This window comes from Styela clava, chromosome 8 (genome assembly GCF_964204865.1).
Source record: "Styela clava chromosome 8, kaStyClav1.hap1.2, whole genome shotgun sequence".
Classification (NCBI taxonomy): domain Eukaryota; kingdom Metazoa; phylum Chordata; class Ascidiacea; order Stolidobranchia; family Styelidae; genus Styela; species Styela clava.
Window position 1 is genome coordinate 6,025,546 of NC_135257.1, and position 57,559 is coordinate 6,083,104.

Genomic DNA, 57,559 nt, shown 5'->3' on the forward strand with positions numbered 1-57,559 from the left:
CAATATAAGCATTTCAGGTAATTTTCCATTTCATCTATTGGCTTCTGTATACGAAGAAGTTTAATGAACCTTCTCATGCCAAAGAACCTGATTATGCGGAAATGCGATCAATTTAACATATTTTTTCAGTACCCACAATTGCATAATCACTAATTAACGGAGTTCTACTGCACATGTGGCAAAGATGTATTTTAACCTTATTTACGCCCTCTAAATTTTCAGGTCACCAGTAACAATTGAACCGCTTTTTAAGTCTATAAAACACCAAATATTAGTCAATGTCAACCAGTGATTGAAAATCTGTCCATCTCTCCCATTTGGTAGTTTCTCCATTCAACATAACAAACAAATGATCTTGTTGATTTACACGATATATTAAAAACGATTTCGTTAACAATGTTATGATATTCTAAAACAGTTACAACAAAATGGAGATTCGAGATTTTCCAATGACATATAATTTTTATAACTAGTAGTAAAAGCATGCAAAATACAATATATAATTAAGTTTTCAGTTCTAGAGAAATCGTGAAATTGATGACGTCATGAATTCTAATAGAATAATATTTCAACATCTCTTGAACAGTCTCACAAGACAGGTTCCATCTTTTGTAATTTTCTGAAAAATAAGAAAAATAAATAATGAAAATATATGTTAAACATTGAGACGCCCGTTGGAAATATTTGCCAAAATTTAGATGCTTGTCGGTATTATACTGTAAGTATAGGTATTGGTATTACTATCAGGAGAATTCTCATACCTAAATTGTTGTGAAAATCGCAAAGAACATCTATGGCAACGGAAAATTGAGATGAAATTGAACTTCAGATTATTTCATTTATACCAAACGCTGATTTGGATGCCTGACCAGCTGCTACAAACGACCTCAACAGTAACAGAATGTGGATCATCGAAACCCGCAAAAAAAAATGCAGATTGCCCAAAGGCAATTTTATTTTGATTTAGGTTTCATCCAAAATTCAGAGCGAATGATTACGATACACGAACGCACACCAAACATAATGAATCCATAAATTGCATCGAAATTTACACAAAACCATGGATACTAGATTGACTCTCGATAAAGCAGTCTATTTAGTTTCGAGGTTAGTCTGAATATAGTTTACGATCGAAACATGTAAAATCCGGCGAGGCTGTAAAAATGTCCTAAATTGATTACTAATAGAATAGAGTATTTGAAGAAGGCGTGTTAAATTTGAATGAGAATCGATGAATTGAGGTAGGCGGGCGATAATGCCTATCCCATATGATAGAATTGTAGCCACAAAATAACACTGAACGCAAATAAAGGATCACACACGGATGGAATAGCAAATATAGGCTTCGTGTCAGCTTTACATGATGCAATGGCTCATTTTGGCATGTTTGAAATGGAGCTATTTGCATAATTAATTCTTCAAAATTCACAAAGTATAGAGAGAATTTGTGCACATTTTACTTACATCAGTTATGACACCGTCTTTGTCTATAACCATGTGCTCCACGATCCCATCTTCGTATTTTCCCCACATCTCGTTATTTGCGTCAATTGTCACGACACCCTGAATGCATGATTTCATTTTACCACAATTTCAATTCTGCCCACTTTACATTTTTAAGAAAGAAAAGTTTGATTACTTCAAATACCGAAAATAGTCGCAGTTGTTTCTCGGAAAATATTTCAATTATTACTCGAATAGGCACAGACTCATGAAAATTAGGCATATTTGTGACTTTTCAATCTATGCGTACAAAGACACTAAAGAACATAGCAATTTATGCTTTGTAATATGGAGGCGTATTCATCCCGTCGGTATTTTATTAATTGTATGAGAGTTTGTGATCAGTAGCACAGAGAAACACTCAGATACACAATTATCTTTTTACCAAAATTCGTGTTTCTGAGTGTCTGGTTGCGTCACTGCCTTCTCTATGGGAATTTTTTTCGTATATAAACATTTTATACTAACCTTCAACACCATTCCATCCAAAGTTTGCACGGTGGATTCTTTGTCCAGAGTGACTTTCATGATGTTTTCCTTGCCCCCACTGGTCTGCTTCATCGTGTAATCATCTCCAGCGCTTGTGATCTCATTCGTCAGTTCCATCGCTTTGATGGCCTTAATTTGTGCTGCCGGGACTCCTGTGAAAAGTTATAAAACTGATACCAGTCATACTGATAAAGCTCTCAAGTATATTAGATATATTTCCGAAAATATTTATCAAAATTCCGACGAAAATAAAAGTCAAATATATTTAAATATAGCACGTTCCACCATAGTTGACAAAGACAATGACAAAGCGTTGGATAGTTCCTAAACCCGAAAAAGAGTAGCAATAAGTTAAAGTAGCTTACACATTATTACGGCCACAGATCTTTTCTTCTTCTATGTAGTTGCATGGATCCACATTACTCTAATAACATCAACGCTAGCAAATGACTTACAGCTCGAGTTAGAGTCTGTGGACACAAGCTGAGAATGGACACGCCCAACAGCAACCAATTAACAACTGAGCGATACGTTCTCTCTCGTTACAATTTATGTTAGAGTTGGTTAATAATCTACCTACAAAAGAGTTATTCTTTGTTACACACGGATCCCGATATTCAAAAATGTCGCGTCCGCGAATTTTTATTTATTGACGACATGCATGCATGCACCAAAGCACTGCGTTTTGTCGTTGCCATGTCTCTACGTTCGATTAAAGCGTTGTGCGCTGTCTCGTCGAGGGTTTCGCAATGTGCTGTTTGTGTAGCGTGATCGGAGGAATATTTGACAATCATTAAGCTGCGGAGCTGACCGTTTGTTTGACTGCGAGACAACGGTACCATCTCGCGTGCTCTTTGTAAAATAACAAATTCACCATCTCGGAGAACGCTTCGATAAGATTTATTTACTTGGCAAACATTGAAAATTTATATGTTTGCAGATGCAAACTGACGAGACCTCATTGCAAACTTATTATCAGTACCGGTATTTCAGTAACTGGCACACGGTTGCTATCTAATTAGGACATTTAATCGGAGGCACGATGATCCTGCAACCGTTTCTTTACGTAATGCATATTTAGCGATCTTGCGAAATATAAGCTGATGTGCCAGAAATCTTATCATTATGTATTTGTACTTTATCACCACATAAACGACAGTGTCAGGCTTCTGGTGTCACATAATGCAAGGTATGAAAGTCTTTGTCTGGCCAACAAGTGTGATGCGGTATTTTTAATAAATATCTGTTTTGATGTCAAAAGTGTCATGCCATGCAACTCGTATAAAATAATGTACAGTAATAATGTAATGTAGAATAATGAATGATGTACCATAATAGAACTATGTAGCATTCTATAGCGTATTCTCTTGACAAGACCCCAGAACCCGATCTCATTAGCTGAATATTTTTTTTGTTGTAAATTATTCTATCAATTAACACATTTTAAGCAAGTTCTGTAGGGAATAATCAAAATGCATTAATAACAGTGCAGTGGATATTGAGCCGGTCCTTCACCTCAATAAATTTCTCCTATACTCTATCATTGTTAAATATTTGATATATATTTTGAGAGAATTTTCGAGAATTGACACTTGCAAACTAATTTACATCTTCTGCAATAAAATGTACTGACAGCAAATTTTACTGGACTAGCGTTTTCCAGCTATTTCCAGTACCGGTAGTTTCATATTTCTGCAATTAGACTTCAACTTGAAACAAAATGCCGTTATAAGTTATTTGTTTTATACTCACATTTTGGAAACATAACCGAAAACTGGTAAATAACACTCAAAACGACGAAAATTAGTCAACGAGTAGAAACACGTCAGTAGATCACAACTGTCTGAGCAGAAAGATATGTGAGCGCTGTTAAAATATATTATTGTTTCTTCACCTATTACATGTACTTAATCATTATCTACCGTTACGGAAGTAAGCAAGAAAGTTAGTAGTCGAGGAAAAATCCATGGCAATGGTCTTGACCCCGATATGTCACTGGAGACAACATTTTCTGTATTAATATGCGATAGTAAGTTGCACTATATAGAAGAATTCTCTAATTTGGCAATGGCTTATGTCAATAACGAACATGCCGGTTTTAGAAAAGCACCTCCTAAAAAACCAAACTTAGATCCTCGCACGCTCGTCTCTTTCACTGAACACTATATATGTTCAGATCGCAGTACTAATTAGGCATATTACAGCATAAAGATGATGTCACACAAAATCAACCTAGAAACGTGTCAGCTTTATCATCATCTTTGCCAATTACTCCATCACAATACTTCTTTTCTTCCATATTTATGAATGGCGATAACAGAAGACTGCAATCATAATTAAATATACCTGTACATTCAAGCAAAATATGGAGATGAAGACCTGACTTCATATAGCAAAACTATTTTCTATATTCGAAGGTAAGACTTCATAACGAGGTCAATCCGGGAGCACCGACCATGTTTTTTTAAGATTCTTTTTCATGCCTCTCAACGCCAATTGACTTTATCATTTCTCTAAGCTGAGTCTTTTTGCTTCAAATGATTTGTATCACGATTATTCTAGTCAAGAAAAACAAAACGTCCAGTACTTGCAGTCCAGTACGAAATGTTTTAAATTGGAAGGTATAAACTGAAACTGGATTATTATTTGCATATTCACATATTTTGCACCGGGTGTTCCAAACCGTATCTAAATGCTTCTTCGCTGAACAACGAAGCTATGCCCATATTGCTTTGTGATGAGAATGGAATTCATTTTTCATTAACGTTAGTGGCATCAGTGATGAGTTAACAACAGACTTCCTAATTTCGCTTTTATGAAACCAAAATTGGAAATATAAACAGTTCAATGAAAGCTGATATAGAGCTGCTAGAGGATAGAGTACACTCGAGTCACACTCGACCCCAAACTCCAAATCGCTTGGACGCCCGAGGGGGGAAGGTTGGGACACTTTTTTTTCTTTTGCATATTTTGAGCCGTTAATTCTGCATATTCACGTGGGACGGTTCCATTACATTTGAACCCACGTACATTTGAACCCATGACAATTGCACCCGTATGCTATTGCACCTATGGATTTTTTTTGTTTCACGGATAGTTAAACCCATACTAACCCTAACCCACGGGTTTTAGCACCCGCATATAGATTGAACCCGTGGATATACGGATGGGTTCAAATGTACATGGGTTCAAATGTACGGTCACCACGTGGGACTAATGCATAGAGCGGTAAATCTAGTTTTTATTCAGCGACTAAGAAATTTCCTTGCGACACACATCTTACTACCAAAATGCTTTGAAAAACGTCTGTCAAGTGTCCCACTGTACCCCACTTGTGGGGCACATTCGGACAGACCCTGGGGCACAATGGGTCATTCTGTCAAAATTCAACGAAGTAACCCGAAGTAAGCAATTAATCAGCATAATCGTCTGAAGAACAAGGAGACTTCAAATTTGAAGATTTAATATTTTTAAAATCAATGTTCAACTGAAATAGTTCAGATATTTGACAAAAAAATTCGCAAGCAAATTTGATTATTTCCTTCCTCGAATCTAAATCTGGAAATATTGTTGATTCTCGAATATATCCCATATTGGGCCATGGGTCCAAAGAAACTCAAATATAACGCATTTCTAGGTTTCTAAGCATTTATTGTATCAAATACTGTCGAATTGTGCCCTGTAGGGCATGTAACACTGAACCCCGGTCCTTGTTCTCCATAGGAAACAAATAATTTCAGACCATCCCACGGCGAAATTCGGAAGGCATATCCACTCGCCAACTTTATGAATATTTTACAGTGAATTAAAGCTGAGAAATATCAGACGGTGGCTTGTCACGATGAAAAGGCTAAAGTAGAAATAAGAAAAAACTGGAACGGTGAAATTTTAGTTTCAACCTCCCAAAACCAATTTCACCTCATAGCTTGCGGCGCTCTACCCGTCCGTTGTCTGTTCGCGGGTACGTTGTAACTCACCGAAGGGCGGATTGAAACATCAAACCGCGGACCGGATTTCGGATATAGTATCAGTGTGAGAGCTGATTTTTCACTGTGCCCCATGTCTCAACGTGCCCCACCTTCCCCTATATGGACAATACTTTCGTCTCCATTCAAGATTTCGAATTTGACTTTAATTTACAATTCCGATAAAGCCAAATTTCGATAACAAAAAATTTGGCATATGTAAGCTGTCCTTAATTCTCTGTTCAGAGCGTTTGGTAGACTTACCTACCAAGCTGTACACCGTTACCCCAGTCCTGATAGAACCGCTATTATCAGCAGTAATATATATGTTTTTGAAAGCACATCCATTTCTGCCATGAAAAAATGGGCGCTCCAGAAGTATGTGTACCATTATGGAGGTAAATAATTTTGTTCACTTATGTTATACCAAATTGTGTAAAGGAACTGAAACCTTTGAGCGAGGGGAAATTTACTTGGCTAACACAGACCTAACTCGCAATAGAATTAAATTGAGGAAAATCGAAATGCACTGTTACATCTGTCAATCACCAAAATCAAATCACGCATTAACAAAATGAGATCGCATTTTTTGAGCTCAGCACAACATGAATTAATTCTACGTTGGCTCCGACTTCACAATATCACCACTGAGCATAATTTTTTATTGCGACGCGGGAGATCGTGGTATAACCAACTGAGGTCGTAAGTGCTCGGACCACCGTGAGAGTTTCTTATCTTCCTGGGCCAGTCATGCACATGAAACATTCAAACTGCTTGACGATGAAAGATTTCGTTTTCTTTCAAAAATGAGTATTTCAATTATTATAACTCTAACCCTCAACTATCAAAAATATATATCCGGATCTAGTGTTGAATGTGCGATAAAATTTAAATACGCGAGATGGCGGTATAGCGCTAAGAGTCGTCATTTAAAATTCGGGTATGGTGCTTAAGTTTGGAATAGACGCGTGTAAATGGGATTGTAATGATCTGGCAATGATAGATACTTGTTTAGTATTGATATCGATGAAAATGTCATGAAACTGGGTTACTCTCTCTATGAATTATGCACTCATTTTATTTCACAATAAGTACTTGCGTTCTGTGACCCACCCCACTTCCTCGCGCAAACCTGATTTAAGCCCTCAATTCCATTTTCGAGGTATAAATATCTTTTCTTTTGTAAGAGTGGTTGTGAGCGTGAGCGTAGTCCAGCAAATTAAATTTTTGAACTCGATACAAGTCATATATAAGTTAGTGCATTAATACATAAGAATGAAAATTCGTAGTTCAACCAAAACTTTGGAGTCCCCAAATACGAGTTATCAGGAGTCACCAAGTTACTGAAAATACTAACTAGATATTTTGTCTTATATTCAATACGCCATTGTAGTCATTTTCCTTGTACAAGACTACCAGAGTGGTTGGGTTTTCATATATGACCAGTTTAGCAAAAACTACAAGAAGCCACAAGCTGTTGAGAACCCTTATTTGTGGAATGAATTGAACTGGAAGTGGAGCGTTTACGAAATAATACGAATATTGATTTGAAAAATATAGCTTTGTAAAGGTAGTAACAAGCTAGCAGAATTTGAAAGCCAGTCTATTTAGCTAAGCAGATAATTTCTTACCTAGTTTTCCGAGAAACTCCTCCACGTTTCTTTGTTCGGTCATTTTGAATTTTCCATTCCAGGCACTTCGATCCATAGCTTTTTAATGGTTTTTAGTACAGCTGAATAAAGCTAAACGTTAAATATTTTGTAATGCAGCTAACAAAAAAAGTTCAACTGATTTATTCGAAGATAATTCACGTGAAATATCAGTAATTCATCCCAACCACAAGATCTACAAATCACTAACTTGTTATAATTATATGTATCATAATTCTAGGATTTGCGCCGCTTAATATTTGGTATCACTGGCTTGGAATATCCCTGTTCACTCCTAAAGCATATCGCCGGATGAGCACAGAACAGGCCTCAGTCACAAATTAGAGAATATCTTTATATTCAACATCTTTTGGCACTTCAGCTTTGATTGGTTTCTGTTTTTTAACCACATACAGAGCTTCGTCATTTTGTTTCTAACGATAATCAAATTTGTTGGATTGGCCCGCTGTCATTCAATGCTACTTAAGCGTTGCATTGGACAACGGAACGTAAGTTTCGAATATTTTATTTTCGAATGAAATTTTGGTTTAGAATGTTCTGATTCGAATCTAGTTCTGTTTAGTATAACACCCTGATTTCATTGAATTAAATATTTGGAAACTGAAGACTGAATTTAACGCATCAAACGACTGCATTTAATGTCTATACTATTCTTGCTGAGACAAATTTAAAGCACATATCCCTTTTTGCAAACAATAGCTGGTGCATTGCTACAATTTTCTATTTTACAGCTGGCCTTTAGAATCCTCATACATTTGTCTTTTCTGATATACGTCAGTTCCTGATGTTGTTCAGTATCAAATAATTGCTTTGATTCCAAAAGCAAAAATGATGGACTTAAATCCTGTGTTTTTGAAAACATTAATTGTTGATCTAAAAATTAGCTTGTTTTTTAGATCGATTTATTTTTCTCATCGCTGTAATTTCGAATCGTGAGATATTAGCAACTGTATCGACAAAAAATAAGCACTTTTTAAAACATACATTTACTGGTCAACCTGTCTAGGATCTACTATTCTACTCATATTTGATATCGAACTTTCTCTAAACAAGAATCTTGTTTTCTTTAATCTGTGCTAACAAGTAGTCAGGGCTATAACAATTACTTTTCCTCTTGTTCATTGAAACTACCGTATTTGAATCAAAACTTGGGCATAAAGCGGGTCTGTCACCATTCTGACATTAAATATATGGTGTCAGAAAGGCCTAAATCCATCATATCAGATTTAGGCATATTTTGTGTTCAACAACTATAAAATATCTCATTCCTAAGCCAAGCTAAAATTCTTAATATTGGAAAATTGACAAATGCAAGACTACCTTGTAGAGCATTGTTCAAAACTCCAAAAATATTCAAATAAAAAGTAAAATGTAATAAATCGTAACTTAGGCCCTTCCGTTCTCACCCGGCGATGCATAGTTATTTCATATTATTAGCTGTAGCACCAGCTGTAAATGGGTATTCGGACTGAACTATATGACTCTGTGTTCTACTCATAAGTCGCAGACAGCTTGCAAAATTTTGAACAAAGACAAATCTTTACAAGCTTGCATGCTGGCACATAGTCATAAAAGCACCAGGAATATTCTTTATGTCTATATTTAATTTATGTGTTTGCCATTTCATTTATGATCATTCTGTGTTTGTGGCATTATAATGAGCAAACATATAGTTTGGTATTGAAATTACGACATTTAACATTGATGACTTTTATTTTCATTGGCTTAATCATTTATCTTTAGGCTCACATGATCGTCGTAAATCTTTCACAATTAATTTACAATCTAATTAAACTTTGATGAAGAATTTTGAAATCAGTTTTGTTTTGTATCCCAAGTTTAGCCTGTCGGTCATGTCCCATGGATACCCCACGTTTAGACGAACGACTTGGCCGCCCGGGGTTATATCTGTCTGCGCGGGCAATTTCTTTTCTGTTGGTAGATACCCAGTCACACCCTCTTGATATCCAATCGGTGAGTATGAGCTTGCGTGTAAAGAATACTCATTTTCCTTCCGCCGCTGATGTTGCCTTGCCCGATGTATTTTATTGCATGTCAGTAAGTTTTAATAATTTAAGTCCATGTATGGAAAACAAGGTGTGACTACATATGACATCGATACTTGTTAAACATTGTTACGTAATAATTGTAAAAGTTGTTTCATTAGTGGAGAATATTTACGATGATTCCAGTGAATTTAAAATATCATTTAAAAACAAAGGAAAATTTTATGAGACACAGCTGTCATGGATGCAAAAAATGTTGTGATAGACAACAACTTGTTTTGATAGTATCCGAACCTTCTTCCTTTGGCCTATAACTTATGTAATTAATTGCAGCTCGTGAAAGAAAAAAGTCATGCAGTTTATACCCGAGATATTTTTCTTCGAAACACGCATTCTGGCCTCAAGGTTCTCAATTTCCCTACTATGTATCGAAAACAATAATGATTTTTGGGGGAATTCTGGAAATTCAAGTGATTAGTTTATGACCTTGCATAAATAAATCCACTTCATTGCTACAAAAGTCCGTTGAACCGGTCTGAATACTAACGATTTACAGATAATTTTCATTTTGTGTGTTGTATTTTAATTGGTCACCATATTTGCATCGAACTTAAAGTTTGACCTAAAATTCCTTTTCCTTATAAAAAGTAAAAATAAGGGACCAGGAAGATAAAACAGTATTTTGTTTAAAAAAATATGGGAACAAATCAAGTTTTGCATCGTAATATGTTTGTATAATCTCGTCGCCATCCACGTTTTCTGATCTATTACTGGTTTAGCATAGCCAAGGACCGAGAGTAGGTTTTCATCACAAAGTCTCAACTTGAACAGCCGAAGCGTGACCCCTAGAACTAGTCCCTCGCACCGACAACTAACAAACGAATCGTACCCAGCAACACTGAAACATTGAAATTATTACTTGTATTTAACAAAAGTGTAAAAAAAAAATCAAAAAATGAGCACACAGATATTTGGCAACTCCGTTATTTAGTTCAAGGTTATGAAAAGCAAGAGTGATTGTCTGGCAATATAGTTTGGCAGCCTGGAGTTGACATAAAAACATCTTAATATTAACTACAATAGCAATCACTGTTCGAAACTATACGCATCTGAGAAATTCTCTCCATTTCTATGTTGATGTAGAAAATAATTTAAAACGCTGTGAATAATTTCGATTTTAACAGATTGTTATTATCATTTGACACATTGTAGTGACGGGAGAACAAACAATTAAAATTGAAGTATCAGTGTTCACTTTTCCTAGAAACTCATTTCGCTTCAGTTTCAAACGTATTATTTAAATAATACTGAAATTGAATGATATAATTATTTGAGCGTTCACCACGAACAAGACTCTAGACAGCATCATGCCAGATGAACAAAGCTATCGGAGTTAAACTCTGTAGGGACTGAAAATAGCATGACCAAATGGCTATGGCCTTCTCGCTCTGGAGCTGTAGATTATGTAGTGTGCTTTTGCTTGTAAGGCTTAAAAGTGTATACGTAAACATAAAGCAGTCAAAGCGTACAAAATAGTAATACTGATAAACGAAAGCTGATAACAAAATTTCCTAGCAGAGATTTCCCAAATTACGAAGAGATATTTATGTTTGTTTCAACGGAATTCCTGATTTGACACTCTCAAAACACGCAGTATAATTACTGACGTTTTACAGTAAATCAAAACATATTTGCAGAGAATCCTAGAATGTTTTTTACATCTTGTTCTTCGCATCTTCTTCTGTTACAAACAGTTACGAGGCCGTAACATTCTTGGTCGCAATGCAAAAGTTGGAAATAGGTTGGCTTGTGCTTTTATAAACGAATCAGGATTGTTTCAATGTCGGTTAATGTCGAGTTTCTCAGTTGGTGTTCTAGGTTTTTTCTTCTTTTCCGATCTTAATCCCGGTTGTCCCCTCGGCCCGCGAGGTCCTCTTTTCCCAGTTTTACCTGGCTTACCACGTCCCGGCTTTCCCGGTATGCCTGGTGGACCTACAGATAGAATGAATATTCTAAGAATAGACGGTTTAGAGACTTTACAACCTATCTGAGATGTTTCAGTCAATTCATGAGATAACTACCGATTGAGAATTTTTAATAAAAACATGTTGCAAAATTCGACAAAATATTGCAAATATTCCGCAATTCAAATTTTTCTAACAACAGGAAGAAACAAAAGTATAACTGAGATATTGACTCCAAAATAAACAGAGCCAAGTTCAGCATAAATAGCTATTTCATCCTTTGCTTTTTATTCACGAAATGTTTTGAGTTTACTTACCAATTGGCCCCGTTACACCGATTCCTGGTGTTCCTCTTGGTCCTCTATCACCTAGGTCACCTATAGACAAAGCAGCACATGTCAATAAAAATGATGAAAAAAAAACACAAATATGAAACAATTGAATATTTGAACCAACTATTTCATTTGTATATATATAGGTAAGAAATCTAACTACGGCTTACAATAGACAGAACTCGATTTAGACATTTCTTTAATGCATTCATATCTATTCATATTCAGTTCATTGATACTATGTAATAAAATTTTGATTTCAAACCTTTGGATCCTTTGCTTCCTGGTAATCCTTGTGGTCCCTGAGCTCCGCGAGGTCCAATTTGCCCTTCGAATCCCTACATGAAAATATTTTAGGAAATCAAATTTTTTATGCATTGCCGGGTTCATGAATAAAATTTGAACAAGTGTCGCAATTAGATCAATTGACAATAAATTCGACAGCGATATACCGGATGATATGAGATTTGTAATAATCAAATTCAATATCAATACCATTAAACAACTTGTAGTTTCAATTATATGATGAAATTTCAAAATGTGACCCATGCTCTTGCTAATGATACGAAATGTTAACAATTACACAATTGTAGATATTGACTTCAATAAATAGTATAAGCACCAGTTTATTTATTTCGAAAGAATTTTTTACTTTGAAGTCTGCTTTTACTTTGAGGTGTCGCATATCAGCATCGTAAGACGAAGATAGCCACATCGTCTTTGCTCTAGAATCAAAGTGGGGAATGTTACCTGAGGTCCCGGAGGGCCGGGTGGACCAGGAGGTCCAATTTGTACTTCTGGTGTGTGTGAACTCCTGTATGCCGCTCTTGTTGCAAACCTCCGATCTCTGTCAAGATCCACCAAAGCTCTTCTCATTTGCTCTAAATAATGAGATTGATCAGGTCACCACATATATGTTTTCTAAAAGTCAGTCATATTTTCTATTTTCGGCAGAATCGGCAAATTAGTGTAATTTTCAGGCTTACGTGGGAAAAGTCCCACGGGATGGGACAGCACACATTTGTATTACCCATGGGACACGAAAACCGTATGATTTTCCGGGAAGTGATGGTAAAACATTTCGTTATAGACTTCCTGTCCCTATATTTGAGCATAGCTCTCTTGTCAGGTAAAAAGAGCAAAATATATTCAGCATTAACGATATACTTGGTGAAGGGGCTGATGGACACATGTATAATAGTTATGAATATAGAGTTAACAAAGTCCGTAAATTTTGTTGTTTTGCATGGATCTTCGTACTTGTAGTCCTATTCAGTAGACGCTAAACCTAAATTTAACATTTTTTTTTGGATTGTATTTCAATGGGAATCCCGTGGGATGGGATGGGACAGGCATAATTGCTATGGGATGGGATGGGGATGGGAAAGAAAAATATGTCCCATGAACAGGCCTGGTAATTTTGTGTCAAATTTAAATTTGTCGAGTATGTGCTACGGGTATATTTCATATTAATTTATCCCTCGACAGATAAAATCTATAGCAGCCGGGTATAGAACTATGGTTTATCAAACAATCAAGCCAAACATCAATTCCCTCAAAATGTCATCAATGACAAATCAGTTTCAAATAAATTACAATATTGTTATTTGCGACAAACCCTAACCATGTCAATTGTTCAAATACCTACTGACTTTTTAGTATTATTAAAAAATCCTAATAACGCCAATGAGTACCCACATATTTGATCTGTTCAAACAGAAGTACCATAAAAACATCTTGATTGATAATCACACATTCCTATTCGATTGGCCAACTCGTCATCAATATAACAATACTATCCCTGCAGCAATATACGAAATTGCTGATTACTACTTGGTTGATTACCTAATTGCCAATAATTAAACTTACCTTGCGTAATTTGTATTGACTGTTGTTTTGCTCTCAATAATAATTCGGCCTTGTCTTCAGGTGTTATCGTCTGTGATACAGCGGTATTTCCTTTTTCGCCGCGTGGTCCCTAGAAAATAGTTGTATTGTTGAACAAGGGAGTGAAAGAGTTACAGTACGATGGTTTCATGGATGCGAGGTTGCACTGGTTTGGAATTAAAATTTATGTTTCATAAGTAGGATGCCGTAAATTAGCGCCGAATTGGTAGATTAAAACATATTAGTAATAATAAAAGAAAACAAGCTAGAAATGTCATAAACCTCGAATAATAACGTTTTCGAGCAAAAATAAATATATTCTCCTCTAACAAAATACTTACTGGAGGTCCTGCTGATCCGTCGTGTCCATCCCGCCCCGGAGGTCCTTGAGGTCCAGGCAGACCTGGCATACCCTGTACACACGAGAAAAATAATTTTTAGTACAGAGAAATGTTGACGACTCATTTTAGATCAATTGTGCTTCAAGTTGCCATAGAGCGATTTACCTGCTTCATTCTTGATCTACTGATGAAAAGTAGACGAAAATGCTGATGAAAACTAGGTTAATGCGACCATTATTAGTAATGCTCTAATGATAGCCGCATGTAACACAAACGCTTTGGTTTCGCAAATATCTATTTCCAAAGCGTTTTTCTAAAATAATATGCACTCACAAACCACAAAAGCACCTTTTATTAGCAAAACAAAACAACCGCAAATGCACACCAACCAGCTAATAGCTATTAATGCAACAATAAAAAACAAGTATAAGCAACACTCGGCAGACTTTGTAAAATACATTCAATTAGGACATATATGGTGTTCGGGTTTTAATACTAAATAGATTACAAATTATAAACCTGAATGCACAAATATCACATATAGATTTTTTTTTGATACAGCTAAAAATAAATCATAAAATTTCCATGTTTTATGTATATACTGCTTTCATGTAAGCTTTCAAAGCTATTGTTAAAACTTCATGTAACAGATAGGCTCTACGCATCGGTTTCCAAACTATGGGTTGCGACCCACTGGTGGGTTGCAAAAGGAATCTTAGTGGGTCGTGAAAAAAAAAGTAGAAAGCTTTGATTAATTATACTGGTTTTTAGAATCGGTGGCGACTTGGCTACATAAATCTTTAAAAAAAAACTAAATTGAACTTAAATTCTAATCTGTGAAAGTTTCCTTTTTACGAAATTCTCAAGGGAACAAAAATTTGCTACACAAAGAATTACCATGTGGCTTTTCTTACGCAAAGCAGTTTTTTACCATGTACGGCACTTCTTACCGTGTTTCACTAAAATTAAGACAGGATTTAGATTTATTTTCTTTTAAAGAATAACAACACTATGTTTTTTTTTTGGAAGAGGTTTTTTGTGTTCATACATTAAAAATGAAATTACATTGTAGAAAAGCACGAGATTTTTTAATAAACATTATATAAAAACCGACATCCATTGTTTTTATTTGCATTTCCTATAAAAAAAATCAAGTGACAAATATCCTAATTGTGATATCACACAATCTTGAATAGTGGTGCGATCTCCACCTTACCTCAGGTTATTGAACCTTTTTTCTCTCACACATTTTAAATTTATTTTAAAGGTAGGGTTTAATAAGAATCCTTTTTAAAATTCAAATTAGGTCTCATTTTCGAGGAAACACGGTAGTTTTGCGATGATTAAACATCGCAACATCTGTGTTCTGTGTTATGTCATAAAAATTAAATGGGTCGCCATAAGCTGTGGTAATAAATAGTGGGTCCCAACTCTAGAAAGTTTGGAAACCACTGCTCTACAGTATCAAGTTATTTTTAGTATTTTCTAGTTCGGGCATAGTATCAGGCATAAGGCCAGTATATCAATCAACATTTTTGGTATTTACTAAATCACGCATGGTATCAGACATAAGACCTTCTCCGAACATAATTTATATCATAGTATTACCGATCTGCCAGGTTGTCCGGCTCTTCCTGCCGTCCCTTTGTTGCCTGGTAATCCCTGGAATAATTTTGTATTCTAAGCTACAGTACCGTGTTTGAAGTATTTCAGAAAAGTGAAAGCAAGAATCAATTAAAAATTCTGAATGATATTTTGTATTTTACCATGTAATGTGTTAGGTTTATTTATCAGAAGTATGTTGTGACTTGTTAGCTGTTAAACGTTGATAAAGAAACGAGAAAGGAGACTGTCAGAGTGAATAATATTTCATTTTAAGCGGTAGCCAGAAGAGTGAATCTGCGTCAATAAAACCGTCCAATAACTTGCGTTAACGAATTGATAATTTGCTTTTATTCGCTTCCCAATTAAAGGGGATATCAAATATATCTTGCCAATCACACTCACGCACGTAAAAGCGTTTTAGCCATATGCGATAGACGTGTGCATGAACCGCCAGCGGAGTTATAATGTGAGTAAAGAAAAAGGAAATAGAGAGGCCGTTGAAAGAAACACAATGAAGAAAAAACGAGAGATACATTGCAGGAAAGAAAAAAGGAAGAAGAAGAATAAGGAAATGGATGCAAAATTAAAAATATTATGTTGTACGATTTGATTCGATATTTCGTACATTATGGATCTTTGATCTTTGACTTTTATTCTTAATTATATTAAAAATGCAAATCAATCGCGTCAATAGCAAAATTACTAATTAGACTTAAAGTGATTCCATCTGGTATGTCAACTGGCTGCGTGATGATGGTTTTTAAAACAAGTTTAGTTTGCTTCCATATCTATACACGTTAGTTAGTCGTATTAGTTGCATTAGTGAGTAGCACATACATATATGGCGGTGCCTGTTAATAGACAAGAAGATGCTACTCACATCCACACCCGGTACACCCTGTTATGATTCATTACATTTTAGTGAACAAAATTTCTACATGATATTTTTGCGAAACACACAAAAATTGCAAAGACACTGAAATTGGAACAAGCAGTTAAATCTGCATTCTAAACAAAAACACATATGTTATAGACAACTATAAGTTACTATGATGAAAAAAGGCTACATGCAATATAGAGCCACAAATCGAAAGCACGCACAAAAAATTAACCAATAAGTTAATTATTTCACACAAGAAAACATGTTTATGCGACCACAAGAAATATTTAAGTTATCATATTTTTTGTTGGTCTACGAGGCAGTTACCAAGCTCAAATTCGAAATATGGGAATGTGGTAAAGCTTCTATAATATCACAAAATTATTATATTCGAAAGAGATGGAGACAACAATGACGAATACGACAAACACTAATAAAGAATAAACTCAAATTAATTTGATCAAATTCACAGCATTTTGGAAAGCAGGCTTTTCACTATGTTAAAAACAGTCACAAAGGTTACTACTAGACTAGAGACTAATTGTTACGAATACAATGATTGAGACATGCGACATAACTTACCGGGAGTCCTGGTTCGCCACGTAACGGGAAGAAAACCTTCGATCTGTCACCATTCGTTAACTAAAAGGTAAGATAATTAGCGTTAATAGCAAAATTTCACAGAAATCAAGCTGTTTAGGGAATAGTATATTTTTCGAGTGAAAATTGTTTTCGAACACTGTGATCCAAACATTACTCCCGCGCGAGATCAAGTGTTCAATATGTTTGAAGTATACTTACTGGTCTAAGTCCCTCAGGAAGCTCCAAATCGAATACAGATCCATCTGCGCTTCTGGCTTGAATTATTTCATCTTCATAATTCTAGAACATTAATATAGATAATAAAAAAAGTTAAAAACTAACAATATATCTTGACATTTCGTTAAATTTATCAATGGATTGAAATATTTAACAACATTATAAATTACCACATGGACGATGCTGAATGGCGCTCCGGTGTCACCTTTGATTGAAATCCCAGGAGTTCCCTGTTTAAAACAAAGAAAATGTTTTTTAAGTAAAAAGTTGAATGATTTTCGAACATTTGTAACTTTGGGAAAACACTTTTCCGCGCTCTTACCTGCTTTCCAGGCAATCCAGGTTCACCAGGTGGTCCTGGAGGTCCGGCAGGGCAGTCGCAGATTCCTCCGTGCCTTGGTTCTGTTGAAATAATCAGTTAGTTAAAAGGATATGTATTGAGTTCTCAAATATTATATTCTTGTTTATAAAATCAAGACAACTACCCACAAATTCGTAGTTGAAAAAACAGGTCTATGATTCAGAAAGTGCGCTGTCGAATAATTATCCCTTTCATGAAAAGAATTCACTTCATTTCAGTTCTAATGAATTTCTTAACTTACGTTCTCCCTCGCATAATTTTGCTGCAAGCAACGTTTGAATTTGTTTGATAGAATCGTAGTTTTTAACATGATACACGGTTGAATCATGAGGTGGTGATGCCATTAATTTTAACTCGTTGACATCTGCGTCTCCAACACCGACTGCAACAACCTGGTGAAAATGAGGATTACGGGTTAACTCTAGTTATAATATCGTACAGGGTCGCGTTAAACAGGCAATTGTTGAAATGCTGTACTTATAGGGACTTCATGGCTTGAAATATCGAGAGAAGTCATGTCAACTTACCCTTATTCCGGCATTCCTCATTTCCCGAGCAGGATTGCCAACATCGTCTTGACTTCTTCCATCAGTCAGTATCAAAGCTGTTTTACTGATGAATGGTCGAGCACCAGACGACAGAGACAATGCTTTGTACAATGAAAACGATATCGCACGACCGGTATTCGTATTTCCACCTGTGAGTCAAACGAGTGGGATTAAAATCTTCCAACTCAATTTCTACATTGCATGATATCTTTCCAAAACGATGAACGATAAAATACGATATACGATCTGTATAAGCAGCAACACTAACGATGAATTCTACCTAAAATTTCCGTTGGCATTTCTTACCCAATCTACCTTTACTAGCGCTTACAACACGAAAATCATATGTACCATTTAAGACGTATATGTATGTTATGTCAATTTACCTTTGTAAGGCATGGCGTCGATAGCTGACATCACTTCGTTGACGGTTAGATGGTCAGTGAGTAAGAATTCTGCGCGGGCATCATCGGAGTATTGTACAATAGCAAATCGAGTATTGTCCCACCTGTAAATGGTAAAGATATAGTTACAAATATTGACAGTGAAACGTATAATAAAAGAAAACGAGGTACGTTATTTTGCCACTATCTTATGTTATAACATGTTTTGATACCAAGATGAGATGCCTTAGCCATCGATTTTTCCTGACAACGATGTTGCTGTCGTAAGCTACATATATCTGAAACCCTAGCCAGCTAGTCCACCATTCAATGAGAATGCACAATTTCACTAGTCAATAATTTCAGTAATTTGTATTACCCGACTTGGAAAGGTTGAACCAAAGCTTTCAAGAAATCTTTTGTTTTTCTGAAGTTTTCAGTTCCAACTGACCAACTGCCGTCTACTATAAACATGATGTCGCTCACTGCTGTCTTGCATGCTGGAAAATAATAATAACATATATTATCGTTTTGTTATATTTTATGTATTGATTATCGTCTGTGTGCTGATCATGAAGTTAAAATAAACTTGAATAATATGTCACACGGTTTCCTGTGATGTCTAATCGCAGCACAAAAGTTCAGAACGCTTAATTACTAGCAATCTTTATAATACTTGAAAAGGCTTTTTGAACAATTTATTTATACAAAATATGTATTTTAAAGTTATTATATTATCGTGAAATTTGATCATTTTTTCTCCTATACTGATGCAATAAAAAGACAAATCTTAAATAAATTAAATAAATATACAGCTCTTATTGAAGCGAAAAAAATCGGCTGTCAAATTACTATAGGAAGTTGGTGTCTACCTCTGCATACTGGATTTGTGTTGCTCCATACTCCTTCTTTCAGGCACACTCTATGTGACGACCCCACTAAGTTTGAATCATTTGCAGTACAAGCAAAAGAGCAATTACTTCCAATTCTATTCCCATCTGTACAGTTCATTATTACATCGTCGTCCAAAGATAAAAGATGCGGACATTCATCTCCTGAAAATGGAAGCGTCCAATTTGCTAAGTCATGTAGTTAAAGTGTGACACAAAATATTTTATCAAATCACTCGTGAAGAATTCCTATTTGAAGCTCATACCAATAAATCTTAAATGAGCAAATCCTAGTGGCTTGCTGGTTAACAATCCACCACGGAATCGCAAGTTGATTGGATATCTGGTTAGAATCTAGAGTGAAATAAATCTGGAATCTCATTTTCGGCGCAAGTTTACCTCATCCCCCATAGAGTCAAGGCATGCGTAGGAAATGTCGAGCTAGTAACACTCCCGTCTTTTAACACCCAGTTGCTACCTGCTTATAAAAACTACTTGTATATAAATACCTTTAAAGAGCTTCATTAAGAGCAGTGTGTGATATTGCTATGAAATTCAAATACAACGATTCCCGTGATTAAGAGGTTCATTTCTTTACTTACGAATGCATTCAGCAATGACTCCAGTCCATTGTCTATTCTCCTGGCAAGTTCTATTTTCCGAGCCAAGTAATTTGAATCCTTCCTTACAAGAGAATTTGCATGTGTTCCCACACTCATCTTGCAATGCTCCGCAATCTTTCGAGCCGTGTAGAGGAGATCGCAGAGGTGAACATTGAGACACTGAGACAATTAAATCAGGCAATGTATAAATAGGTCACAACAAATGTTTCTATTGAATTTAATTACATTCTCAATTGTCGGGTAGTGAGGATTTCTTTCTGTTACCAGAAGAGGCAAATGTACCAACTACTTATTGTATTGCCAATAATCTTAATTAATTTCAAAGAACATCCCGTGGGAAAACAAGTAATAATGTCTCTCTAGATCTAGATGGAATAATGCTGACAGAAACAATGAAGAAGTTAATTCAAGTTTCATGCTAGCGAACTTACTAATACATGCTGCCTCCTCTCCAGTCCATGAACCGTCTTCTCGGCACGTTCTTTCTGGCGACCCGAGTAAACGGTGGCATGAATCACATGCCACGTTACACGTACTTGATGCCTCGTTTCCTTCGGTACATTCAAGTTTTGAATTGAGAGGCGTTCGAAGTGTTCTACATTTGATTCCTATAAAAGCACTTTGTATTTATAAATCGGCAAAACTTAATTATAAATTAACTTCTGTGAATCGGATATTGTAACTCACTTTCACAATGAGGCTTAGTGTCGGACCAGTGACTGGAAGCCAGACATTTCCTGGTTGATGGTCCAATCAAGTAATAACCTTCGTCGCATACGTAAGTACATTCGCTATCGTAGTTTTGTTCGTCATTGCAGAATATCTCACCGTGATCAAGATTTTTGAGACTAGAGCAAGTTGTCACTTAACGAAAATAATAAAGTGAACAAGAATAAATACAAGTTCAGATGCTTAGAGTACCTGGTGTAGAAAATCGGTGCAAGAAACAAGGAATCGAAAAACAACATTTTGAAAATTTTTAATTGGTATTCAGACTGCTGTGATTATATTAGCAAGTAGATGGTTTGTATTGAAATGATCTGCTATTTAAACACCTTGTGATTAAAGTAATCTATATATCAATTCATCAATCTTGACTTAAGTCTAATAATTGGTCATTCAGCACTTGTAGCCCAACAAAAAGTCAAAAACATCAAATAACTACTTACGTCTACATGATGCAGGAACACCAGAAAATGTTCCATCTTCTTGACATACACGAGATCTCGTACCAAGCTGCCTGTAACCTAAGTTCAGAAGCACAAATTCAAATAAGAGAATGGATTGATTACTATTATTACTGGCTGAAATAAATTTTCCTACGTATAAGAAGATTTATACCTGGAGCCCAATTTTGTGGAAAATCAGTGAACATTATCCCAAAAAACTACTTACCGGTCATACATATCACTCTGCATAACGAGTTATATTCGTTTCCGGACGTACATCTAATTTCTCCGTTATCAGGACTTAACAGTTCCTGGCATGTAATCACTAAAAATAAAAATGAAATTGATCATTCAACTAAAAAATATTGGAGTGCCATTAAGATATATAAGTGTTCTAGTTTTCCATTAACATTACATTACAATTACCAAATTGGAAAATTGAGAATTTACTCACGTTCACAAACTGGGGTAGTGCCTTTCCAAAGCCCCGCCTTTTCACAAGTTGCCGCCTTGTCTCCTAGTAGTCGGTATCCAGTATTGCATGTGAATGTGCACGTCGATGAATACGCGTCTCCTGCTGAGCATGAAACACTGCCGTGCATTGGTGATTCCTGTGCTCCGCATCTAATAACTGATGAGAAATAAGATGACGATGCTCAAATATATGTACACAAAAGGAAAATAAAATATATTCTCTCCGAAATGTCAGCAAAAGTCCAGTCAAAAGGTAGATGAAGTGTATCGAATGTCGTGTGAAGTTTTGAAATAATTGTACCAAAAGTAATATAATTGTGTGAAAATCATTATGATAGTGCCAGTTAAAAAATAGCAAAAGTTGGGGTGAAATATTGGATCCATGGAAGTAAATTTGAAATAAAATAAAATAATGTTCTTGTAGCGAATTTTTACATCTTCAAGTACCAGAATTTTGAAATGGATTGGTCTACCAGTTGCGGAGAAACTCAAGAGCAATTAATAAATATTGTAACTTACGTGAACAACTGGGTGCAATTCCACTCCATGTATGAGTGTCGAGGCAGGTTCTAGTCTTTGAACCATATTTCTTATATCCTTCCGTACATTCCGCCGTGCATACAGAATTATATCGATCTCCATCAGTACATGTCATGAAACCGTTTTGAGGCATTGGAATAGGTCCGCATGTAATCCCTAAACAAGATGATAAAACATATGATTCGCACAGAAAATAATCAGGTAGTCAGTCGCTATGAATAGGACTCTAAATCAGCAGACACATACTGAACTTAGAAAGACTGAAATTTTTTGGGTTCCTCTTAGTCTACCTTTGAGCGAGGTTGCGGGATTGAGTTGGGCTGGTCAACCCTCGTTTATACAGCAAGATGTTCCTTGTCTGGCTTTTAGTAATTTATGTAAGATAGTGACAATTAGGCTATATGCCGTCGGGAAAACCGTAGAAATGAACCAAAAAAATTAGTTAGTAAAAGCATTGTGCCCCTCTACGCCAAGTGAAAGCAGAATATGCCCTGATGACGAATTGAACATTCAATGAGCAGCCCCCGTACTTGTACTCAAACTTTTCAGTAGTCTAGAACGCTTTGCAGAAAAGTTGTGTTCTTTCTAAAATATGTTCCAAATTTTTTTTTCGGTGTCACCCGATACCAGTAAACACTTGAGTATCCTTCGAAATTCACTATTTCAATATACTTACTAATGCACATCGGGGCGTCATTCGTCCACGTTCTAGATAATTGGCAAGTCGTTGCTTCGTTTCCTGCCAGTTCAAAACCTTCATCGCATTTGTATCGACAACTGGAATCGAACTCAGAACCTTTGGAACATTTCACTTGACCATCGCGCGGTGAAACAATTGTTGGACATTCGATTACTAAAAGTAGAAAAGAATTGGCTGTTTAGCTGTAAGTGTAAGGTGACCAAATTACGAAAATTTTAGAGTTTTTTTTATTTTTTATTTTTATATCGAAAACGATTTAAACTAAGTTAAGCAGAACGCATGATTATTGCATGTTGTGCATTAAATAATTATGTGACTTCAATCTTACGTTGACATATAGTTGCCTCTCCAGTCCATTCCTGATTTTCCTGACAAGTTCTACTCGACGATCCTTGCATTTCATATCCAACCTTTGAAATAGAATCAAATATTATCTACAAGTTTCAAATAAAAACAAATAATAATATAGTTGTTGACGAATTCGTAGCAACCCTGTCATGAGGTCCCAAGTCAACTAACGCAAACCAAAAAGAATTGAATACAGCTAAGCCCTACTTTCGTCAACTTTAAGTCTAATTGCGGCCAATCAAGTATAATTGCGACTCGGACCAGTAATGCCACGAGACGAACAACTCAAGTCACTATAAAATGTAGGACTCGGAGAAATCGAGTCGTTAAATCGAATTGACTCGGACCAGCTGAGAGTACTATTAAATTGTTGACACGAATCTTTATACTTACGCCACAAGAGAAAGTGCATGTTGATTGGAAATCGAATCCTCCTGTGCATATTATTTTCCCATTCGATGGTGCCTCCAATGGGTCACATGATATAACTAAACAGAAGATTATAAAGAATGTTACCAAATTGTATAGGTTTCCTTAATAAGTTAAAGCATAATCATAAATTACAAAAAAGGCGACATTTCTTACGGATGGTTTTTGCACCCTCGCAACACTTTTCAACATAATATGATCTAAACATAATATGAACTAGAGAGTTATATTGGACTTTCTGGAATGGCCGGTAAGCCAGTAATCCATCACAGATATTGTGTTTTTCCTACCGCAAAAATTACTGATAACTGCAGAATTTTCCTCACTTACCTGTCAAAGCGCCGGGTGCTGAACTCCATTCCCCTTCGGACGTGCATTGAATAAACTCGGGTCCGTTCAAAGTATAACCTGGCTTGGGTATCAAACGACATTCCGATCTGAAGGAGGTTGCGTGTGAACAGTCTACAATTGCATGTTCTGGCACATGTAGGGGGTCGCAGGAGATCACTAAAAATTGGGGTTATCGGTTTTCAAAAAATGAAAATTTCCGGGTCTATCAAACCCGCTAATTGTGGGTGCCTAACTGGGAGAGCAAAAATGCATCTTATGGCAACAATGGATTTAATAGGCTCAACTTGGGCAGAATGAATCGCAATATAAGAGCTCTTGTCTCCATCGTGTCTACGACAAAATTACAAGGTTTTAATGGAATCGCGACACAAAAGGAGCTCGGTTAGGATGAGATTAGATAGGGTTTAGCATTATTTTTGAAATCGTATTTGAAAAGTACTCTTAAATAAGCATATATCAAATATGAATTGAGCATAAAAACTCGACAGATTTATTTTGTACACTTATTTGAATAACTCACTTTCGCAATATGGCTGAGTTCCGGTCCATGCATGATCCTTGGTGCACGTACGTTTTGCGTCGCCTTCAATTAAAGTGTATCCTAAGTCACAGGTGTAGTCGCATACTGATAAATACTTGTCGCTTTTTGTGCATTTTACTGCTCCGTTCAGTGGATTTTTCAGTGATCCACAAGTTGCAACTGCAAATCATTGTCAATACTGTGTTATTACGTATCCGTCAAAACCATTTATAACCATACATTAGGTGTGATAAAATATGATGCCGCGTGACTATATGCCAACATCAGACATAACACAACATGACAACCTCTTGGCTCAATTTTACTGTCCAAATCCAATATTTTCGACGACTCTCAGTAATAAATCGAATTCACTATGATTTGAAAACGGCAGAAATTTTGCGCTGCCAAAGTTTTGTGATTCGGAATTTAAAATATATATATATTTTTTTTCAGTCGAATTTTCAGATTTCTATCGGTCCGACAGAAGAGCTTTGAAATTTCAATTTTCACAAGAAAATTTCAAATTAGTATCTTGACCAAACGTCGAAATGGTTATCACTGTAGTTCCAAATTCACAGAATAGTAGTGTGAAACTCGCTGTGCGTTTAAACAACGACCTATCTAATATACTTGTCAAATATACAACCTGACTTGACGTATTATGTTCTACCTAAATGCGATTAAAGATCTCACTATGAAATTTGAGTGTAAGGCATCCTTGTTACATACTATAAACGAATATAAATTTCGAAACAAACATTTATTCTAGAAAATTCACGATGTATCAAATATGACGCAAATTTTAATAAGTCAATATCCTTAAAATATCGCTATAAAGGAAATTTGAGAATCTCTAATTCAGACATTAAAACCGGCATTAGCTTTTCATATATCGCAAAGTAGAAATAATCCGGGACTAAAAAGCTTTCATGACACTAGAGAAGAGATGACGGAGTAAATCCATTATAACGTGTGATAGTGCAGTTAAGTGACATAACACAAGTCACAACATTTTCATTTACTTTCGATATATAACGTCACAAAATTTTCATTTTACTTGTAATGGAAAAAACGTAATTTGAAAAGTGAAATATAAATTTGCCATATTTAAAGTATGCAAAGATAATATAAAATAAAATGAACCAAAATCGAGTTGACAATCGATTACCAAGTGGGGCTAAGCGGTTAGATATTGGCATCGCTGGTTAAAAATATTTTGTTTAAGTCCCATTTCGAACATCATATATTCCGTCCCTTTCAAAACATCGTAACTCCTTACATACCAGGGACAAGCCTTGGTTGAGGAGAAAGCCGTATAGAAGAGTTGTTCAAATTAATTTACTCGGCGTAGCGTATGAATCACTTCTCCTTATGACATATGACCGACCCTATTTCAATCACAAATTTTACAATTCTACATCACTTACTTTGACAAATAGGTTGTGTTCCAGTCCACGTCGAATCGCCTTGACATATGCGGGTTGTTGTTCCGGTAATATCGTATCCCATATCGCATTGATATTTGCATACAGATTCATATTGATCCTCCACGGTACAGACAACTTTGCCGTTCTTTGGAGATTTTAGATTTCCGCATTGGACGACTAGAAAGTAAAAACAAAGAATGTGAAACAGAATTCAAAGCATTGTCACAAAAGTAGACGAATACATTTTATAACATATCACAAGTTGGGAGAAGCCTTAAGCTCTTTAAATAAAAATTATAGTTAACAAATAGCAATCAGTCAAATTATTCGCTTAAACCGGGGGTTATTTTCCCTTATTTTCTTATTTACCTCTTTGCAAATTTCGAAAATAAAATTCGAGGCGAAAGGGCTTCGGAATAAAAAATGGAATTTTAATGTAGAATAGTGTATGTAGATGTATAAGATTGATTGTGCTAGGTTCACATAACCCGGTAGAAAACCCCCGTTTAGGACTTGAATGCCACACCTCACGGCGGCGTCTCCTTTCGTTTTAGTGATTGCTTTAACCCCTGAATATGTAAATTTTCCGGGTTCAGGTGGGTTATGTAACCTTTAGAATATCCTACATAGTTTTGCGAAAGAAAATAAGTAGTTCTGTGAAATATTATTTTTTATTATATTTTACAAAACGCGAAGAATACAATACACTCTCTGTTTTTTGGGTCAATTTCTGATAGATACACCGTTAAGCAAATAAAACATTAAAAACGAATTTATTTTCATGGCTGTGACAGCTACAAAAATAGCTTATTTATAACTTTGTTAGGATACGACAAACAAAAAAGCAGACGAATTTTTTCACGGGGCCACGAAGCGTATATGCAACGTTGCCTGGGCCACCGCATTCAAGCAAGCGGCAAAAGTAAAGTGGTATTTGTTTTGGAAATATGAACCAATCCTAAATCGGATCATAGTATATGCGTACGCTTTTTTTGCCACATACACCTGGGTAATATGAGAGCAAAAATAGAGTTAGCCACAAAAAACATCGTTCATATTGTTTGAAACCTATCATATCTCAAATGAAAAAAGATAGAGTTAGCCACAAAATACATCGTTCATATTGTTTGAAACCTATCATATCTCAACTGAAAAAAATATAGAGTTTGCCACAAAATAAATCGTTCATATTGTTTGAAACCTATCATATCTCAAATGCGAAAAAGATAGAGTTTGCCACAAAATATATCGTTCATATTGTTTGAAACCTATCCTATCTGCAGTGTGCAAAATTCAGATCAAACGGCGTTATAATTATTTCAGTCAACTCAAATGCGCATTAAACAAATACACTTACGCGAGCATGAAGTTGGCTTTCCCGACCATTTTCCATCTGCTTCACAAGTTCTTGCTCCGCTGCCCATGAGGTCAAATCCAAGATCACAAGAAAATCGACATCGCGAATCATACTTGTCATCATCCTCACATCTAAGAATATCGAAATGTTTCATTATGTACATTATTTGTTTGTGGACATACGACGTGACACAGGTGTCTGATTGAAGAAGGAGATCAAAGAAAGTAAACGAAAGCTACAGGGTGACGACAACATCGCCAAAAATGGTCTTAAAATTGACTGTCATCAAAAACGATTTTCACAATTGAAAATTGTGTTTAGAAAGGCGTTCAGTATAAAGTGCCTTGAACACAACTCAAGAAAGAATGTTTGGTTAGGCACAAACAGAATAAGACAATGTCTGAGATCATTTTAAGAAAAAATATATTTATCGTTAACTAACGTCACACCAAATCTTTTTCAACACATTGTTGCATTAGAAACGAATGCCGGGATCAATATTCTCAGAACTTATGGTTGTCGTATTATAATTTCGCACTGGAGGAAATCGGGTCTTTATACTTTAAATCCACAAAATATAGACCCAAGGAATAAAGAGGACTGAAATATGACGACAATAAATCACGTTAAAGTTGCATAACGGTCATCAACAGCGATGACAAACTTAATTGTAAAAAGTATCAACTTGCAGATATACTTGGTAACAAAAGATATACTACACCATAAAATGTGGAATTGGGTTGGTGACGTAAATGTGGCTTTGGGGTCATAACAGGTCAAATCCTTGCACGTTTCAGGTCGACACTACGAATTTGCCAGAAAATACAGGCTTTCTGTGGTAGAACTCAAGTAAGTCGTAGGATTACTATACAATCTGACATTGTCTACTAAAATCACATTCACTCTATCACGCCCTATCATATAATTTATAGCTTGGAAGGTGCCTATCATGTTTGCCCCCCACGTTGATGTATTCCAAAGTCCCAAAGGATTTTGCATGAATGAATTGATAAAAAAATTTTTGCTCAGATTCAAACAAAAAGTTTCTTTATTCCAGATAATAAGGGGTAAAATGCAATGTATACCGACAACATATTTCGATCAAAATCGATCGGCCACCAACGAAAGCAAGCCAAGACAGGTGTTTCCGGCATTCCGGTTTGCGGTCCACTTTTGATTAGGACTGGGTATCTCCAATTCAATAGTAAATTATTCGAATCGATTCGGACGAATATTTTGAATCGCCGCCATCTTGTGTTTTTTGTCCGCCAAAGGTCGAAGTGAAACCCCCCTTTTTTTATTGAAGCCATATTTTTACAATGCAATTCTGACTCCTTTATTCGTGATGAGTTATTGGGAAAACATGATTCTGATTGTGTGTGACGCTCAGCGAACTGTGTGAGTAATGGATTCCATGTTTCAATAATTTTGGTGTCTTGAGGTTATTTTACAAATGAAAAAAGTCACATATAAATACCTAATCGGGATCAGATTCGAAAATAAATATTTGATTCGATACTGATACCATCAGGATTTAGAAAATGTCCAGTCCTACCCCATTTTAGAACATATTAACCTGACAGTAATGCGGACATAGCCGGTCGGCAATATACTTTCGTACCCTACGTCTTTAATTGGTAATAGATATATACAAATATATCTTAACATCAGTCAGTTACACTAATTTTTGCAAATTTGATAGCATCATTTCGAAGCGAAAAATCGATATTAAAATGAAATCATTGTTCAAGAAGCGATTCAACTGAAATTGTTTTTTGATATTTTACCTTAATATATTTCTAACGAGGTATTAAAACAATTGGTACATATTGGTTTTGAAGTATCGAAATATCAGTGTACTAATCGTTTTATCGTATATGTCGTTATGCGAAAATATTATACCTGCTATATCTAGACGTACTTCTGTTTAACTTATTACAACTACTTACTAATTGTTATTCAATACAATTCAAATATATTGTTATAATATATTCAATAAGATAATGCCATTTTAATGCACATTTTGTGTGCACGTATTCATGTTTAGACAAGTTGATTTCAAAATCTTTCAGCACGACCGACCCCGTTTCGAGATTCAGGAAGCAAAACGTTCAAGTATGCAAATGGTATGTATATTTGAGGCAGACGACGAGAGACGCCTCGATACCCCCGAGACGCCTCGATACCCCCCACAAAACGCCCATTTTACACAGTTTGGTGAATTTAGACAATGTCAGTACTTGTTTGAGAACTGCGTAAGATGATCTTGGCTCACTGTGTCGAGTGTAGGATCAGTAAGAATTGCGCCGCCTAGGTATTTCTTGTATAGGTTTATATTTGTCCCGAAGTCACGGCGTGAAAATGATACTTTAACAAAAGCTGGCACATACCTCATCGGCAAATAAAATAAAGTGACTAAATCACGTATAGGTATGTACTAAAGTGAGTTTGGAAATCCAGTATTCTCAATCTTATTGAAATAATATTTATATCCCTTCTGAATCAAGTCTTTACCTCATTTTGCAATTTGATTGCTATGCTTTGCTAAACTTCTACAATTCAAAAGTGATAGGAAATGGGCCAAATAATTGTACATTTCTGCCAATAAATTAGTATCGTTTTTAGTTTTGATGACATTTCGTGAGCAAAAAGTATGTTTTGAACAAAAGTGCCTTAGATAACATGGTAACTTATAGTCTTGAGGTCTATATCCATCTAATATCGTTTTGTTTAGAAAACACTTGCCAAGGTCACAAGTATACGACTTTACATCCGCCGGGGCGGCAAACTTATTTTCGTGTGACGATATACATTAAGCTTACGGGAATGCCATGTTTTGATACAATATAGGAAAAAAGCATTCAAAAATTGATTGTTACACATTATTATAGCTCTGACCAAGCTTGATAGAATACCAAATAATTCTGATGGTTTGGGAGGTAAAGAAAGTTGATAAAATTGCGTCTCTATTATTGTAAACATCAATCAGTATTATGATTAAGCCTTGATGTTGCTGTATTTAAACGTATACATGCACGATCCTTATAAAAAATGTTTTTTAAATGTATCTTGTTTATATGGTTTAATTGACAAGAAGTATCTAAGAGTCGGAGTGTGCATGCGAAAAACTTGACTAAATGTACTTTATCAAACAAGCTGCAAAAATTGAAAAATTCTTTGGAAGTCGGGTAACGATTTTCAGTCTACTATCTATTAATGTACAGAAGACTAAGCGTCAATAATAAACTTGACGGCGAGCTGTAATGTTGGGTATAAAACACAATTTCTAAGTTGTCAAAACGTCAAAGAATGGCAAACATGACTGAGTTTAAAGGTCAGTTTCAACCTTTCTATGTTCGACGAAACAATGAATCATATTCCAATATAAGCAAAGGGCCAAATGAACTGAGTTCATGTAAATTAAAACCGCAATTTAAGTATATGTTTGATTTAACGATCAAATTTGTGATTTCAACAGACACCAAAAGGGATTAAGCCAAACCGACCTTTCACAGGTGGTATTATTAAACGGAAATACGAAAAGATACGTTAGGACGCAAAGGAACATAATCAAAAGCGACGTGAAAAATTAACAGCCATTTTTGTGTTAATGCGTATCTATGGAAACTCTTATCAATTGATAATTAACTGATTATATTATTATAAGATTTAACAATAAATATTTTTCTGTGTCTTAAAAATGTCCATGTACCACTTATCTTACTCGAACCATTTTTCCAGTGAGACAAGTAATACACCTGTATTTTAGAGAGGACATTGTGCATATATTGAATTCAACATATTACGTTTCGCAGTATTGCAACTTTGGTTGAAATTTGATCTTACCGTTTACTACCGTTTGTAGGCGTTTCGAGTTCTCCACAAGTAACAATTGTACAAGTTACTTCGCTTCCGGTCCAGGAATGATTTGCCATACACCCCCGTACTTTACTTCCTGAAAATGTATGACCAACCTGAAAAAAACAATTACTCGTAAACTTTAATTTGAACATATAAAATTCTGTCTATTTCGTAGGTTTAATCTATTTTATTCCGGGCATATTATAGTGAATCATCTTAATGTCTATATCTAGCCAAGAAAATGCTCCATTGCCTCGAGCAACTAAAAAAAAGTCAATTTACGTATTCCATTCCCAAAAATGGCACTACCAACTGTACAAAATCATTCTAAAATGACATTGAAAATTTTTATATAGATTTCTAAATGGAAATATTTACCTCACAGACAAAGCTACATTCTGAAGCATAATTGCTTGAATCCGTACATTTCTTGCGTCCATGCCGAGGAGTAGACAGTTCAGGACAGCTGATCACTGAAAAATAACTTAAAGTTCACGTTTGATTTGTGACGTCATACAATCATATCTTATACGTCATCAGTTATTTTTAGAGTACAGTACTCAATCTTGGGCAGAGAGTAATAACATGACAGATTTAACTATTCCCGTGACGTCATCACATATGACGCCATAGACCGTTTTCCTCAACGCTGGGATAAGTAATACTTATCGAATAACTCACTTTCGCAAGATGGTGCAGTACCGTCCCATGTATGAGCACCCGTACATATTCTGTTTCGAGATCCCTTTAACTTGTAGCCTTCCTGTTGAGATATAAATGTGAATAATATATTTCATTGAAAAAAAATCGGCGTTCAAAAACCTCACAGATTGTAGCAAATAGGAAAGAAATCTTTATATCTTCAGTATTGGGGAGTAGTCCACAAACCTCGAGTCTCAAATCAAGACGTCCTGGCGGTTAGTCGAGTCCTAGTTTAAATCTTTCCGCTGAGATGGCTTTAGTGACTTGGTTTGTCATGACCGACCCATTTCCACATAAACACTTTCAGGTGAACCACAAACTTATTAATAATTGCTGAAGTTATTGAAAAATTTAGTTTCATTTATGCCACTATAGTTAAATTATGATTGTAGTGGCAATGAATGATGATGCTGTTTTTTGCCAATGAGTCGTAATTTATTTTCATCTTATTCATTAAAGTGAAAATAGGCATAAGAAATTTAGTCCACAAAAGTAAAAAAAGTTGAGAACCACTATTTTAATATGTATTTACCCGGCACCGCCATGTTCAGAGCGGAAATGTGAAATAAATGAACTACAAAATTGATCACTTACGCCACACGAAAATTGACAATTCGACGAAAAATCGTTGTCTCTGCTGCATGTGATAATACCATTCTTTGGTGAAGTCAATTCGTCGCATGTTATTCTGTTACAAGTAACTTCGTTTCCAGTCCATAAATGATTCGCTTTGCAAGTTCTTACCACTTTCTCGGACAACTCGTAACCTTCCTGATTTGACGAAATAAAGAGAATATGTTAAAGATTCGTTACTGTTTTTAAATAAGAATGTCAAATGTATTGCGACCTTACCTCACATGTAAAAGTACAAGACGATTGATACGAATTTCCTTTTGTACATTCGACCTCTCCGTTAGCTGGATTTTTCAACTTTGCACAAGTTGCCACTTGATAGAAAATAATATTACACTTCAATTCGGAAATTGTATATAAGTTTTTTTGCAAAAATTCTAATTCCAAATACAAATACAATGTTTTTTTGCGAGACCGATCACTAATCCTACTACAATAAGCGACAATGGATTCGTTTGCGTATAATGCAAGGATGCTGTATCAAGAGTGAAAACTATTCTAGGTGATTCAAAAATGTAATTGCAAACTTATAAAAGCATATTTCTGTAATGTTTCTTCAAAGCGAAGTCAAACTTCCCCAGTAAAATAGATACAGAAATAAAGTTTTTTTAATGATATGCCGACGATAAACGATCTTATTATTTTTCAGATGAGGATAACTTCTTTTTTGACATTATTTTGAAGAAATTTGCAAATTATATAATATACTAACGTAAGCACGAAGTGTCGTCATCTGTCCATTCGCCATTCAACATACAAGTTCGACTTGTTGGTCCTACAAGATCAAACCCTTCCTGAAATATAAAATATATTATTGTACGGTAATATTTATAAATGGGATTAAAATAGCTGTGAATGAAACCATTTGTTTCAAGTATCTCAGCTTCTCCCATGGGATGTGAAGGAAATATTCAATGATATTTGGTAATATTCAAAGAGATTATCATTGAATTATTTATTTCACTTTGTTCGATTTTGTTTTGTCGATTTGAAAACTAGAATGTATACGTACCAAGCATATGAAAGAGCAGACAGAGTCAAAATCAGATTTCTTTGTGCATGTCATCAATCCACTCTCGGGAGTGCCTAATGGTGGGCAAGTTATCACTGAAACAATAAAAATCAATATTATTTGGTAATGAAAACAATAGATATTTTTTGTGAAAAAATTTGATGACTGAATTAAGCATGTCACGAATTCTTGGCTTTGGGTAAGACAATCTTTAAACCAAGCAACAAGGAAGTCTTGCTTACAATAACTGTCATTCATATGTATCACTCGTAAATTTTAATAAATTTACCACATTTTGTGTAACAGTTTGATCACACTATGACTATGGTGCATATTCCGCTCACAATTACAAAATGATTTTACAAATGGAATAAATTATCTTACTCTCGCGATCGGAAATACAAATTCAAGTTACCGGAAAATGTGTACTATAATCCAGAAGGATTTGTTGAAGTACGATTTTGATGTTTTACTACATTGTACCTATTTATCCTTTCTACCACACCCAGAACAAAATTATACTACGGCTTAGAGCAGAAGAATTTCAAGGTTTGAAGATTCTTATATATCAGAATAGGGTACGCTAATAAATACCTATAAATCTAGTGGAATGTATGGATATTTTTAACAGCAAAAATCGCAGGAATGCCAATCTTAGACTGGAATTCATTTATAGTCAAGTGTAAAAGCCTTTTCTCCCATGGTATTGTTTATATAACGATTTGTTTTGAAGTGTTGTGATCTTGTAGTATTTCCATGTCGCCAAAATGTCCAGTAAGATTCCGAAATCATTTACGTAAGTGAATAGATTTAATAGAAACACTCAAAGGGCAATAGTATTAGATTTTGCAAGTTTCAAATACAGTGCAGATACGCCTAATTCAGTTTCAACATTCGCGGAATATTATTAGAAAAAGAATTTAGACCATATTTATATTTACCCATAAATGGTTACCCATAAATGATTTAAAACAGGTAAAATACTTGTTTAGAAAGAAAATTTACGGGGCTTTACGAAAAGCTTTACCGCTTCTAAATTTAGAATTTTATTCAATGAAATTTCCAAAATGAAAATAGTTGAATATATATATCTTAACAAATACACTATACTGCCGTCGAAGATAAAAAAAATATCTCATATAAATCGCAAGCACCCATAAATCTAGCCTAGCGTTATCAATTTGGAAGGCTATATGCCGAGTTGGAAATTGCAGCGAGATAAAAGATCTTTACATATTAGTGGAGGGTCGTAGCATTAATTTTTGGGTGAAGGTGAGGAGAAAATAACTCTGAAAAGCCAAGTATAGTCTTACGATCTGCAGCTGGAGTTGGACCTGCTCCTTCGTCGGTGCATTCAATTACACTGGATCCATTCAAGCTATACCCAAGCTCTGCTTTTATGGTACAAATAGACCCGAATCTTCGTCCATTGGTACATGTAATAGTCGTATGAGGTTTTGCGATGAGGTTGTCGCATGTTTTCACTGGAGAATAATATTTTAAATTCATGCAGTTTATATATAAAACTAACTGATTAAATAAATTCATGGGGAAGTTTAATGCCAAGTCAAGTCAATTGCAAATTATTATAATCTCTAAATGTCGTCCAAATGATTTATTTAGCTGTATTTGCTGAGCGTTTTAAAATAGACGAAAACAACGAAAGAAAGAAATTCAAATAAATCTAAGGGAATAACAATACATGTATTTTAGACAAAACAATACTGTCGTTTAATTTTTAACGCACATGACAAGCTTCAATTCAATATTTCTCATTCGATAATTTTTTTATTATTATACTCTTAAATATACAAATGCAATATGATCTTACCATTGCATGAAGCTTCTTTGCCATCCCATTTTGAATTCTTTTTACATGTTCGGGTCACACTTCCTTTTCCTAGATAGTATCCAGTCTGAAAAAATGGAAAATTTGTACTGTTATGTTGATGCAACATTCGTTACTAAAGTTAATCATATTAAAGCATATCAGCATAAAGCATAATCATATTATAATATAAAGCATGTCATAATATATCAATCATATAATATAACATGAGTATACGGTTCATTATATCAATTATTGTTTCGTGATGACGAAATGACTCATAAAATCGATGTGTGCTGACCCAGAAAGAAGTTCCGTATCTCCAAGTCCGGTGCCCATTAATACTTGAGTGACAACTTCTTATACAGAGTAATATTTAGAGTAAGCGCGTGAAAAGTCAATAAAAATTTACCAGTAAATTCATACAGTGAAGTCAATTTTATACAAAGATAAGAGTTATATAATCTACTTACATCGCATTCCACAACGCACTCTGATGCATATTCATTTGATGCCGAACAAACCATGGAAGCATGAAGTGGTTCTGCCAGTACTGGACATCTGATCCGAACGCAGGATGGTGCCACACCAGTCCAACTCCTATCTCCACCGCAAATTCTTTTTCGACTTCCCGTCAGGTAATATCCTTCCTATTAAAATAAATTGTCAAATATATTGTGTTGAAAAAGATCATGTCATTTTCATATGTGAATAACGCAGTAACAAAATATTTGAAATTTCGAAGAAAAAAAATGAAACGGAAAGTAGCTATAAACATCTTTTTTCAAAAGATTCGTGCCACCTCATAGTTAAGTGGGCAAAAACGATTCTTGAATAAATACTGTACTATTTTTCGTGAACAAATATATTCAGGAATAACTATCGTACGTCAAAAATAGTAACGGGGCAATTGAAAAGAGATGCCAATCACCACTAAATTTTTGAGCCAAGGTAAACAGAGGTTTATAGTATGTACAAAACCTTAACCTTACGTTAGTGTCAAGTGCAAAATATTTGAGTATTAGCCAAAATATCAATATATATGTCATTTAAAATATATTTCGGTGTCAAAACAAAGACAATAATGATATTTTAATCTACTGCCTGAGAAAACTAATTTGAACTAACTGGAAAATCAAACACCAAAAATATGTTATTCATTGTATGCAACATTGACCTCTCGTATTTATAGGTCTGTTAAGGTTCATCTCGAATACAGTGTGAAGAATTTTTAACTTATACTGCGCCATGTAATTTATATCTTACACTGAAAGGACTCACTTTTGTACAATCTTGTACACCTTTGTACAATGGATTGAGACGGGATCTTAAAGGCGCCAAGTTGCCCACTTAAGATAACTGTTTAAAACTTGTCGTCGGCTGGCGTGACAGTAGCGGGAGATGTAATGGTAAACTATACCCTTGAAGTGGAATGGAAATGGCGTCTTCAAGGTTGGAGAAAATTAATGTTCGGTATTTTTTTGCAAAGACATCATTTTTTCAATATTCAAATTTATGGTTATAATACGATAATATATGGCAACCTATCGCTAAGCCGCATGGAATGAGAAAGTTTTTATCGGTTGATATTGATATCGTTCTATTTATATTCGAAGAAATTTGAGATCACCTATATTAGGTTGATAGCCTCGATTTGAAATATGTACCAATTTATAAATAGTAACAACTGAATCATTGTTCTTAAAGTAATTACGATAAAGAGAAATGACAAAAATGTAGTGTAGTACAATTTTTATCTTATTGAACTAATGCCATATAGGAATCGAAAATTTAAATTCTTCACGCTATTCAAATCGTAATAATCGTCAATTTGCATGATATACCGAGAAAATAATCATTTGATAAAAATAAACAAATTCCAATGTCACAAAGAAAAAATTCCGTCGCGTTGTATTTATGTCAGCAAGATGTCGCATAACGAATAGTGAAGAAGAGTGTCCTTGTGGATTCAAATCAATAGACGATACTCACTTCACATTCAAAATCACATCTAGTACGAAATCCACTCAGTAAAGCCAATTCTTCGCCACCATCCAATGAATCTGGTGCAGTGCATGTGATTTTTCCGTTCTCCAGAGGTGTCATTTGCTCACAGGTAACCACTGAATGAAATACAAATTATAACGTCAAACACGTGATATTGATTTGATAACTATAATAAAAATAAAACGACTGAAAACATTGACGATTTTCGTCGTATAGATCTGATTTTACATCACCAGGCTATAAAATAGCCAACAAGGTTGACAAATTGATCAAAAAGCAAAGCTAAATTTGAAATTACTGCAGGTGCGACATTTCTAGATTGACGGGGATCTCGTTTAATGCCGCTTTGTCACGGGTCGGTAATAATTGTTTGAAAAAGCGTGAGTTTTTACAGTTTTCAAACATGCGTGTCAGACGTATTTCATCACGTAGTGTCTGTCGACAAATCTGATTTTGTCGATATTGGGTATGAGGTTTAAAATATAGATTAGGCACGTACATCTCCGTAACACAACTCAATTGGAAATTTGGGGGAAGTACTCACTGTAATTCTGTCAAAATCGAAATTTGTTGAAATATTGCTCTGCCTAAGGTCATAAAAAGTGGAAATTTGTGGAGGGGCATCGATTAATATTGCATGTTATAAAAATTTTACATGTATTATACTTTCATGGAACACATTTAAACAATTTAAAAAATATAGAAAATTAGTGTCTGCCTGTTTGAACAAACCCATTCCTGAATGTTTAAACACCGTTGGAATGTTTAAGCAAACCGCATAATCTTAGTATATTTCGGAGCCATGGTTTGACACAGTTGCGGAATAGTCTTAAAGTCAGTCACCGTATTAAGTGCTCAAGTAGTGGGTTTTTTCATAATAGGTTACGGTTTCATGCATGACTTATGCGTATTTCAATCTCCATTGCTTACTAAGTTAAGTACTGTAGATAAAAACTGCCAATTGGGGAAAACTACAGAAACTTTGTGTTTGTCCATGGGTAGCATAATTGAACAAAAAATTCAACGAGAGTATGTGTTGTGGTGCAACACTTATAGGCCGAGTATACCTCAAGTCTGTAAATAAGCGAAATACATTCTCGCATACCCATCTCCAATCATCAACACGCAACCAATTATAAATATAAAAATAGGATCATAAATCTTATATTCTCATCATGGTTGACACTGGACAAACTTAAATCTTGGATCGTTAAAAGATTTGTTAGCAGAAAATATTTCATTTTTTTTGCTAATTCTTTTACATATTCAACAAATTGAATATTATATCGATGTGAGTAAATATAAAAATAGTTACCTAAACATGAAGTATCAGTTCCCGTCCATTTTCCACTCTCTCGACATATTCTTTCACCAGATCCAATTAAATCATGTCCAGGATTACAAGAAAACTGACAAATCGATCCAAAGTTTCCTCCATCTGTACAAACGCCAGATCCATCTGCTGGCAGTGCTAGCATTCCACAAGTAATCACTAATAAAGAATTAAACGAGACATGAAAATACTGGAAATCACATTTGAAATACTGATTTCATGTAAACCTTATAATTTATTGAAAAGTTGATATTGCTGTGGATATTTATTTATTTGAGCGGTTTTTGTTATTAACATGTTGCAAACAGTTTTGATTTTGCACTTGTAATTAGATAATCAGGGTTAAACTCAAAACCTGGATGCATGGTAAACGAAACAAAAATATATAATAAACGATATGAAAAAACTTATTTTAATATAAAGACTTTTGAATTATATTGCAGTAAGTCAAACTGCAAAAACGTTTTGCATTATTCATTAATGCAAAATTTCAAACGAGCCACACAAGTGGATCGAAAGGATTCCATTAGTTGTTACTTAATGCTTACTTGTTTGTGAACTTGATATTCTTAAAAAAATTCGTTTATGACCCGAAAAAAACTTTTTCCCACCCAAACTCGGGAGCGGAACAAAGCTTTTTGAAACCGCACCAAAAAAACCTTATTTGGTCAAACTTAACGTAAAAGGATAGACAGAAATACAATTCAGACATTTTGGTGTAAAAATAGATTTTTAAGAAAGCCGGAAGCGACATTCGGTCGCCGAGGTCGTCTGGTGACGTACGTAGTACGAAGTGACCCATGGCGAACATGACACCACGCGACTTTATTAGCATTCTTGGGAAACCTTACTTTCAGGTATGTGAAACTCCGGGAGTTGTCACGAACTCTCCACGCTTGGAAGCAAAACGATGATCAAATCTTCTTTTTATACTATTTGTCCTTAACACAGCACTAGAGTAAAACCAAACTTTAACGATAGTCAAATAAGATTTTTCCTTTTAACGGTTGGTGTAAGAATGATAAGTTTTGTATTTTTTGAATTCTGAAAATCAAATGTGAATATTTGATATTTGATTCTGATGAAATTCGATACAGAAAACTGGTTACGCGGCTAAAGATATTTGAAATTATGAAAAAGATATATTGATAATGGAGTAAAAAAAATTTTTTTGTAAATGTTATTTTTCCAAGCTGAATAATTTCAATTTGACAGGTACTATGCAATGAATTTTAGTTTTGAATGAAGCGGGCCCGGTATGTCCAAAAGAGCAAACCTTTTTGGCAGCACCATTCTAAATAAACATTTTGCATAAATTTATAATTTCGTGTCTTTGCAATAGATTTGCATATTTAAACATTTGGGCATACTTTTTAGACTGAAAGAAAATACTCGTTAGATTACCATTTAATCTTCGGATTCGGTCGTAAAATGCGCTACCCACAATAATAATTTGAATAGATAAATATATCGATAAATAATATTCTAGAACTCTGTGGGTTATGTGACGTCAGTCCCCTTCGGAATAAAACTCACTTCGACACGTGGGTTCCGATTCGCTCCACGTCTCATCTTCTTGACATAATCTTTCAAATCCGTCAATGCGATCAGTCTGGTCGGTAACTACGAGTTCATATCCAAGTTCACACGAGAATCTGCATACCGATCCGTAGTTGTTCGAATGAGAGCATTTGATACGACCATTAGATGGAGCGGTGAGTTTTTCACATAATTTGACTATAAATAATAAGAGATGATAAAAAATTTGATTATTGCATGGTTCGTCCTTATAGGATTACAAGTTAGAAGATAAAAAGATATTGTCAAACATTTACACTTTATCATGAAAAATAATCATGCCGACGGCGATTTTTATCTAATATTTTCGATAAAAAATACCAATTAAAACAGGCGATTAAAAATCCTCAAAATTACCATTGGAGGCCTGAACAAGAGCTTTCTAGTACCTCCTCCATTTGAACAAAAAAAAATAACTAATTTTCTATACTACTCATTTACATTCTCAGCAGTCACAACTAGGTAACTGTAGTTTGAAAGTACCGGAATTTTTCGGTTTCGGCTTACCCACCCAATTTATTACATTCTGGATAAGATGGTGAGCATGGGATTTGAACCTAAGATTTCCAACCTTCGATGCCGACATAATTAGGTACAGTATATTCACTTAGTATAACAAATTACTTACTTGTACATGTTGGGGCGTTCCCGGTATACGTTTTATCAACTGTACAGACACGAACTCTTGACCCGGAAGTCATTTTATATCCGGCATGGCATTTGTACTCGCATCTTGAATTAAAATTATCGTAATCCCCGCATTCAACACTTCCATGAGTAATTGATTCAACTTCACCGCACATGATACCTACGAAAATTATAAAAAAAAATAGAAATTATTTTACTATTCATTCACGTTCAATAAATGGTATTTACACAATTTTCGCTTTTAATGTTGCGTTTTTTTTACTCTCGCAACTTTAATCACAATAGCCGATTTATCCATCACAAACATCGCATTTATGGTATTTTCTGTGATAAAAGTTTGTTAAAACAAATGGGTGTGATAACCTGGCCTGACTTTAAGATCTGTTGGTGTAGTTATTATGATTGACTGAGGCATGCAAATAATTCTAATTTTCTGTGCACCAGATTAAAGAATATTTGTTTTGGTTTTAAAGGAAAACAAAGCATGAAATTTGTAAACTATTATAACCAGCATAGTATATACAACAGAAATTTTATTAAGTCTTCTGGAATGCAATAAAGATAAAAAAGCATTTTTCGAAAGTTTTGCATACCGTCATGCGGCGGTCGTCTGTGAACCCCAAACCTTACAGGATCAGAAACGTGGTTTTAAAGGCCTAGGCTAGATTTTGTAAGACGAATTTTAGTGTTTGATCCCACAACAAATAACTTAATTGTTTCCATTTTTAGCATAAAAGCGGATAATATGACGCATTTACAAATTATGTTATATAATAGGAAAAGTTTTCGACAATCACGTGCGATACTTTCTCAAACTGTCATCCATCAATTTCTTGCGCACGACTTGACACTTAAATTGTCGAAATACTATCTTAAATATAATAGAAGTTGTACGAAAACAATGCAAAAGTAGCAATAATGTTTATGGCAGCATCTTAATCTCAGTGGTGTGACTCTTATTCTTTGTAAAGTTTACCACACAGTCCTGTATGCAGGAACATCGTCGATTTTTATTATTATTTAAATTTACCTTCCAACAATTTTGATAATAGTGCAATTTCTTGGGTTTTTGCGAGTCTTGATTCATTTTCTTTGATTTTCACCCATTTTGCTCAAATTCAATTTAGATATGAAACATAAGTGTATTATCCTTAAAATGTTACGTTGATAGCAGGTGATATGATCCCACTGAGAGAACTTGTCGATACTATAATTACATGCGACTACAGTAGAGAACAAAATCTCTAGTGGGATCAAACACCCATGAATCAGACAGTTGGAATGGTAATTTGCCGAGACATATTTTTTTTTATATTCACATGTTTTTCCGGCCATTTAAGAAGATTTTAATAACTATATTTGGTGTTTCTTACGTCCACAGGCAGATAAGCTTCCTTTCCACAGTCCATTTGATCGACATGTCACATGACTATCGCTTCTCAATTCATATCCTTCCTCGCAGCTCAAACTGCATTCTGATCCAAAGTCACGTATGTTTGTACAGGTTATATGCCCATGAGAAGTTGTTGGCAATGTTGGGCACGTAACAACTAAATCAAAGGCATAATTTAAGCATAGTAAAAAGTCACGTACACTTCTTAATTATAGTATTGACAATAGTGACATTGTCAGAGGACAATTCAAAGTTCAACACAAATCCATCTCCCCAAACTTCATTGAATTGAGAAATCTTCAATTGAATCCGAAAACTTGAGCAACTATAACGAGAGGAAACACGTAAAATATTTATCATACTTTCACAAGTCGGTGACTCGTGCGTCCAACTTCCAGGTGACCTTGTTCCAGTACATGTTGCAGACGATGGACCTCTTAATAAATAACCATCTTCGCAGTCAAACGCACATGCACTGCCATAGTCTGTTCCTCTCAAGCATCGCTGTGTCACGCGGGAATTGAGCATCAATGGCTTGCACGATATTCCTGAAAATAGACATTCATAAGACAACCTCACAGATGGTACAAGTGAAATGTTATGACTTTTAGCACAACTGTGATTTATTACTTGTCATGTAGTTTATACGATAACGACATTTTCTCAAACTACTGTGCAATAAATGATAAGTAGTATGTTCACGGTTATTATGGTGAACATTTTACATAGTAAAACTGTCAACCACAACAATGAACTTGTGTCTGAGGAATTTTATCACGCGTGTCAATTTAATGTGATAGAGTCAATGTTTAAATGTGTGTTTTGTAAACACAAAAAACTCTTGTCAAATGTCTCGTCTTAATTGACTTACTTTCACACACTGGCATTCTTCCGTGACCAGCGAATTCCCACCATCCTTGACTGTCACATTCAACAGAACTTGATCCAGTGAGTTCATATCCTTCCAAACAACTGAATGAACATCTAGAGCCGTATCTTTCGTCTCCAGAACACTCTATCTTTCCATTTGAAAGTGGAGAGAGGCGGGAGCAAGTAATAACTGAAATTATTTCGGTCATTAATCATATAAATCAATCAAACACCAAACAAAATTTTATCATGTTTGTCTGTAAAGTTCAGATTTTCATGGAAATTAGTACAAAAACGCAAGATCATTGCCATAAACAATTTGAGGTTTTATTCTCACCTTTCCACCTTACACAGAAGGACTATTTGGCTTTGGCGTATAATTTGTGAGTGATAAACTACACTAATGATTGCTATCGAGTATACGTGTACACTTGAGAATTGCTAAACTTCGGTTTCTGAATGTCACGATTTCTTTTAATCCATACATTTGTATTATTAAAAATATTACTTCATTTAGTGATTTATAATCTTTGGCGAATAAATGAGAGATTTTATGTTAAAATCGTTGAAGTATCCATAAACCGTGGTCAAAGAATTATTTGCTACATTTGTATTGTTTACTTGAGCACGATGGCGTGGGTCTGGACCATCTTTCCGTTGTCGTGCATTCCATTGTAGGGAAGCCTTCCATTTTGTAACCCTCGTCACACGCATATGTGCACGTAGAACCGAACACACTTCCATTTTCGCACTCAAATCTTCCATTTGATATGAGTGAAAGGACAGGACACTTGATTTCTAAATTATATGACAAACAATACCTTTAGTTACCTTTAAAAAGGGAGAAAAAGATTCAAAAAAGATCATAATTTATCTTACGGATACATTCTGCATCATCACTTGTCCATCGAGTATCTCTGCGGCATCTAGGTCTGGTTTGACCTGAAGCTTTGAAGCCTTCATCGCATATGAGTGTACAGTAACTTCCCACACGAAAACCGCTGGAGCAGTCATATCGACCGTTTTCTGGCGACAGAAGATCCTCACAAAGTGCAGCTAAAATATTACAAATATTCTACTAGCAGTAGTCGATCAATTATTGTTATCAGGGCTTATATATTCGTAGTCGGTCATTGTTGAGGTGAACAGATATGGATTATATTTACAACAAAGTAAATTATAGAGCAATATTATATAAGTAAATGAATATACCGATCACAAGACAATTTATATATGTTTTCATATTAGTAATACCCTTGGTCGTATATACTCTTGAATATATACATACACGCTTTTTAAACAAAATGATGTTTGAACTCAACGTCAACGTTTACTTATTTGCTTGTTGGTGACTTACGGTCACAATTTGGCTCCGGGCGATCCCACGTTCCGTCTTCTCCACAGGATCTGGTAGCCTGTCCCAAATCGGCACCTTCTCCGTCTTCTAACGCATACAACGGACCGTTACATATAAAAGTACACTTAGTCCCCGGAGTTAACTGCTCTTTGTCGCACTTCACTCGGCCATGATCCGGCGCTCTTGGAGCTGGACAAACCGCTACAAAAAAAATTGTAAGTTTGTACGAGACATATACTTCGATGCAATTTGATGACGTAACAATAGTTTTGTCAACGGCAATCCCGCTCTTTCAAGTTGGTAAGATTGTAATGTGGTTTGCTTTTTGCTCGTTTGGAAACTGTCAAAAAGTAGAAGAAGTCAGGATACCGACGAATCAATTCTTAAGTGGAGCGGATAAAATTTGAAAATGATATATAAGAGTATTGAATTGAAATAAATTAAAGTAGGATTTACGTATTGATTTGCAGACGTCTTTCAGAAGTTTATCTTTAATACTCTTAATGTCATCGAAGTTTTGAACTGAAAACATGTGATCACTGTCTGGATCAGTAGCAATGTCAGAAAGTTCCGATCTGTGTATAAAAAATATCGAAGTTAGTGTGTTACTGAGCTATAATGCCATGGCAAGTATTCAATCCAAAATACTTACATCAGTGCTGAACCGACGCCAATAGAAAACACCTCTACCCCAGTTTCTCTCAGCAACCTTGCTGGTTCGGATACGTCATCCAGAATAGATTCTCCATCCGTAATAATAACAGCTGTTTTTCTTACACTACCTGAATGAACAATAAACATTATTGTATATTTATGTCATAGTTATTTTATCAAATGTTTCTATATTACCATCCAGTCTGCTTCCTTGGTCTGTTGAAAACATTACTGTCCTCAAAAAATCCAGAGCACGACCGGTGGCAGTATTCCCTCCTTTGTATCCCATTCTGTTTACGGCCCCTATCAACTCTTCAGTAGACGGATGTTGGTTGAGGGTGAATTCAATTCTGCAAAGTCATAATGTATGTATTTATAAATATTATAAATGAATAAAATTTAAATGAAATAAAATTTTAAGCAATTTCTTCAACAACAATATTCTTTCGAAATACATCGGAATATCCTGTGTAAGGATTTACTCTTATGTCGCTCACCACAAACGAAGGTGATATTTAGTGTAATCACCACTCACCTTGGATCATCGGAGTATTGGGCAACACCAATCAACACTGCATCAAAACCAATGGTAAATGCCTCAGCCAAACTGATAAGAAAGGCCTGCATTTTCTTAAAATTGTCTGGTCCTACGCTCCATGATCCATCGATTAAGATCACTAAATCGGTCTTCTTCGTTTTTTGGCATTGTTCAATATATTTGATATCTGGCGATGTCTCTGGAAACATAAATGATCGGGTTTTATTTTGTGCATATATTTAGTAATATATGTACAAAATCTTCACTTACCACCCAAAATATCGCGTATAGTCTCTCCAACTCCGACGGTCGAGTCTTTTCCCGTGTCAAACTCATCGTTCCCTGAAGTATGTGATATCATTTATTAAATTTTATTTACTTATTACTTATTTTCATAAGTAAGGATATGATAGGATATACATATTTAACCCAGGGGTGAGGGAATCCGATAAGACGGCTTAATTATATGTCGAACAACGGCCTCTCGTTCGGCTACCAGTCCATGTCGAGTACGGGACTAGTTAGTCAGGTATTTATTTTCGGAATAACTCCCCAATCAGTTGTGAATCGATATTGATAATGCAAATTAATTCAAAAATATCAATGTCCGTTTGAAAAATATGTGGAAACGTATTTGAATATAAAATTATCCCATTTCACTCCACCTGTTGTCACTTGAGAGACTACTTCAGAACTGTATGCTCCTTTTTTCTCCGACTTCAATGATATACGATATCTTGTGCCAGATTTTAGTCCTGTAATTTTTTCGTAACTGACTTTTGGTCTCAATTGTTTAATTTCATCGTATTCCCCTCCTACTTCCTCAATTTGGAGCTGTATCCCGGAAATGCCACTAAAATATACAATACAAGTATCAACATTTTCAGCCTCCACGACATTTGATCCCATAAAAATAGGCGGCCAATTTGCTGTGTAGAGGTCAAATTGTCATCACCTATAGTAAAGCAGTATTTCTAATAAATAATCTCATTGCCATTCAAATAATCAAGTCAATTTATATTTCTGTATTGAACTATCCATTCAATATATATAACATCCTTCTAGTTTTATCCCCAAATAAAGGGCTTGATAACGTAAATTTCCACAAATATATATTTATTTATAACATATCATCTTACGTTGATCGTGGTGCTGGGACCCATGATGCTTTAAATCCGTTTGTCGTTATCTTTGATATTTCCAAAGATGTCGGCGGTGGTATTGCTGGAATATTGTTTGGTTACATATAAATTTTACAATCATCATTGCAAGATAATCTTATGAAACATGCCTACAAATATATTCTTATTAAAAGAGTTTTTATAATTGTATAGGAGGTTGAACAGAATTACCGGCATGCGAAGCTTCATCATAGTAAAAATCATATAGATTATATATGTAGAGACCATTTTAAGTATCCAATGGCATTTTTGACAGAAGATATCAGTTTGATGTTGATTTTTAAATGAATTATTGGTTAGATATAGATTTGATTGTGAAGGTTGGTGAATTGTTTTATTCGTTAGTAATTTATCTGCAATTAACTAATACGTCTAAAGCAGTAGTGGGATTCAGCCGGTTCTATAGAACCGTCTCATGGAATTTTATGGGATCAGCGAACCGGTTAGCATCACTGAAAAAAACACAACTTTTTGTAACAGAACCAGCTGATAAAAAAATTTGAATCCCACCATTGGTCTAAAGTACAATGTAATATGATGCAGTGCTGAGACAGTGATGAAAGCAAGAATGATAATTATGACATACATGTGAGAGCAGATATGTTCACCGTATTGCTTTTTACACCATCAGCATATAATGCAAAAACGGTTATCATGTATTCTGCTGCCTGCTCCAATCCTTGAAAAACATACTCCGTCCGCACCGCAGGTATTCTTACATCTTTACGATTGTTTGGATTGGCCACCAGCAATTCGTCTGTGTTATCGGGTATTCTGACCAAGCTTAGGTAATATTGAACCGGATACATGGATGGTGTCAACCAGCGTATATGAATGGTGTTCTTGCTATTCCTTATTACTTCTAGATTACTCGGAGGCGGATGCTTTAAATCTTCAAAAGATTTCGAATCATCCGTTTGAGCCGGACGCTCACTTTCGTCAACGCTTTTAATAACTCTGGATGGATTTGCTCTTTGTTCTTTATTTACGAGGTCTATCAAATACGAAAAATATTGCGCAGTAACGTCTCCCCCCGAAAAAAAATCTGGAGTTGAAGAATTTTGTGTAAGTGTCTTGTAATCGTCAAACGATCCTATCAAATCTTTTTCTTGAAATGTTTCTCCAAGACTTCTGCCGTGTTGTTGCAGGTCTTCATTATATAAACGAAGTTGTTCATCGTGCGAGTCCACTCCATTTCTGGTACTTTTTGACTCTTGTCTATGCCGAGCTCGGCTACTCTCACGATATTCATGCCCACGTGGAAAACTAGACATTTCTGTTAGAACAGAGGCGTTATTTAAAAGCAAGCAAATGATGGCTTAACATGCAAAAGTGCAAGTGAAAATAAGCGAAGGAATGCTTTTTAGTGGATAAAGCAGAAGCAATAGAGAGGGTAGCTGTTATTCAACATGCACGGGTATTGTCATCCCCATTCAATCGTTACATCAATTACACAGAAGATTTAAGGTAAATAGTGTTCGCAAAAAAGGCATTCTACTACTGTATATGTGAAAATATATTGATAACGTAACAGAAGCAAAACAAATTTGCGTAACTTAACAACTTAACACTGCATACGTTTTTGCTATCCCTTCAGCAACGTAGATTTTGAAAAACATTTGTACTGTTCGCATCTCGATCGATTGCACTTTGCAACGCTTTTACAATAAACCGGTTTTCTTACTATATTAAAACTATTTTCTTGAAACCTATTATGTATTTTTTGTATTGCCTTATCGGGGTAGTCATCTATCGAAATTCATTTGAATATAATATCCAAACGTATGCGATATCTTTATCTTGGGCTATCAGTGTTCACGGTAATTTTCTTTTACGTTGAATATCATTAGATAATCGCCGCTATGTGTCAAATGTTTTTGTCTATGAATGTAGCTGAAGTTGTACTTGCCGAGAAATTAAGACAAATAAAATACAATTTTGATATCAATATTCATGACAAATATTGAAGAATGTTATGGTATTGACAATCTAAGAAAGTAACAATGAATTTGAGTTTCAAATTTTTTCGTTAGTAAATATCAGAAAAAATATCTTCTTAGTGAAAACAGAATATTTTTGTTTTGAACGGCCACAAGAGACTAAATCATCACATGTAAACAGTAAAACATCTCTTTGGTTCAAAAGATCATTTTGATGTAGTTTACAATTTCAGTATGTGTTTACTTTAAAAGTGTTTCTATTTTTAGAACTAATAATATGCTAGTGTCTAAAATGAAACCTATCAGTCACAGTGTATAATATTTGCTGTCCACGCGGAAACAAATAGATATACTTCGGCTGTCATCCGCGTGATTGACAAATACAAATCGATTACGGTTAATTATTTGAATTAGAGTCTAAAGTTGATCCGAAATTTGGCCATTACCCGTTTGATAAGATTGACCGTCAGTGCAAAATTTCACAAAACACTGGAATGGTACAAAATTTATTGTATACCGTTTTGAAATATAGTGCTTGGAGTGTAATATTATGTAAAACAAAAAATAAATCAATAAAACACACACGTCTTACGGGGAAATATTAGAATCCAAATTAACACACACAACACACGTTACTATAGCCAAACTATGTCTTTTAAAGGGTTAATTTCAATTGCATTGAAAATCAAGTTAGTTGAACACTTTGCACACTTGATAGCAAAATAACTACAGTCAAGTTAAGAAAGCTAAGTATCCAAATCGTGACATCAAATCATCGCTTGTCTTATTTTATTATCGGACAACGTTTGCAAACAAACAAATAACACGTAGCATATCATCGCTTTCTCGCGCATGGTATATTAGCAGGAAACCATACTTTTGAATTTTTATTCGAGTTAAATAATACGCACACTATAAACCACGGAGATGAATTGTAATATGTTTGCTAAATATTTGGCCCCAGCAGATACTATTGAAGAGATATGCCTGATGATTCCAATTTCTTGTAATATTCGTATTCTCATAATTAGGTATTATGTTTGTAAAAGCATCTTCCATAACTTATACATATTGTGGAGTCAATTAATAAGATTTCCAAGTCCAAAGATCATTTAAATTGAACACTAACGATTGAAATTTCTTCTAATTCTTAGAAATCAGATGATCGAGTTGGGACACTAGTGAAGGACATGTACTGCAGTTCGCCAACATTAGTAAATTATATCAGTCAGTGTTAAACCGTGATTGCAATTGGCTTTTCGGTCAATATACGCCATCGGTCGATCGAGCCCCTGTCACAATGATTTAGTCACTTTCAGTGATTTTTTTTTCTTGGTTGCATCGAAGAAATAATTTTTACTTCACGCCTCTTATTGTATATTGCCTAATTTATAAAATCATCCATTTATGTGTCATTGAAATGATAGTCATTCAAAATCCTAAATAACGATGCATCATTTTTTATAGTACATATTTATGCATAAACTCCATCAAGACGTATTTCTATATTAATATGCAACATATATTTTCACCAAAATATATGGAACAATGACACCGCAATCAATAAACTAAACCCTTTCTCACGAGAAAATATAGCATCGACTTACCTGGCTCTCTTTTTCCGCGGATCAAACTCGTATCCGCAGATTCTACTACCGCCGAGAGTTCCGGTACTTCCGGTCCGCCAACAACATCTTCTCCGTCGGCCTTCAACGCTGACGCCAAAAGTACGAAAGCTAACACTAATCTTTGCTTACGCATTGTCGTAGAACGAGCCGTGCATGGAATGTCAAGTCGCTTCTTGCTTTTCGACTTGCGACGGCAACGAATTAGTTGAAATTAAATTTAATCGAATAAACTGAGAAAAGAAACGATTTTTATTGTAACGAAGAAATAAGTACTGGGTATATGTATCAAACTTTGAATCAAATATTATTAATTGTCGTTAGAAAAATACTCTTCTCTCAAATTTTTAATGTCTCGTAACTTCTGGTTGAGTCATTGTATATTTTTTATAGGCGATCGCTCATGAGTGACAAAGATGTCACCACTTCTCTAATCAGAATGCTAAGGAACTACATCAGTACCAAATCATTTATATTCATATACCCTTGCAAAAGGAAAAAGGTAGGAGCACAAGCTTCGATCGTGAACAGGATCTGTACGGAATTCGTCATTCAATCGAACGTTGCCGTAGTTGCGGCAAATAGTTTGGCCCTGCGGTTTATCTAAAACTGGCAAAATACCACGATTTTGTAATAACTTTAAATTGCATTTTCTGTCGCTATTACTCCGCACAATTGTAGCATTATTCAGAGAAATATGTATTGGCCGATTAAAATACTGAATCTTAGTAACATAATTCATATATATACAATGTCATCTATAAATAAAAAGCAATAAAGCAATAAAAAGGGTATTTGCATATTTTGTCTATATCATTTTGCACCGCATCAATTTTATGAATGTTCATCTCAGTATAGGCGCAACATAAAAGAAACTTGCTAAAATGAAGAAAAAAGTTTATTCTCTCCACATTACGGGATAAATGGTAATATTAGACAATATATATATATATATCACAAATTTGTGGCTGATTCATGAAACTTTCTAGGGTAATATTTTTATCTACAAAGTCCCAGACGTATTGTTGTCTAAACCTTTTTGTCAATGCCTCGAACTGTCAGAATTATGAATTCCCATCGCGAAGTTTATTTTTATCTTTTGAACTGAAGACTAGTTGTGGGGCCGATTTAAGCTATTTTTATTGTACAGGTGGAATTTGTAACACTGTGATTATCGTTAATCTCAAATCCTTTTAACGTATTTATATAGCGTGCCCCATGTCCTACTGGAAATTCTAGTTTTTCATTCATTGCTGAGGTCGGTAAGGGATTAAATATTTTGATACATTCGTGAAAATTACAGCGAATATGATGCTTCCAATTACCAATGACTCCATTCGAACCGCGTTCACACCTCCACACGTTCTCTATTATATCAGTAAGTGATTTAACTGAAAATATAGAACCTTTTCACTTCTTTCGTGATTCATAGCTAATGCACATAATGACCCCAAATTAACGGATGGATGCTTAAAAAATCCTGCTGATTCAGCTTTATCGTTATAACCTATATTCAATCTTTTTCATAATTAAAATATAAAGTCCCAATATCAACGACATGCTGAGGATAATCTGTAACAATATTATTTCTTTTTGGCGCTTTCACTTATTTCCCATCTTTCCTATGTTAGTTTCTGTTCTCGAAAATTTCACGCCCACACATTTTTTGCTTTTGCCAACTAGAAATAAAAATAAAAAACAAGAAACCCGCTTTCTAATTTCAAATTGGAGAAATGAGATCTCATCGTGAGTAAAATTTTATAACGATCAAATTTTGAATGATTATTTTATGTTATGAGGATTTATATCGTTTGAAATGGCATTTCTAATCACGGTATATTCTCCCATGCTTCCTAAAATGAATTTATCTTTTCTGGCATTCTCAAAATACCAGGCTTAAATTAATCGCCATACCCGGATCACGACACTTTCATTATTGGCTAGGAATCTATTATGGACTTCGTTTGTTTATTTAGCGACTTTGGCCATCCACTTATCGCTTATTATTCGCGGATATTATGTGAAAACGGAAACAATACCACTGCCCATGCAAAAATTAAGAAGAGGTTATATTATATCCGAAACACTACATACCTATTACAGCAATATTTTTTTAACATTTTGTCTCTTGTGAATTTATTATATTCATATAAAACCTTACGAGATTTTAAAAATAGTTCCGAATTCTTTTATAAGTAACCTTCATATATTAGGCGGTACATTATTAGCGTGACAAATATGGACTATAATAATGATGACATTACACGACTGACTGACTTTAAGATTATTATAGAAGGAAACCAAAGTCCACGCACAACTCTCGAATAAATTTCAGTGACTAGATGGGACTCAAAAAGTTCGACGTTTACGTCACAATTTTATTCTTATAATTAAAGCAGCCGTGCGGACAAAAGGTTCATCCTAAACCTCAAGGTACTTTGAGAGATGTGACCGGCGTTTCATATTTTCTAAATATATTTAAAAATTCATTTGATCTTCCGGCGTATCCACCTAACGGAATTTTAAGTTAGCTTCTTGATAGAGAACTGAATCTGGGTATTTTGCTCAACACGTCATGGGTTACTACAATATAAAGTACCGTTGTCACAAACTACCGGTATATACTCTTCGCTAGTGCAAAGCATCATATATCTCCTATATACATCAGGTCTCGCGCTGGCAGTAATGCTTCCGACAGCGAACCCACATGTTTTCATGTCTCCATGCATTTTCTTTTGTAACATATTACCTAAAGCAAATATAGAAATTCAGCATGTAATAGTCAGATTATTTACGATATTTTATACGCGGCATATTCTCATAAAATTTTGAAAGTTTAAATTTAGATATTGCTAGACATATTTGCTTTGTAAATAAGTAGCTCTCAAGACGCTAAAACAAAGACTTATATATTTGTGTCTGGGGCCAGGTGTATCACTGTAATAATTATCCAGAAGGTTTACAAATTTTTTCAAGTAATCGCTTAAATCATAGTTCGAAAATAATGATAAAACAGGTGTATGTGTATCATATACATTGTTTATTGTAATGTCCCCAGTTCATATCTGATCTTGAGAAATGAGGCGTCATATTTTCCGCATGTACTAAAACACATTCACTCAGAAATAACATTCGATTGTCTACCGCATATCAAAACATAGTGTTTACAGTGCCTCTAAGATGTATTTTATGTTTACATAATATAACCTGTAAAATTTGCGTTTTTGATTTTATTAGATTTGATAAGCTGCAGAATTAATTTCTATTTTTGAAAATGTGTCTTGCGTAGTGGGTGGTAATTGCCAATCATAGCCTATAAAATTTACTCGCATTTTCCGGTTACTACGTAATCAAGTTTTTGTGAAAAACATGTTCATTAGGCCACGCTCAATTTATCGCCGTGAAGTTTCATCCCCCCAAACACTTGATATTTTATTGCCCAAGCACGCCCGAGTTTGAGTAATCCATGGATCATGTCGCCTAGACATCGTCCATACACGGCACTTAATAAAAATAAAGTATTTTCGCATATATATGGTTCATGTACTATTCCTCGGCGGATAAAATCGCATGTCTATGTTCGCGTCAGAAATCCTACAAGCCTTAATTCTGATTATTTTGGGTCAAGGTTTTGTCGATATTTCTAAATAAGGATTACCATTTCCTATATCGTAATCCACTCAAACACAGACAATACTATGTCCGGTTGGATGAAAATAACGCACATCAGACAACAAATAAAGATAAAAGACTACAACTATTTTCTTTCGGCATATGTGAATGATATAGCTATAAATTATTACAGTAAAATCTAGACTATATTTTCTGCGTTACTCTGATTCCAAAACCAATTGCCCTTCTAACAAAATCTTACATTACTCTCACTGGAAGCGTTAGTTACATTTATTTACATCTGGCTATTCGTGTCCTGTATGCTTGAATATTGCGAACTGAATAAGGCGTCAAATCACAATTTCTGTTCTCCGGTAATATTTTTATTCTTCTATTTGACGGAAACGTTTCACACTCTTCTACGAGCGGCAACTTCTGTCACAAATCCATGTAACTTGGCGCAGAGATGCCCTTCTTTACACTGACGCGCTATATGGTGCTCACGGCGGGAAGTCTGCTTTGCAAACGGCTTTTGGCACTCGTGACACCCCGTATTTGTTTTAAAAATTGGTCGCTTAATTTCAAACTATCGTGATCTTATGGGTTTTACAGTAAAACCGATCCTAACTTACTATCTGTCATCACAATCTTAGATATTGAAACATCTCGGCTGAGTAAGCCATCTTTCTCTCAAAGGTCGGAAACTTGTTTATTAATAAATTCGTTCACGCTAGAAAAATAAAATGCATATCAATTTAAAAACTTATATTAATATTTATAATCGACCTTTTGATTGCTCTATTTTTTATTCTATCTCTTCAAATATTCTGAAACTTCTGCAACGAGCCCAATAGTTATACTATATTAATCGCTAATCGCCGGCCCGGTAATGGAACCCTATATGAATGTAAAGTAAATGATTGGATTAAAAGTTTACATTTTTGCGTTTACCAAATTCCGGATCAGTCTTGCATTTTAGTCGGGTTAATTAATGCTCTGAAAAAATTTAAAATTTGTGGTAGTGCTATTTTTAGTTCCCAAAAGTAGATCTTAAATAGGAAAGCATGAAACCACCGTGAAAAACGTAACCGTCCTCAGCGTGCTTGGCTGACAACAGATAGACTAGTTCAGCGTTGGAAAATATTGGTGGAATTATGTCTTGCGGAATATAGTATAACGCAATGCAAATCATTGATATTTTCGAATTCCCTAAATCTTCTGTGACCGACCGTGGAGAGTATTCTCTTATTAGATACCGTAACCAGGTAATTTTATTCAGGAAATCATGTGAAACACGAATCAGTTTTGTCAGAGTTAGAACCACACGGTTCATCGTGATTAAATACGATTCCGCAAGAGTCACAACCCTCTGCGACGTAAAAATCAGTGTAAAATGATATAGCATTTCATTTCCTGCGAATCTTTGTTTGCATTACTTCAAGTCTGGAACAATCTTGACTAATTTGGGGGTCGTCCAAACGTAGTCGCAGAAGGTCTCGATCAAATGCCAGTCAAAAATTTAAATTATAAATATATCGTTCTTCAATCGCAATTGGCAATTCAAGCTGAATAAGGCAATCGCATCACGAGAAAATGAACTTCTTTTTTGAACGTATTATCGGTTGTCGAGAAAAAATAACTTCATTTTGTCTGGAAATATCTCTTTCTAATAGAGATTTGAAAGATTAGAATCATGCAACGGTTTGAATACATTTTATTCTTCTGGCCAAAATAAGAATATTGATAGCTTTGCCATGACATGAAACCTAATTTGCATAAATTTTTGCGTATTCGTGCAAAAAGAAAACCTCACATTTTATATGATGTGATATATTTTAAATCCTCTACCTACGTCAAAAACTGTGTGAAAATTACAGAAATATCGGGCGCATTTCATATATCAAACAAGCTCCAAAGATTATGAGTGTGACAACTCAATGCCATGGATAAGTTCAATTAACTTGATAGTACATAAATAATGAATCGAGAAAATTTGGTGTAAAAATGTACGAAATTTGATCAGAATTAAATATTATCAAAAAAATCAAGTATGTATTATCAAAAAAGTTTTTCGCGGTCGTTGTTTGGATGTACAGAATTAAAAGACTGTATAGCTAATTTGGCATCTACAATTTCACTTTACCAAGTTGCGTAAAGTTTATATTATGCGAGGAATCATCATGCATTGGACAACAATCAAGATCACGAATGATTTAGTGGTTATGTCTGACACATGTTTCTTCGTTGATCTCGAAGTAGTTCGGCACCTTATCTGTACTTCCATCAGACTAGTAATAATTATTATGAAATTCTATTAAAATTTATGGAACTTTTATTAATATGTGTCATGGCCTGTTCTGCACGGGATAGCAGATTTTCCATTCAACTTTTGCCCTAGTGACGGTTTCCTTTAAATACGCCGTACAATGCGTCAGATGCTTTGATTGATTCATGTCGAACGTATTATTCACGCCTTCAACTTTGATCATGACAACATTGCGTTGGCGTTAAATTAGGAACTATTAATCCCACGTGTATCCTGGCGCTGAAACTTTGATCCCCAATACCGGGTGACATCAACAATTAGCATCCTCGAAATGCGCACAGCACCATTGCAGTTTGGTTCGTTCATTTTAATAATATGAAGACTCACTAAGTGACACATTTAAGATGAACATACATATTCTAATAATTGCGTATAATATTGTTATAACATTAAAATATTGCAATACGGTCCAATGTATCATATTTTATATTCGATCGAGAAATTAGACAGTCGAAAAATAACGATGACTAACTGTTATCGTGGGAACATGAAATTCAGATATGTACCAGAAATAATCGTGTGATAATGTCGCGTACATCTTATAAGTTACATTTGATACGATGGAAATACCGTAAACAATTCCAGAATTCAATTATAGGTATTATTATGTAATTACCGATTCTGCAATATTACGTTTTTGGATATACAGATAACGTCTGCATTTTTGGTGAATTAGTCAAACGCAGAATCTTGCATAATATCTACCCTAATTGCATTGCCAGTAGTGATTAACACATGGTTCAGACGGTGGTTAAAAACCTCATTTATCGATGTTAGATTTATACGCATGTATACGAGTTGTTTCTATTTTATTACAGTGTTACATATAGTTCGCACACGAACACTTATGTCATGCTACCTTTTAGTAACAATATGC

General features: G+C 35.0%; 2 protein-coding genes across 5 annotated transcripts; both read right to left on the reverse strand.

Moving 5' to 3' along the window:
• Positions 1–353: 353 nt before the first annotated feature.
• Positions 354–7,723, reverse strand: LOC120346644 (fatty acid-binding protein, liver-type-like). The gene is made up of 4 exons (XM_039416412.2): positions 7,589–7,723; positions 1,972–2,144; positions 1,465–1,563; positions 354–619 (listed from the first exon to the last, which is right to left on the reverse strand). Exons 1-4 carry the CDS (start codon positions 7,662–7,664, stop codon positions 569–571), a joined length of 399 nt encoding a protein of 132 aa, XP_039272346.2. The 5' UTR covers positions 7,665–7,723; the 3' UTR covers positions 354–568.
• Positions 7,724–10,528: 2,805 nt separating this feature from the next.
• LOC120346522 (sushi, von Willebrand factor type A, EGF and pentraxin domain-containing protein 1-like) lies at positions 10,529–50,973 on the reverse strand. Of its 4 annotated transcripts, XM_078115048.1 has the most exons (60): positions 50,727–50,973; positions 47,766–48,455; positions 47,138–47,222; positions 46,664–46,851; positions 46,269–46,340; positions 45,996–46,197; positions 45,656–45,810; positions 45,459–45,588; positions 45,263–45,381; positions 44,807–45,007; positions 44,329–44,505; positions 44,071–44,247; positions 43,451–43,639; positions 42,942–43,127; positions 42,560–42,736; positions 41,167–41,346; positions 40,497–40,697; positions 38,943–39,119; positions 37,613–37,743; positions 36,094–36,270; positions 35,624–35,708; positions 35,106–35,276; positions 33,793–33,887; positions 33,493–33,574; positions 33,000–33,094; positions 32,742–32,918; positions 32,127–32,208; positions 31,824–31,918; positions 31,431–31,558; positions 27,585–27,715; positions 26,228–26,404; positions 24,798–24,977; positions 24,257–24,433; positions 23,891–23,985; positions 23,478–23,559; positions 23,126–23,302; positions 22,429–22,605; positions 21,890–22,066; positions 21,662–21,760; positions 21,436–21,513; positions 20,954–21,130; positions 20,698–20,874; positions 20,246–20,425; positions 19,626–19,808; positions 19,133–19,253; positions 18,757–18,878; positions 18,350–18,519; positions 18,064–18,214; positions 17,784–17,863; positions 17,632–17,691; positions 17,444–17,524; positions 17,225–17,284; positions 16,643–16,660; positions 15,766–15,819; positions 14,158–14,229; positions 13,799–13,907; positions 12,680–12,810; positions 12,195–12,267; positions 11,915–11,974; positions 10,529–11,625 (listed from the first exon to the last, which is right to left on the reverse strand). In XM_078115048.1, the coding sequence occupies exons 1-60, from the start codon at positions 50,878–50,880 to the stop codon at positions 11,471–11,473; spliced, it is 8,562 nt and encodes a 2,853-aa protein (XP_077971174.1). In that variant the 5' UTR covers positions 50,881–50,973; the 3' UTR covers positions 10,529–11,470. The 4 variants fall into 4 exon arrangements, with proteins under 4 accessions (XP_077971174.1, XP_077971175.1, XP_077971176.1 ...); XM_078115049.1 differs by lacking the exon at positions 16,643–16,660; XM_078115051.1 differs by lacking the exon at positions 47,766–48,455 and having other exon boundaries at positions 10,531–11,625.
• Between the last annotated feature and the right edge of the window lie 6,586 nt (positions 50,974–57,559).

Bases quoted from the DNA above. Each gene is read 5' to 3' on its own strand.
- LOC120346644 (XM_039416412.2), bottom strand. From the start codon at position 7,664: ATGGATCGAAGTGCCTGGAATGGAAAATTCAAAATGACCGAACAAAGA. The intron at 2,145-7,588 runs GTAAGAAATTAT...AACTTTTCACAG, and splicing joins GGAGTTTCTCGGAAAACTAG to GAGTCCCGGCAGCACAAATT. The intron at 1,564-1,971 runs GTTAGTATAAAA...TCATGCATTCAG, and splicing joins TGGATGGAATGGTGTTGAAG to GGTGTCGTGACAATTGACGC.
- LOC120346522 (XM_078115048.1), bottom strand. From the start codon at position 50,880: ATGCGTAAGCAAAGATTAGTGTTAGCTTTCGTACTTTTGGCGTCAGCG. The intron at 35,709-36,093 runs GTAAGTAGATTA...CCATTTTTTCAG, and splicing joins AGTGCGTTGTGGAATGCGAT to ACTGGATACTATCTAGGAAA. The intron at 23,560-23,890 runs GTAAGTATAAAG...TCTATTTCAAAG, and splicing joins CATGCACTTTCTCTTGTGGC to GTTGGATATGAAATGCAAGG.